The sequence below is a fragment of the Colius striatus genome, chromosome 2 (genome assembly GCF_028858725.1).
Source record: "Colius striatus isolate bColStr4 chromosome 2, bColStr4.1.hap1, whole genome shotgun sequence".
NCBI lineage: Eukaryota > Metazoa > Chordata > Aves > Coliiformes > Coliidae > Colius > Colius striatus.
In genome coordinates, this window is record NC_084760.1 from 115,873,437 (window position 1) to 115,945,525 (window position 72,089).

Below are 72,089 nucleotides of genomic sequence, written 5' to 3' on the forward strand. Positions count from 1 at the left end.
TACACAAAGCCCTATCAGAGCTGAGTCTCTCTAGTTTTAACACACAGAAGGTTACACTAATATTTTCTGGCAAACCACTCCAGTTTTGTCAGGCCCAAGTACAGCAGTTGACAACTCCCTAATCCAACAAACCATCATCTCTACTACCACAAAGAGAAAAACACCACCCAAACCAACCTGACAATGAAAAACACAAAAAAACCCCTTACCTCTTTGGATTTCCTTGCTGCAACTCTGAGCAATCTCCAAACCCTCCCCAGGTGACACTCTCTTGCCACCCAAGATAAAACCTTCAGGCAGCCCAGCCGCCCACCTGAGGCCACTTGAGTCTCCTGAGGAGGCTAATTGGGCAGCCTAGAGGCCATGCCCAGCTCCACCTCTCCTCAGCCTTGGCCAGCTGCTGGGTGATTTGGGAACCCCTGCTCCTCATCAGTGAGTGAGAGCAGACACTTGTGCAGCCTTGAAAGGTAACACCCCAAATTACCCATCGTTTCTGGAAACAAGGGGTGACCTGTTTAAGGATGCAGCCAGCTGTGCTGCCCCTTCCAGGCAGCATGGGGTCATGGGGCAGGGGGAACCCCAGGGCTCAGCCTCCAAAAACCTGACAAGAATCACTATGAAATCATCACAAATGACACTTGTGCTTTGGTTGGAGCTCAAGTTCCTTGTGTCATGGAAACATGAGCCCCTTTGAATCATAATTGGCTGTTTTAATCTTCTTGGGGCAGGGAACAAGAGTTATACAGAAAATGCAATCTACAAATGTCTGTATTTGCAAACAAATACATAAGTTACTGCACTAAATTAACTCAGCTAAGGAGATGGAAATTAGATCATTTAAAAGCAGAGTGCTCTCTCATATTGTTTCAGCAGAATCATCTTTTTTACATAGCCAGGCTTGGGGCTCATTTTGGGGGAAAACAAACACATCTTTTATGATTATGGCCATTCAAAGCTGTTCCTGGCACTCTAAATTGTCTAACATGAAGGATCAATGGTGTCCTCAGATGATAATTTAATTAAAAACTCCTCCTTTCTTCAAGTGGAGATCTGCAAAACCCCTCTGAACGCCTGATGGATGATTTGCCATTGCCTTGCCTGCTTTCCTTTTCATATATTTTTTCCCCAGAACTTTAATTGCTGCCATTTGAGGTTTATTGATTAACTGCTCTTTTTCTCAGGCATCTCTCTAGTCATCTCCAGCTATGTGGTCTATGCTGGTGTTTCAGAACTGGAATGGCTTTCCTTGTCCATTAATGGAAATGCAGAAAGCTTGATTACATGGGTGTTTGACTCTTGTGACTGGCCCCTGCATTGGCTTGAACTTGAAAGTGGTTCAGCAAGCAAATTCTTTTTCCTTAAGGAAAGTACACTAAAAGTACCAAAACAACCTTTTGATAGTCCAGTCACGTCAGACAGAAATTAGACCAATGAACTCTTCACAACACAGCAAACTCAGGAGTGCAAAGAAAAATCCCCCTCTGCCTTCCAGATCATGCAAAGGCAGGAAAGTTCCTGCCCCTCCTGCCTGCTGCTTTGCATTTCAGGTACATTTAAGAGTTCATATGTTTCATAACACATGGCCAAACATGCTATTACACAGAGAGCATCAACTGCAACAGGCATGAAGTTGCTCTTTGCTGCAGGTTTAAGATGATGCTTTAATTTTACTCTGAGGATTATGATCTCAGACAACAGTATTATGGGGAGGCAGCAAATGATCCTGTTTAGAGTGTGGTCTAAGTCTGGTGTACCTAAATATACAGATAGTGTGATTAAATAGCAAACCTACCCTGCATCACTAATTCCAGAGCAATTATTTTTAGAAGCTGATCATCAGTTAAGTGGGAGTTCATTATCAGAATTTGTCTAGAAATAGGTCCTAGTTAGTGAGCAGCTGCCTGTAAGACTTAAATAACAAAAATGATGAATTCTGTAGTAGAAACTTGTGAAATGATTTCCATTTTTGCCCAAGGATGCCTGTACCCCAACACTGACCTGCAGTCCAGGGGGGAAGCCAGCCCCACGCTCAGCTCTGCCCTGGCTCCACCACTGCAACCAGGTACCACCGTGCCATGGGAAGTCCCTCTCATCCACAGACTGCACGAGCATCCCACAGTCCTAAGAAAATTGGAGGCAAGAAGTCACAGCAGTCAGAGGGTGCAGCAGCTCTGCAGCCTGCACTCTGCAATGGGCCCAGCAATCAAGCAAATCTTTCCACAGTACAACCAGGCAGGCAGGCTACTTGCAAAGGCTACTGCTGGAAATGGAAAATCAAGCTTAGCAGGCAGCAGGGAGACATAGGAAAGGAATCACAGACATTTGATCCAGTTTGAAAAGACAGCTTGGATAGGCAGCTAATTGGGAGCCCAGGGAAACAACCTCTCTCGTGGAGAGAGGAGCCAGAGGTTTTCTGCATGAAGCAGATGTATGGTGCAGAACTGAGTATGGTGTTGATGGCAAAAGCATTTCATCACCAAATTATATATATATATATTTATAAATACAACAGACAAAAAGAACAGTAAAGCATGTGTCAAGCTTTCTGTGCCCCTTTATCACTTTTCTAGGGAAGGTTTTCATCCAGTAAGCAGGGAGAGGCAGCACAGGTGGGAATGCTTTCACTTAAATCAATGTCAGTAGGCCAAAGCAAATCCTTTTCTTATGTTTATTTCAACAAAAAACCCCAAATACTGAGATTTATTTAGTAAGAATGATGGTCAGGACCAAGTTTTTGTTTTCTACCCATGTGTCTTTTTTTTGGATACACATGAAAGCAATTCTTATAGTTCTGCATTTTGCAGAAGATTCATCGTTAATTTACCGAGGTGCCACTCGTGCTGTGCAGCGAGCAGCGGGCACTGCTCAGGCACGTGCTGGGAACCTCAGCAGCCTTTACCCTTGAGCTCTTCTTTGGATTGACATCAAAACAAGAGAAAAAAGATCATGAAAGGAATCGAGACTTTGAATCCACCTGAAGAGCTGGACCATCCACTCAATGTGAGTCACGCACAAGTTTAAGGACTGCAGGGTTAAGAGGGGAGAGATTCGACTTCTGTGATGATAAAGCACCTTATTTCAATAAAACATTTCCATTACACTTAAAATGATGGCCTGAACTCTACTCCTTTGAAGGCAATGGGGTTTTTACTTTTTCTCTCAGTCAGACTGAAGCTGGGCTGATGGTGAAATGGCTGGACAGTGTGCAGGTGTATTGTGGACATCCGTGCACCAACAGCAGAGAAGATAACATTCACTCCTGTGACTGCCATTAGGAACTGCAGGGGAACTTGAGCTGTTCCCACTAGCAGGGATGGGAAGGGGCTTATCCACATTATCTCCATGCACCTGAATTAGGGGCCAGATCCAAACACAAGAAGGATGACACAGAGTACTTGCACTGGAAAGCTGACTCTATTAGGCATCTATACTTGATCTATACATTTAGATGATGTGAAACCTTTCCCTGGTGTAACCCAGTCAAAGCAGGGGATGCATTTGACCATCTGACTAAGCAATCTGAAGGCATTTTCACTGCTCACAATGTAGTATGTGAAACCTTGACTCGTTTCACCAGTCTCATGTAAATAAAGCATCTGTGCAAAGGGAGAGCAGGCAGACTGCAGCCACTAGGTGGGACAACAGCTGCACCCAGCCTTTGGCCAGCATCCCTTACAAGAGATGGGTAAGGAAAGCACCATGCCCCGTTTTAAACCTGCCACAGCCTTGGTCAAGGAGCAGATTTAGGAGACTACAACATCTCTTTAAACATTCATAAATGTTCTCTGTAATTGCTCTGTTCCCATTCAATGTTTTTATAACTTGACTCTTGCATAGTTCCATAATTGAACTTGCCAATATTTGTGAGCACGCTGACAGAGTTGTTTGAGAGCTCTTTCACAAACTAATTCTGTGGTAAAGCAAATGGCAAGAACTCTTGAAATAAATAAACTTTCCTTAGAAGGCATCTGACCTGGAGATTTTTTTTTTGCTGTGTTTTATGGATAAGGAAAAAAGTGATAGTTCTGCTTTAATATTTACAACACATCTTTCATGCATCTTTAAAGGCATTGTTTATAAAAATTGCATTAACAGTTCTGTTTTGCTTCAGGCAGAGGAACCCTTACAGGACAGGCAGCTTGATTTGGATCTTAATGACGACAATGTTCCACCTCCGTTCTGTGAATTAATGCATCTGGGAGATCAGCTCCGGAGTAAAGATGTAAGAGCAGGAGCTTGGCCTTTGCCAAGCAGATGAATATTCCTCAGGAGAAAGCTCTTGCTTGAGGCTCAAAACAGCTCAGAAAGCTTCCCAGCAGAGCAGGAGGGAAATTGACCACTAATTAGGAACAAAGAGCTAAAATACTGCTTAATAATTAACACCATCACCACCCCACCCCCCAGCTTGTGTACCTCTATGCTTTTCCTCTTTCTGGTGTCTGGATATGGAGCTGTTGCATTTCCCTTATTTCTCTCTGCACAAGCACACCTCTTAAAGGGGATATGGATTTGGCTGTCCCAAATTCCCCTGCAGACCAAATGATTGATCACCATCACATCTAGTCTCTCCCAGGAGCCAACATGACACTGCAAACCTTGCTTCCATTGATAGATTTCCATAAAAAACCAATCCATGTGGGCAGGTAGTTTCCCAATATGGAAAGGCTTTACAGAGGCTTGCACGTGGCTGCCAGGTAACAGTGACTTCTGCAGGTTAACAATGAGTAAGTTGGATATATATGTATATAATATGTGTTTATATATACAAAGTGTTTTGAAAAAGGCAAAGATGTTTGTTTGGCAGGAGGAGGCTGAAAACACTTTCTACGTCAGTTAAGGATCAGGAGTCTTTAATCCTTAGGAAAATAGAAGACCAATAGTCAAGAATTCCAAGCAAATCCCAAACAAAAGGCAAAATACCAAGAGTAGCATGTTTCCTCCATCCAAAACCCTCTCCTGCAAAAGCAGTTTGAGGGTATAGGGTTGCTTAAGAAGTCAGACTGGTGTGAACAGATCACCCTCACAACTAAATTGAGGACAAAAAGTAATTTGGGGCCTCATAGCACTGATCCATCTTCCAATGAGAGCCTCACCTGCCTCTGAAACCATAGTAGGAAAGACTATGGAGCAACATGCACAGAGTATTCTGGATGGTCCAATTTGCCCTTCAATGTGCAGAAGAAAGAATTTGATTTTGTAGCATGTCCCAAAGGATTTAGAATTCCGAAGCTAAAGCAGAATTATTACTATGAATGAAGTGATAAAGAGATCCTACCTTGATCCTGGCTTGCCAATGTCCTAGCCAGAAAACAACCATATATTAACAATTTTCAGTCTAAACAGCCACAACAAGCAGAAGCATAATGTGAAGGAATCATGCTAAGCTTTCAGAAACTGCTACTGGCACTGGCTGCTGTCATTTCTCACTTTTAACAATTAGGCATTATAAGGGAGCTTGTATTTTGCAAAGTACCAACACTGTCTCTTACACTGACAAACCAGGCTCTGCTAAAAATAGCAACCAGCAAGGAAAAGAAATGAAACTATTTTCCTGTAGTGTATTTTTTACAAACAAGGCAGCACTGGAAACACACTCCATGTCACCCATTAAAAAGTCCTTAGTCCCCCACTGATGTGAGCTGGAAATCCACGCAGCCCCGTGTGCTGCCAGTCACCGCGAATGGGCTCCACGTCTCCAGACTCAGTGGACACGACTCAGCCTCTCTGTGCCTCCTCCCAGTCCCACCTCCTCAGCACCACTTCTGCTCCCCCTTCCATCGTGTGCCTCATTTCTTAAGAGAGCAGTTCAAGGTGTTCAGGATAAGAGCTCAGGATTTCTCCAGTTTTAGGAGATCAAAGTGGAAAGCGTGGCAGCAAGACCGTTTGACAGGCTGAGAAGTGACTTGTAGGTCTCACAGGAAATCAGCTTCTGACATGAGACCTCAGCCCCTGGGCTTTGTTTTGGCATCTATTATTCTTGCATGGGCACTGAAAGAGATGTCAGACACACAGCTAAAGGACAGAGGGGAGGCATGGGAACGAGAACCCTCTAGAATGACACCGTTTCATGCTGTTTCTTTAATTTTTTGTCTGGCAAGTGAAATATCTTTCACCAGAAGGTGGGAAAGGACTTGGAACAAAATCCATCTTGGCTGAGCAAACATTTGACAACGTTCTGTGGGAAACAACCATCTGTCTTGGGAGATATCAACTCCAGGAGATATTGATGGCACTAAAAATATCTGCCTTAGCCCACAGTCCCTGGGCATTCAGTTTTCAAGCGCGGAGAGCCTTAATTCTTCAGCAGTAAACCTTTTTATTACTATTTGGGGGGGGGTTGGAGTGTTTACTCACCAGGTGTGCAGTGAAAAGCTCCTGTTCCCTCAAGATGCAGCCATGCATATTTTGTCACCCGGGCTGAGTGGAAACTACAGAGGAGCTGTGGAAAGATAATTAATATGGATTAAATGGAAAAAGGGCTTTGTGCTCCGCTTCACAAGTACAGGCCGTACACAGAGATGGGTGTCTATCTCAGAAGAGCTTCCTGGAGGGGTTTGGCAGGCTGGTTTCTTCTGAGATACATGAGAAGAGGCAAAACAAAAAGTAATCTTTGAAAGAAACTTTAAAAACACGCCATGAATTCAAAACAGCTCTTCAGTCCTCCCTGACAAAGAGGCTAATGGATTTATTGAAACTGAAAAGCCACCCACAAGTCATTTAGAACATTTCACCTTCCATGTGTGGATTAAAGTCAAGATAATCCAGAGCCTTCCTAGGGAGGTGTGAAGACAGGGCAGCCTTAAATTCACCCATAGATGTTCTGCACAGAGGCTGGCAGATCATCCTTGTGATGTGCTGGTCCCCTGCTGTCCTGGCAGGTGCTTTTCCATGGGCCTGTGAAGTAAATAATGGTTATTTTTACCACATCTTGCTACCAGGATGTATTCCTCTTTGGAAAAGGCAGGTTCTTGGTCATCAGGAGTCCTCTGTGGGATACCAGAGGATTACAGGTGAAAGCCTTGACCTGTTGTCCCATACCTGCTCCAGTGTGTCTCGCTCTCTCCATCTGTGGCTGGAAACATCCACATCTTCTCACAAAGAGCTTCAGCTGCAAGAACAAGATACTCACTTGTACTAGAGGAACAATTAGCATTTTGCTCTTTTGAGCCCTATCCCATCATATCTCCACTTAATGGGACAGTCATTAGGATTGGGGTTGATTCCACATCTTCCTGTGGTTTTCCCCTTTTGGGGAGGTTTTCTAGATGTGTTAGAGAAGGGTTATGGCTGTTGGCCAGAAGAGCTGATAACAAGTGCCACACACTTGCTGAGAGGAAGAACAAGGAGTGCTTCCTGCTGACACCCCCTGCCACCAGCAACCATCCACCAGTGGACCCCAGAGCTTCTTGGTATGATGAGGGCTAATACAAGCTAGACTGGCATTCATACTTGATTAATAACAGTAATTAAACAAGTATCAATGCACGCTGAAAGCCTATGGCTGAGTCTTCCTCAACTGCTGAATCAGATGTTATTGAAGAGAGTAGGCAATAACATGTAAAAAAATCAGTGATGGAGAAAAGAGTTGCACTGACTATTTCATCTGGATATATTCAGGTGGAAAAGGACAAGGGAGTGTCCAGGCAGTGCAGTGTGCTCGACAGGACAGAGTCTGCAGAGAAAGAGAATTCCTGCTTCTGGAGTAACTGAAGAAGAAAATAAAAATGCTTTAGAAAACAGTAGCTCCACAGTTCAGGAATAGTAATGCCACATGGTAGCAGGGAGGAGAGTGAGTAGGGGTTTATTGGGCAGCTGGAGCAGACCAGAGTACTCTGGAGATATTGGCTCACAGCTAGGAAAGAAGTGAAAACACTTCAAAGAGGAGGGCAAGCAGGAGAAGGGATTTCTCCTTGCACAGCAGAGGAGGAGCTGAGACAGAAGCTGATAGGATGCACACTTCTTTAATGATTTTTCTTTGTCAAAGTTGGGTTTGTTTGCATGACAGCTCTGAAATAGGATGGAGTACAGAGAAGGGCAGTGCTGCATAATGCCAACGAGAAAAGGGAACTGTTCAGCTTTTTCATTTGAATGCATGGAAGTCTCTGTGAGGTCTGTGTGTGTGTGTGTCAGGGGAGGGGAGGGCAGGAATTTAAAGAAAAAATTATGCTGAAGTAAACAACGACTCTGGTGAGAGAACAGACTCAATCTGAAGGCTCATTAGCACTACTGAAATTATGAACTCTGCTAATAGTCCCAGGCTGCGTTTCTGGATGCTGAGTGGGGCATTGACTCAACAAATACATCAACAAGATAGAATTTAAGGCCAGAAAGCCCCCTGTTGCTCTTCAGAAATGTGCTGCTGTGGTCCCAGAGATCTGTCTGCAGGGATAGCATGGATGCTAGGGATGTGGTACGGACCTGCCTGTCCACAGGGAGTTCCCAAACCCCCCGAGGTGGGTGTCTGTGAGTGGTGGCATGCCAAACCACCCTGTAAAAGTCACTGCACACACCCTCCCTGCCTCCTCCATCCTACTCTTTTTCCCTGCCATCAGCACTTGTCTGCAAGGAAAGGGTTCAGCTCTGCAGCTTGGCATTGTGGGGACTGAGGAATGGAAAAGCCAAGAGATTCAGGCTCAGACAAACGTGTGGATGGGACAGGCACCCAAGAGTGAAGGGACTTGCAGGTTTGAAAGTGGGAGCAAAGAGCATGCACTTTGCTTCCTGCTTAGTGGTGACAAAAACCCCTCAATCTGTCACATACCACCAGGGATAGCTGCCACCTGCATTCTGGCTGCCTTCCTCCATGCTCCAATGAACTGGGAACACCTGTGTGCTAAGGAAACCTCTGAGGGTGACAAGCAGGAAGCAAACATGAGAGTCACCGGACTACTGATCAAGGCCAGAAGGTATTGGTGGCACCTTACCAATAGGTTGTCCTGACTTTGCATCATCTTTCCCAGATGCCCAAACCTAAGCAGGTTCCCTTTTAGAATCTGAGGGGGTATCATCACATCTCATGAAGCACAGGGTGGCCCAGAAACAAAGGAAACGAAAATCAGGCTGTTACAAATAATAACCAATGACTTCAGATCAAGCCCCCTGTCCCCAGACCTCCAAAGCCCAAATCCAGATGAAGCCAATTAATGTAAAGAACCACATATGGTCATTTATAATAAATGCTTTTCAGTTGTACTGTGCAAGCCAAAGCATTTCTGCCACATCATCAAATCCATTATATCTGTGCACTCTTGATTCAGTAACGATTTATTTATATACAGTTATGGTGCACCCTGAAACACAGAGCTTACTAATTAACTCATAGCCACCTGGAATGGTAATTAGCACAGCAAGATCTGGAGCAAATCCATAAGACTTATGAGATGTACATGCTTGAATCACTGAAAATAGTCAACCTCACTGGTTTTAACCCACGTAAGGGGAAAACATGCATGTCAAGTTGAGTGCCAAGAGTGTTAATGGCAGGTTTGAAAAATCAGGCCCTGGTTGTGCAGGGAGGTGTGGGCTTAAGGTCCTTGGCCTTCAAGTCTGCTCAGTGGCAGCATAAGAATGTGTCTTTCCATACTGTGTGAAAGAACTGGAACCAGAACAAGTGCTGGAAGTCTTGAATCCCACAGAAGTGTTGCTGCTCAGTGTTGTCCCTCAGATAAAGTTATCCTGGACTGGAGGTTTTGTGATGGAGAACTAGAGTTATGCATGGAATCATTGTTCAGGAACCAAAGCAAAGACAAGTTAAATTTGGGCAAACAACCTCCATGCTCTGTGTGAACGTGCAGGAGGGCAGGTAAATTGATACAAAGCCTTCTGATACTGGAGCTGCTGGGTTTGAGGCTCCTGGTATGTTCATACTCACCACCTTGCCTCTTTTGCCACTATGAAGATGAAGAATTACAACTGGGCACTGCTTGTGGAACTCCATGCTATGCATTTGCTGTCAATCAGTGAATGGAATCCCACTGGAAATGCAGAGGTGGGCTACAAAGGAAGAAATGTTTCCCCATCTGCATTTAAGCTCTTTTGTGCCTGCTAAAGGGCTTTGCCTAAAATCAATGACAACCTGCCTGCTCCCATGCCTAATTGTCATAAATGTGTGAAAACACAACCCAGCATAGTTGGTAATTATCCCTTCATTAAGCCAATGTGCTTATGATAGCATAATCATGATCACAAGCCACGTGATTCTCCTCTTACAATTTTCTGTTTACAAATGTCGTTTCTTTTTCTTCTAATAAGGGGTTTTAAACAAAACAAAACGAGACAAAACCCTACCTTTTGAAGCCTGAGCTTGTCCACACAGCCATCAGTGACAAAATATCCCCTGACCTGAAGAATCAGACTCTCAATTAGCAAAGAACAGCATAAATAACAGGGATGTGTAAAGGATGGAGAGGAATACACATGAAAAACACAAAGCTGGGTTTGAAAGAGAATTTGGTGCCCATCACAGGTCGATCAGAGTTTGCACATCTCTAGGGGCAATTTTGATTAGGATTCGTTAGCCAGCAATTTCCTTCCTTGTTGGCTTTTAACCATTTACTGTTTATACTATAGTCTAGGAAGCTCTACAGTAGATATTAAAGCACCTAGGAGAGGCAGCAGGAGTCACTCCAAGGGAGTGTAAAATCGCATTATTGTTTCAGTTGGAAAAGACCTTTAAGATCATCAAGTCCAACCATTAACCTCACCCTGCCAAACCCACCACTAAACCATGGCCCTCAGCACCTCAGCTACATGGCTTTTAAATATCTCCAGGGATGGTGACTCCACCAGCTCCCTGGGCAGCCTGTGCCAGTGTCTAACAATCCTCTTGGTGAAAAAGTTCTTCCTACTCTCCAGTCTAAACCTCCCCTGGCACAACTCAAGGCCATTTCTTCTTGTCCTGTCACTCATTACTGGGGAGAAGAGACCGAGTCCCTCCTCACTACAACTTAATTTCAGGCAGTTGTAGAGTGATCATCCCTCTTCTCAGCCTCCTCTTCTCCAGGCTAAATAATCCCAGCTCCCTCAGCTTCTCACAGCACTTGTTCTCTAGACCCTTCATCAGAACTGAACATAGCACTAGTGTCTTTGCAGAACTGATCAGAAAATACTACTCTGAACTCAAAACTACTCACTAGAATAAGTGAGAACTGGCAGCTGTGTCTGAGACTTTGAGAAAGACAAAAGACACTTGTAATTTGTGTTCAACTTATTGAGTAAGGCAGCAGTGGATTTAGGAATAAGCCCAGATTAATTTGTTCATTATGCTGCTTTACAGGACAGCAATGCCAGTGTCTGACTGCCACTTAAAGGACTCAGCTGTGACTTGTGTATAAGATAGCAAAGATGTCTTGTGCAGGTGGAGATGAGAGCAGCCATGTGCCCATTTGCCAGTGGCTGGAGGACTGGCCACCTCTCATGCAGAGCAAAGATGAAGAGCTACAGTGGTTTAACACTGACTTTATTAAAGCTCCTCACTCCTCTGGCAAATTGACTTTCAAGACAATTAAACTATTTGTGCCTCCATCCAGTCTGTTCAGTGCTCTTAAATTCCAACACAAAATGAGTCTCATTTGAAACAGCAGCACTGGTAATAGTGCAGCTCCTTGTAATGAGATCCTCTCCTCTCATTTGATGAGTTAACAGAGAGCAGTCACCATAGTTAGCAATGCAGATAAAGCCTAACTGCTAACATCTGAGCTAGCAGAAAGGGGCTTGCACATCAGAGTCGAAGTTTCAAGCTCCTTCAAAAGTTAAGTCAACTCCTCCCTGCACAAGGGCCAGTCATCCCAAAAAGTGGCACATCTGCCACCTCTCAGCCAGAAAAATTTCCCTCTACAAACACAAACCTCTGCAAGTTAAAGTGAATCCAAGGCCTAAGCTAGCACACAGCAGTTTCTAGAAGTAACCCTTCCACTCATCCTCTGCTCTAGCAAGGGGCATGCTGCTTTGTTCTGAGGGGCACTCCCTTGCTTGTGGCTGAGCTCCAGTGAGCTGCAACTTCACTTGCTGCACTCTAGGAATGAGCACACCACAGCCACTCTTGGCTTTCAGCAAAGTTCAGCTCTGCTTCCCTTCCACAAAAAAAATACAGTCTTGCTAGGATCAGCAATTCCTCCAGATTAGTCTGAGAAAGCTAAACAACAGCCTCACACACATCTAAGGACCTCTGCAAACAGTCCTGTAGGCCACTCCAAGTGCCATGTGTGTTTCTTCCATCTTGCCTTTTCTCACTGAAATTCAGAAGGATGCCTCTTTCTTAGGCAAATCAAACCAATCTCATTCAGAGAGACCTGATGAAAACTTGGCATGCCACTGCACATGCATTTTCCCTAGGGGGGAGGATGCAAAAGCAAACAAAACATGGCAGATGTTAGTTGTGGTGTTTCATGTGCTCTGGAAGGTGCTCAGATGCTATAGCAATGAGAGCTCAGAAGTCTATAGTGCAGAAGCCAAACACTTCAAGTTGAGCTTTTCATGTTGCTGTGTTTTGAAATACTTCAAGATGATGTAGCACAGAAATAATTTAGGCAAGAATAGATTTTTCTAAGTGAGACAGAATGATAAAACATTACACCTTGTGATACACAGCTGAAGTGACACTAGCTGAAAAGGCAGTAGCTCATCTGAAACACTGAGTTTGACTCCTTTGATTTTTCCATCAAAATGCAGAGAAGGTAAAGAACATTACAGCAGATTTCTTCAGATTGAAAGGCAGGCTGTCCTGCATAGACACAGCTTTGGAAATGATGAGTTATTGTCACCTTTTCTGATAATTTTGAATTAACTAAGTAGCTGCCTGAGCTTGTTTGGAAACTGCAGTGACAGACATTGTTAAACTCTTAGGTGTGCTAAAAAATATTGTAAGTGAATGAGAAGGAAACAGAAACACCAGCTCCCAGTCTGTGCATGTGGCACTGTAACATCACTTGACTTCAAGATGTTGGAGTTTGTTTACAGGGATTTGACACTGTCTATTTGACTAAGCAGTAACTCTTTCTGTAACACACAGAAAGAAGTAATCAAAACACCCAAATTGTCTTGCTTGTGAGCTTCAAAGCAGCACAAGGCTTGAGCAATTTAACACCTTTTTTATTCTGAAATGAACTGCTTACCCATTGATACATCTTCTGTTCAACCAGGATCATCCTGTCACTATTGTTCAGAGCTGTAGTGAATTTCTCTCTGTGCAGTAAAAGGGAAAAAATTACACATATAATATTTCATGGCCTCTGCTTAAGGCTTCAGAGCTGCCTTGTGGTCTCTGTAGAAGGGCTCATTAAAAATGCATTCTGCTAGTGAGACAGCTATAGCCTGCCTGCACAGAAACGGTTTGCAAAGGTGTGGGGCAGTGAAATGAGAGAAAAATTCTCTCCTAGGGAAAGCACTGACAGAGACTGCTGCTACTTCTTGACTCACAGCTTTGATTCAAGCACAATGTCACAACCAATGTACATCTGCCTGCTCTTCCCAGCCAGGGCTGTTACACCCCCAGGGAGAGAACCGGTGGCCTAAGAGGAGGCAGCAGCTTCCTGGTGCCTCCCATGCAGTGCCCTGACAGCAAATAAACACTCCAGCAGCCTCCCTGGCAAATGTGGAGCCAAATCTAACCTCTGATGGGAAGGAATATCCTGAACCTGTCCTAGGGACAGCGGGTGACATGACTGGAGTGGGTGTCCCCAGGGCTTGCTGAAAGCGTTCCTGCCCTAAGTCCAACCTTCTGTGGACTATTGACGTGAGCTGTGGGAAAACATTCCCTGAGGAGAAAGCCCACATCAGTCTGAAATCCTGCTCCTGTGGTAGCAACATACCCCACATCAAAGTGCAATTGCAGAATGGATACAATTCAGTGACACCAGCTGCTGCTGTTTCAAAAAACCCAACACAAAAAAGACAACAAAACCTACAACATAATGAAACGAGTTACCAAAGCCCAGAATGTTATTCAGACACAATAAGATTTGAAAAAATTGCTCACTATGCATCTTCTTTCAGTGAAGTTTTTGAATGCTTCAGCTTTTCTCTGGAAGCAGGGATGCAAGAAAACTTCTCCTTCTTCCTTTCTTTCACGCAAGTGTGAGGCTTCTCTCCAAGTCCTACACTGCATAAGACTTTCTTTGAAATCAGCAAGCAGATTTGCAGTAGCAATCAGGTTCCTTCTTCATGTTGAATTTAGGATTACAGGGGCCCAGGTAAAATATTTCATTAAGAAAACATGAAATAAGCAGTCAAAATTAGCATGTAAAGTGGAAGCTGTACTTTTCCACGGGAGAATATTAATTGTAGAGAAAAGAAACAGAAGAAGTACACTTAATAAAACAGTTGTTCTTTTTAACAAATGACATTAGTAAAACAAGAAGCATTTTGAAAAAATCTTCACCAAATATACCTGACAAATCATCCAAGCCTTCCTTCTTTCCTTGTCTTCTTTTTTTCCTCTTATCTCCTTTTCTTCTTCTGTTCTTCAGTTGGCACACACGTGAGGGTATTCGTGTTGTTTCTTTCAGTGTACTTCAGGTAGCCTGGCAGCAGGTGTACTGCAAATCAAATAAAGATCCAGGCAGGTAACATGAGGGGCTAAAAGCAAGTTATCACAAATTAAGGGAGAAGTGGGAGAGAAGCTGGAGTCAGAGCTGGTGCCTGGGGGCAGCTCTGCAGGTGCAGGATGAGGGCTTTGCTGGTCCCCTACCTTCTATAAGGTCAGGTTCATCACCTCTTTCATCAAGAGCAGCTCTGTCCATCCATCCTGTCACCCATCCAGAACCTTCATGTCCAGCCTGGCTGCTAAAAATGCAATAATAAGGGTTAGAAGCAGCAAAGCATAATGTGAGCAGTGTAATAGTGCAGAGGAAGGGGCTGTGGGAAGCGTGCCCTGCCTGCAATCCTTGCTCTGGGAAGAAAATGACAGGTCCTTAATGGGGAAAGAAAGTCACCTTTTGCAGGAAACAGCAGCACATATAACTGTGCTAATTCAGTGGGAACAGCTCATTAATGTGGGAGATGTTAAAACAAGCATTTTTATATCTGTCCTCTCCTTTTAACACCAAATAAAAGTTCTAAGAATACACAAGGACAGGTATGCCTGCAGGCAAGTGGAACTACACACATCAGCTTCACAGCCTGCAATGCCCAAACGTGGCCAACAGCCTGAGCAGCTCAGTGGGCTGGACAGGATGAACACATCAGGAGCAAAACACTGCAAAAAGGCTCTTTGCTTTTTCTCCTTTTCCCCCCTTCCTGTCCATGCTGCCTTCCTGAGTACTGGGAGAAGGGAAACAAGTTAAAGAGACTGCATTGTACCAAGTGTCATGGCATCGTTAACTTTCACATGCGCTGGCAGATAATTTAGATGAAGACACACAGGCACAAGGACACACAGAAGTGTTATCAGGGATGACTCCAAGGATGACAGGTTGTTACCACAATTTCCTAAGAGGCTGCAGCTGTGAACTCCCTTTTTCTTTTATTTTTCACCCTCCCACTCAGCAACCTTCAGAAACTGGAGTTTAAGTCTCTTTTAAGTCAATGTGCGACAAAGGCACCAAATGAAAGCCTCAAGAGAGACATATTGGCTTTAGCTATTTGATCCAGCTTTTTACATTGCTATTCTATGCCCAATTCTGAGAAAAAGAAATCCCTTTATCCTCTGATTCCCCACCTAATCAAAACTAGGCTATTTTAGCCAAAGAGCCAGGGCACGTTGCTTAACGCCTGCATTGATTTCAGTCCCGGGAGAGTCAGATCTGAAAGATTTTCCTTGAAGGACTAGTCAGAAAGGAGAGTAATTTCTGCTGCTGCTGCTGCTGTTACAAAGATCTGCCTTTGCCACAAAATATTGCTCTCCCCACCAAGAAAACAAACAGTGCAGCAGTGTGAGGAGGGCCCATGGGAGTGCAGGCAATGATGGGTGCAGGCAGCAGTCCCACTGTGCCCTCAGCAGTGGCACTTCACCTTCTGGCAGCTCCAGCTGAGTTTTCACTGGAGGTGTGTGTTTTGCCTGCATGGAGAAAGCATCAGGGGATGATGGCTGTGGTACAGCCTCCAGGTTGCTGCAGGAGCAGGGAAAGGTGGCTTTTGTCTGCTATGGAATACAGCAGCTCATATGCAAGCATGAGGCACCTTCAAACCCCCTCCCCAGCTGAAGCAGGACCTTGTCTACTTTAGCAGCAGCTACAGCCAGCCCTGCAAGGCCAGAGGACCCTGACCTCAGCCCTAACCCAGCCTGCCCTCATGGATGGAGATGTTGGGCAGTGAACAAGCAGAGTTTTCAACAGCTCACACAGCAAATCTTTAAAGGTTTCAGGGTTCTACCACCTCCACAGGGTAGACAGTGCCAAAAATGGGGAGAAGCAGAGGGAGGGTTATCAAAATAGCATTAAAGATCAAATGTCTTGAGGAAAACAGGCTTTACAAAACTCCAGCACAATCCAACACCTACTTAGTATCTCATTTTTCCTGGAGATTTGCAGCAGCAGCACAGAAGTTTTGGGATCTGTCACTTCTTACAATTTCCCTTTAAAATCCAACCTATGAGACAGACAGGAAAGACTTTGCATCTCTTCTAGGGATCACCATTACACAGGGAAAATACTTGTTAAATCAATGGATAAAATCCAAAGCTACTACAACTTGGTTTTCTTTTGTAAGTGTCAACTCCAGACCAGAAGATCACAGCTGGGGAAGCTGATTTTGGAATATAAATGGAAAGTCTTTTCTGTAGACATCCTACCAGTAATAAGCTGTTGAGAACACAATCCCTTCAGCTCCCCACATTGTGCAGATGAAGCCCAGCTGTTATTACACAGTTGGCTCCCCAGCAGCAGCAAGGAGAAAAAGGGGATTTCAGAATAGTTTCAACTACAAGATGAAGCTGTTCAATTCAGTCAGAAATTGACTTGGAGGATTCACTGTGCAAATGAAACACTGTCCCTGGGTTTTGTTTCTTTGCTTTCTAATGCCTTTTTTATTTGCTTTTAACATTTCCTCACATGCTGCTCTGTCCTGTCCTATTCTAAAAGAAAAACACATGCCCAGCACAAACTCTAAAACTATTCTTAACCTCATTTCTCCAATCTCAAGTAGTCCTAACATCAAATATAGCTGGACCTACTCTGCCAGCACAGGTCAGGCTAAAGCTAACAAACACTTGTAAGTGCAAGCCCTAACCCAGACCATTGGTCTCCATGAATTCCAGATTAAGGTCAGGCTGATACCTTATCCTGAGCCCTGCCTGGACTCTTACAAGGCTCCCAATTCCTGTGAAATGAAATGTATCGCTGCCAATCCCCAACACAAAGAAGGCTCTCCACTAAGCAGGGCTTACCTGCTTCTACTTTCCCCTCAATCTCCACTTAAATCTTACTCTGATCTTGGTTAACTGCAATGTGCTCCCACTGGCACGCTGACTCCTTCTGAACCCTGCCTCGTGCCAACTTATCTTTATGTGCTGACAACAAATGAAGCACAAGGAGCAGATTTTGTATTTCCTCTTTTGCAGCAGAGCATCCCAGAAGACCTTGCACAAGGTCTGTGGCCCATGCTGCCCATTGCATTGCCATCCCCTGTGGCTGTTACTCATGCAGGCAGGCAGGCAGATCCTGAGGTTTTCTCTAAACTGAGATGCAAAGATGAATTTACTGCTTCAAGAAACACAACTGGTGGTACAGAAAGCCACTGACTACTGGATTATGATTTGCTTTGGAGCTTTGCTGGACAATCCTGCCATGAAGGCATTGATATTTAGCCCCTTCTCTTTAATTGTTTTAGATTAATTTGCTTGGTTGATTGGGCTTTTTTCTAATTTGTTTATTAAAAGGTCATATGGTCCTGTCTCTTATTTTCTCATCTAAAAGCTTACTTGAAAGAATCATCTTCCCTCTGCCCTTAATTAACCCTAAAGGAATGGCAAAACTCTGATAATATTATGAAAAACTTTGTCCAGTGGAAACATTGACAATTGGTCGAGTTTTAAGCCAAATGCATCAGGCCTGTTTCGACAGTCATTTTCCCAAGTTGGGTTTGCTTCCAATTTCAGAGGTTATTGGTATTTCTTGATTCAAAGCTCTGAGCACTATGGTAGTAGTTACAAAACCCAAGAGCTTTTGGATCTGCCCCAAATACCATTGCAAAGCCATGTACACAGCTGCTAACCTGCCCCAGGTGCTGCAGCTGCATACAGGCTAGGAACAGCTCAAAAGCTTGTCAGGAAAATAGATAAAGCACGTTAAGGGGTACTTGCATAAATGATGAGGAAACCTGATTTGATCTCAAAGGGAGTATGATCAGACCTGAGAATGGCTGTGTGAAGTGGTGCATGATTTCCTGCTTTCCTGCATCACCTCCATTTCTGGAACAGCCCTCCTCCCTTTATCATTTACAAGCTGGCTATTAAACTTGAGAGCTGGAAAACTATTGAATGCTCTCCACTTCCCTCACTGAAATGACACAAAAACAGCAGAGCTGCCCACTGCTGAAGCCTGCAGTGACTCCAGCCAGATGTATCAGACATCTGCAAGAGGAAGAGGATTTACTCAGAGTGAGTAAATCACTCCAGCACATTGTCCAACAGTCAGGCTAACTCTGAGCCAGGACAATGCATTTGGGATCTGCCAGTGAAGGCAGAGGTTGCTCTCAGCCCATTCCTGAGCATCCACACATCAGGAAGCAGCAACCTATTGTAACTTTTGCAACAGCGGCAACATTTCTGTGAAAGACAAAAAGGTCAGCCAAAAGATGAAGGATTCCTTGACTTCCTCCAAACACACTCAGCTTGATGAGGAAACTAAGTCACTGGTTGCAAATTCTGCAGACAGCCCAGGCAAGCATCCAGCAGCCTTTTGGTCTGGATCACCACAATCCCAGAGAGGCTTTCCTTAAGGGAGACACGGATCCACTCTCACCTTTGGTTGTTTCTGGCACTGCTAACAATGTCTTTGTCAAACACTAGGCTAAAAATATCCTTCAATACCTGCACCTGTATTCCTTTCCTTCTCAAAGGGATTTTAGGCTTTTTTTTCTTTTAAGTACATGCATAGACAAAAGAAAGCAAAAAACAACAGGGAAAACAAAAGCATTACTGAATATGGTTACAAAGGAACGCTAGTTAACGAGCTCACAGCATACCTTATTTTCTCTGGTTGGCATCTTATTAGCATGTCAGATGTTTTTTGTGCTAAAACCCCCCAAAATTTCCAAAGCTCATGTTATGCACACCTGCTGGAAGCTGCTTTGTACCCAAGAAGCAGTGTCACTGCTGGGGCTGCCACAGCAAGCAAGTTTTTCTGTTGGTCAGGAAAAGAAAGTGCTGCATCAATAGCAAGCAGTTGCTCAGAGAAGTAACAACACTGGAGCAAGATCAAACCCTGAGGTAGCTTCACCTACTGTAATGCAGCCAAATTCCCTTTCCACCATCAGTGGAGATCTGTGACTGCAGCATATTCAAATACTTGGTTATTGGTTTTGTTCCAGGAGCTACCCCTCTAAGACAAAATGCAAACTGTGCTTTCACTCACATTGGTGTAAATGCAAACTAATTTGGGTGACTTCAGTGATATTATCCTGACTGCCCTAATCTGGACTGCAGTCATGCCCTTCACTGCATGCCACCCCACCACAGCTGCATGCTTGCACAACTTTCCTGGAGGTTACCAGACCAAAACACGTCTTACATTCCCTCAAAGGTGTTTGGCCAAACAACCTTTTTATCCCACTGCAATGCAGCCACTGCAGAGCTTTTGACAAACCACTTAGATGATCCTCCTGAAAACTTGATTTAAATACATGGCTCACAGCAGCATGGCAGAATCAGTTTTCTGGTCTCTATTTGGAAGGGTTTTCTTTCATCACATCTTACCTGAACTGAGTAACTTTATGTCATGCATTGTAAAATTAAGAGGATAGTAAATAACAACAAAGCCCAGTCAAGTAAATCCAGTGAAAGGCAGCTGCTTGTAGCAGAGACGTATTTTAAGTGGACATCTGGAATTCACAGTTAAAGAAAGTTACTCTGGATTCCCTGTTTCTCCCGTCTGCTGGTTCTTCTCAAGCAGGGGCTGCTGAAAAGGTCAAGAGACTCATGTCTGCAGTGCTGGTGCTGTGCTTACCTTCTGACTCATGGCACCAAAACTAAGTGCAAACTGAAGAACTTCCTGCTGGGAGAAGGGATCAAGTGAGGAGACTGGTGGGTGGTAGATAAAAGAGAAGGAAAGTCTGAAGAAAGAAGAGAGACCTTTAGCTCTAGGTGGAACTCAGGGGAGTGTCTAAAGGCACTAAAGCAAATGGTGTTATCAGATTAGTGGCTTCTTGATTAGTATTCATCAACTAAATAAAGTGTGGTTTTGCCCATTGTGCTTTCAATTTACAACTTTTTCTACTGTTGGGGAAAATAGGTGCAATTCATTTTGTTAGCCCATTCCTGGCTGTCAGAAGTTCTTCCTGATTGACACGACTGCTTAAAGGCTGCATCCCACCAGATAGCACACAGCTTATTCCATGAAACTTCCAGACAAATCTGACATGCAAAGCCAAAGCCTCCCTGCCTTCATGAGCTGACAGGCACATGAAAAGTTAATTTTTGTCCTCCTACTGGCTGTTGTTTCTCAGTGTAGAATAAATGATGCCTCAGCTTCCTAAAAAAACAGATGTATTTCTGATAAATTGTAATGATTAAAACAGGAAAGAATTCAATAAAGCAGAGCTTCCCAGTCTTCTTACCTTGTTACAGTTGTGCCTGGGCACCATACAGGCACTGAAGTATTTATCATCACTATATAATTTTCAGGCTACTTCTGATTTCATCAATGACCCCAGAGGCTGTGCTGCCATTCAGAGGGATCTCGACCGGCCTGAGAGTTGGGCAGAGAGGAGCCTCACGAGGTTCAACAAGGACAAGTGCAGAGTCCTGCATCTGGGAAGGAACAACCCCATGCACCAGGACAGGCTGGGGGTCGAACTGCTGGAGAGCAGCTCTGCAGAGAGACCTGGGAGTCCTGATTGATAATAAACTAATCATGACCCAGCAATGTGCCCTTACAGTGTGGCTTACAGAGATGCCCTTGTGTGGCACAAGAGGGCTGAGCCTCTACTCCCAAGCTGGCCTTAGGTTCTCCTACTCATCCAGAGTATTTAAGATAGCACCATGCTCTTGATCCCTCTGCACTGCACAGCACGAGACCCCTTTTGGGCTTACCAAATGCCAGAATCAACAAAATGTAGCCTGGCCAAATCAAGATTTCTTGTTTTTTGTCTTTGATTTAGTTTTCTCATCCTCCAGGAACAGTTGGAGCTTTCCATCCCATTTTCCAGGTATGTTCCTCTCCACTTCTTTGATCTTTGCAGCTACAAGAACAAAACCTCCAAGACTGTTCCCTGTCTGCCTTTCCACTGGTCTTAAATGCTAATGTATTAGATAACCCCACCGTGTGCTGAGGAAGCCTTTGCATTATTTAAAGGCTGTCAGTCAGGTGTGAACCTTTCCATTGATTTACCATTCACTTCTCATCCTCTCCTGGATGCATTAGGTGGCTGCAACCCAGGACTGTTATGGAAGAATAACAATTCCATTTGTTTGAATCCGACTTAGCAGTGTTCACTTTTGCAGCCCATATAATTCTCCTTACTGTGGTTTGTGTGACATTAATGACAAAATAAATAATTCAGTATGGGTTTCACCCAAATGTAGCCCTGTCAGGGACTAATATACAATCTTTGCTAGCTTATTTAACGAAACCAGCCACTGAATTGGACTTTTAAAGGCTGAAACTCTCATTTTAATGGAATTTGGTGGCAAAACTCTCCTGAGATCCCACAGTAACTAACAGTAACAGTCTCCCACTCCTGTGCCTGCCACTCTGCCTTCTCACTTAGCCCCCTGAGCAAGTCTGTGCCTTCTTACTCTGCACATCTTACAAAACAAGCTGGCTTTTTATGAAGCTGCACCTAGCTTGAAGGGACCACGAACTGAAGATGAACAGCACTGGGGATGTCTGCAAAGGGTAATTAGGAGAAAAGAGAACACTTTACTAATGACACCTGGCAGCAAGACTGTGGTGAATGAAACCACTCTTGTTCCAGCTCTCAGGGCAGTGGGTTCAGTGATGAGTCCAAGCATTTGAGGAAGGCTGCTTGGCTACAGAACCACTTTAATGAGATCACTGTTAAACAAGAGAGTTTAAGGAAAACCCCCACACACTCATTTTTTGGACATTCATGACAAAATTTTTAGTAACTTGACTGAGACCAGGATATGCCTCTTTCTACCCACTCCCTCAGTCCCTGTACTGGGTAGGTTTTCTTCATTTCTCATACACTCATTCCTGCTTGCCCTGTGTTTATTGATGCTGTCCCTGAGCTGCTGTGCTAACACTGGTGTCAATAGCTGTATAACTTCTGCATAAAGGAACACTCCTACTAAGAAAAACCTTGCAGTTTTCCCTTAGAAATTAGCTTCAAAGTGATCTCAGGGTTGCATTTGGATAAAGACCTTTATTTTCTCGTGACTTTATGTTCACCTCCTGTTCTTTTGGTTTTTTTCCTCAGGCACAGCACTTAATTTGTCCATAAGCAACACATTTGGAGATGGCAAATACATCATGCCAAATTATTCTCCCCTGGAGCAGGGTCAATTTGATATTCAGATTGGCTTTTCATTTATCCTGGGTCTGCAAAGTGGTTTTTCCTTTCTTTCAGCTTCAATTTACCTGAACTATTGGTATCCAATTTTTGATTTTTGCAGAATTGAACTGTCTAGACTGTTATCCAGGGTGTTTTTCCTCATGTCTATGGAGTCTGTTTTGCTTGTCGTGCAATTGCTGATGGAAAGATCGTAGTGTGCATTAGGTAGCCGATGAAATAAAGCCTAATGGATTCTCATGGAGAGAGAAATCATTACAGCTTGTGATTTCAAAATCATGAATGGCCCATTTCCTTCAAAATAAGAGAATAATGAAGAGATGACATATTTCTAAGCAAAGTTGCTAATGGGTTTCCTAGAGCTGGAAATTGTGTGCCAGGAAAGGGTTGCATTGGTCCCCAAAAGCAACTGTGATTAAGGAGGAGTCAGAGACATGTAAGGTATCCATTTGGGTTTTTCTTCCCCAACTTTGGCCAAGCAACTGTAACACACCAACTGCAAAGTCTGTCACAGCCCAGGTCCATTTACAGCCCATGCTTCCTTGGGCAACTCCTTCCCAGCCCCACTCCAACCATGACTTAGCCTCTCTGTTTTTCTCCCAGCCTGATTCTAGCCCTAAAAAGCACCCTAACTCAGTCATACTCCTGTATTACCTTCCAAAGTGACATGTCCAGAAAACACTGTCTCCTTTACAGCCTTGTTTAAAGTCCTGATTGGCTAAACATTGGGGTTAGTTGAGAGGCTATTGATTTATTAAGCCAAAACCTAGAGTTTAACATGAAAAGTCTTACTTTTAAATGACATTAAGGCTACTTGCTAGAGACTTTAGCCATAAGAGTGATGCCAGCACAATTGGGAACTAGCAGACAGAGGGTCCCAGAAAATGTTCCTTAAATCACTCAGCCTTGTTGGCTGAAGTCACCTTGTTAGCTGAAGTCCAACAGCATTAATAGTACAAAATGTAAACATAAAATGGAAGACAACTTATAAAATGAGATGCAGATCAGGTAGCACCCGTCCATTCCTTCAGCAAGTTCATTTACTAAAGCTAAAAAGCCCAATGCTTAAGGTACACACAGTTCATTCATTCAAACCTTCCTCCTTGCAAACAAGCTCACACAATTTTAGAGTTTAAAAATCATTTTCCTTTATATTGCTCTAAAACAACCAAACTCACAGATAGTACAAATACATATAGGTGAAGGTGCCATCAGGCAGATGACAGTGACACAGCAATACTCACAACCTAAGTCTGCAAAATGTGCCTCTTTCAGAGAAGTCTGGTACCTGAGAAATAGCAGGCTTGGCTGGCCAGCCATGCTCCATCTCTGGTAACCATTACCCTACACATTTAAGTTCAGAGTAAGTGCCCTTAAATTTCAGGGCTCAAGTCTGCACTGCTTGTCCTAGCTCCATGTATTCTTTCTATAGGGCAAATATGAGCCAGAGAAAGAGGCAAAACTTAAATCGACACGACGGGGAGATCAGCACTGGTCTAATAACATGTCATGTATGGAAACAAACAAACAACAACAACAATCACACAGGCCTCTGTATAAATGATCCAAGAAAAACATTGCAGCCAGGCAGAGAACAACTGATGGCACAGGGGAGCTCTTGCAAAGGGCTATACTCCTGCATAGTGACTTTTGCAGCCTGATTTGCTCAGTATCATCTTTGGTTTAACTGTCCATTTAGTTTGAATGGTATACAATACTTAGGAAAGTATTCATGAGACTGGCACAAATGCAAATGAGTTACCTAGGTCTGGTGTTATGACAATAACACCAGGAAATTAATTCCCAGGGGCTTTAAAAGTGTGTGTGGGGGGAATCACTGTTGCCTTTTCCTTGCAGCTTCTACAAGCATTACTTTAGTTAACTTCCTGCACTAAACTCTTTTGTGATAGGAATAAAGTCCTTCTCATTACAAATAAAATAGCAGCACAGCAGCCCTGCTATCTTATTTAATGCATCTCCCAGGGTAGAGCTATTCCAGATTGGAAAGACTTTTCACTTGAACCAGTGGCTAGACTGCACTTTTCATTTCTGTGCACCACAGCAGCCAGGAGCAGCCAGCTGGGATCCTTTAGAAGCAATGCTGTGCCATGAAGTGGATTGACTGCATTCAACAATGCAGCAATTCCCAGTGATCCCATAAATTTCAGCCTAGGAAACACTGACCAGTGCCTGGTCTCGTTTATCATCAACTACAGAGCTGGTGACTTTGTCTTACACCTCGATCCTCCTGAGGAAAGGCTCCTGACAAAGAGGGAGGGAAAGGTGAAGCTCACTGCAGGTGCCAACTCCTTGGAGCAATGACTGCCTTGCTCCTGTAAAGCAATTGCTGTGGGATTTTGAAGGCTGAAATCTGCTACGTTTTAAGCCTGACAATGAGAAGCCTTTTGTTGCCTTGCTCCCAGCTCTTCACTCAGCTGGGGCCTCAGCACCCCACCTTTTCCTCCTCGTGCCTCTCTTTCCCTTGCCTGTCAGCTTTGAGGCTGGGCAAGAGTAGTGATGGCTTTTCAAGCCTTTGTGCCAGCTTGATCACAAAGGTCAAGCCAAGACAGTGAGCCTGTGTAAAGATTTGAGATCCTTTGAGAAGATGCTCTTTAAAACCAGCATAACCCTGGCACCAGCTAAACAAGTAATCCTTCAACCCAACCCACTGCTCCTGTCCTGCAGCACTGCAGGCTGCAGCCTCCTCGCTCACCAGCATATTTAGCAGTCCTGCCTCCTCCCACACCTCTGGGATGCTCCCAGAGGTTTTGTCAGCAAAGCAGAATCCTAGCATGAATAACACACTGATATCATCAAGGACACTGAAGAACAACCAGCACAGCCAGCCCTGCTCTACCAGAATATTTATAACCTCAGTGTTGTGCCCAGGGAGCTGCAGCCTAATTTAGGCACCTGTTTCCTGCTTACTTCCCTCTCAGCAAACACATGATAGTTTTCTATCATTAATCTCCAGAGTGTCATACTTCCAGCATGCTGAATTTGTATTTCTCTTTCCCATTGACAGAACCTCTCCTCCTACTGCAGTGAGTAGCTGACCCAGTCACCCTTGCTGGCAACAGTCACAGATTCACAGGATCGTGCCCATTACAGGGAATAAATCACTGCTGCCTCTGCACACACTTGACCAATGTTAGTACAAGTGCTTTCACACAATAGGCTACCCAGCCCCAGGTGAATCCTTCTATCTTGGTTTAAGAGTGGCTCCTTTAAGATTTAGTCCTATTCCTTCACAGACATTTTTGCTCAACCAAAAGCCAGTCCTGCTCAGCACAAGCAGTTATGCTGCTCTTTTTATCCTCCCCAAGTCAATCAGTGCAGCTCTGTGTCCTGGCACAGATACCAAATGCAAAGGGATATTAGGAATTTAACTGGCAGCAGTGAGGCTATGGGCAAGGATTTTCAGCAGAATCACACCCAGATTTGAAGCAACATGATAGTCCCAGCATGGACAGGCACAGGCATGCAAAAATTGCACAGCTTCTACCACACATTTAACTGGATGGAGCCTTTGCCCCAGCTGCCACAAGGTGAGGGAGAGAAGGAGTGCAGAGCACAGCCTGACCATCCACTCCTGCCTATGGCACCTCACTCAATCTATGTGAAACATGCTACCAAAATGGCTCACAGCTCTCTGACCCCACGGCCTCTGCCTTTTGAGACTCATGTCTCCTTGGAAGGGTCTTTTCATGTCCTGTCTTTGCTACAGCCTCAAGAAACATCTTGTCTGCCTGACTCTAAAAGATGAGATTGCTAGGCTTCTCTCACCTTGCACTTTGAGAGGAGCACAACTCATTTCCCATGCACAAACATCTTCCTTGCTCTCAACTAGCACATCACACTATGCACATCACACAGAGAAACAGTGGATTAAGGACTTCACCAGTACAAGCATGTAATTGCTATTAGTGCTAATGGAAAAGGTATTTGTTTCAAAGATGCATTTTTAGAGAGATTTGGTTCATTAAATAGAGTTGAGTGAAATGTTGCAGAACAGCACTTTATTCATGAACAAACGCAGAGCTGACTGACTGCAACCACTGACCATCAGTGGCATTGGAATGGGGAAAGTGATCAAAATCTTCTCAATTTGTATTTCAATTTCTAACTCAACACTACCACTAAAAAGCAAACCTAAAAGGAAAGGGTTTTTACTTGTGATAGCTGGTAAAGAATTCATTACTCACCTGGCACAGAGTGAGAGCAGAGGGCTGGAGCATTCCCTGCTATCAGTGCAGGGGAGACTTAGGTGGATAATTCTATTAGCACTGTGGATGTCCCCTCACACCAATCTTTGTGGCATTAACGAGGAAATGAGGCATCAATAATACAAGAAGTTTGGGAATGTTTCCTTGGCTCCACCTCTGGATCTCAAGTAAGGACATCTCAGGTTTCCCACCTCTGCTACACGTACACATAGGCTCAGGCCATGGGCTCCACTGTAGCATTTAAGAGGTCCCACAGCAGCCCTGGAAGCAGGGCAATGTAAACCACTGCAACTAACAAGAAACATAAGTGCTGTTTCCTTAGCATTCACAATTTTGGATGCCCTTAAAAATCTGTGTATTAAATTACATGGTAAAGGAAGAGAAAGAGTTAACCGCTCAGGAGGGAGCAGATCTGCTCCATGCAGCAAAGGCTCAAAGCACTTGCCTCTAACATCCTCACCAAGTAACTGTGCAGAGGCTCTCGGTGTGGCAGCTATTGTTTCATCTCCTTATCGGCGCTGCACACTGCCGTGGGCTCCCTGAGAGGGTTCCCCCCGGGATGTTCGTGCACCGAAGAGCCCCATTAGGATCAAAGAGCTCCCAGCCTCTGCCCATCTTCCTGCACACCGTCTCTGCTGACTTGCATGATGTAGAGCAAAAGAATAGGGGTTGCTTTTAAGTTGGAAAACTGGCCAAGGCTGCTGGGAGTGGGGGAGGAAGGAAAATAGGAAAGAAAGAAAGAAAAAACCTGGCTGCTATTGCAGTGGTGGTTCTTCCCAGGAAAGCTCAGTCTCCAGGCCTGCCACACCTACAGATAGGACTCATTGGGTAAATGTCCTTGTTTTCCAGCAGCCAAGCTTGTTTGCATATGAAATAACATTAGTCTTGCTTAAAAAAATCAATCCCTCTGTCCAGTACCTAAAAGGGGAAATAGCAATTACCTGAAGGGCAGACGTGCACCTTTCTGAAGGTTGTGTGTGGCAAGGCTGCAGGGGCCACAGCCTGAGGGAGGGTGAGAGCTCAGCACACTGCTGGAGAAATGGGCCCTGAACGCTGCCTTCTCAGCCAGGGCTTATGACAGAGGTCATAAGCCCTGCACAGCTTTCTCTTGATCAAAACCTGGAGGGATTTTGGGTTTTCCCTGCACAGCTTTCTCTTGATCAAAACCTGGAGGGATTTTGGGTTTTCTTTTATTTCTGAAGGGAAACAATTTCTTTGGAATGTCGTGGTTGACATACGAGCTTTTGGTTCTACAATGTGCTTTCTCTTTTAAGGTGTGAAGAAGATGACAGCCCTAAAATCACAAAAACTGCTTGTCTATTTTGTAATTAATGTCAGCTCTTGATGGCTCTTCCTTCTGGCTTACTAAGGCTTACACTAAGCATCCTCACTTCTGACTGTCACAATGTCAAATGAGCTTCTGACTCTTCTTGAACCCTTCAGTAGGCACAAGGGAAATGCATCTGGTCACCCGGGTCACAGATCCATGTTTCTACATTATCACCATCTCAACACTTTTTTGCTAGGCTGCTCTTTTTAAACTTTGATGTCCTCCTCCTCAGTGTGAGATGTAAGAGCATTCAACAAAGGAAAACCTCTGTCCCATCTAAATCCTGAGCTCTTTCTGGCTGGTCAGGGATCTGTCTATAGCCCAACCTGGCTGGCATAACTTCTTCTGTGTTGCACTAAGATCACTGAACTATACCTAGTAATTGGGAGAAAAGTTGATATGATTCACTACTTTTCTACTCAGCTGAGTTTGGAGAGTAGACACACAGCATGTATGATTATTTCTGCCTTCTCAATGCTATTACTTCTTGTAAAGAAAAGCTTTGCAGTAGGCATAACCTCTGCAAGAGTCCCAGAAGACGCAACCGAAGCTTTTGTGGTCTGTTCTTCCAGCTCCCAGCCAGGCCCTCACACAGAGAGACCAACAAAACTCCTCATGCAGCAATTACACAGCCTTTCCTTCACACAGGCAGCATGCAAATACACAGTGTGGCTGCATCAGTCCTGGCCTTGGCTTGGCTAAAGACTCGGTTAGCTGGGGTTTGAGTAGTGCTGTGTATTGCAGTAAACATCCAGAGCTCAGCTAAAGCAGCAGCAGCAGTTGCAGCAGCTTACGCTGCTCTCCCCAAGTCCCTAGTCCATCCTGGCTTTACAAACCATTTTGCAACTGTGTTGGCAGGTCAGGAATTTAATTGCAAGTCTCATGATATTGGATGGTGGCTTTAATGAAAACTCCAGCTCCTGAGGAACGCAGGAATCTCAGCTTTTGTTTAAAACCAATTAAGACTTGTAATTGCAGCAGCAACCTGAGAACACCCAGCAAGAAAGTCCTAAAGGATGGAAATCTGAAGGTAAATAAAAAGATCCTCTTCCTTCCCTGTGCCATTTTTATTTAGAGAAAATGCTCTCAGGATTTTCAAACAAATGACATGGGAGGCCTGGCTTGTATGTACAAAGCTCCATTTCTGAAACATCAATGTTAACATAGCAGAACAGGCTGGCAGGGAGAGAAGACAACAATGGCTTTAAGCATTAGTAACGACTTACTTTTACACTAATAATAAGATTAAAGTATTTTCACTGTAGCATGGAAGAGGTAAAACACATACATTGACAGCAACCATTAGAAATATGGTGACACAAGGCAGTATAACAGCCAGGCAGAATTATTAGTTGCATTCCTTTAACATTTATATATCACAAGGGTGTGAATTCAGCAGGGTTCAGGGATTACAGAACAGCTCTGGAGGAAATGGAATAGAAGAAAAACACAGTTGAAGTTTAAAAGTTTAGCTCTGCAAATCACTATCAAACCCTTTCCTAAATCTTGGAGCCTGGGAGCTGGTAAGGAACAAAGCCTCCAGTATTTATGATTTAATGGGAAAGGCTACGTCTGTTTGCACAAATCCAGCTGGCTTGCAGAGGAAGGGAATAGGGATGGCCAGAGTCTCATATTCTAACTGTAAATGATGATTCTTCCTTCCAACTATTTTCTGCTTATTAAATCCAAGTTGAAAAAGCAGTTTTCCTTATGTTTACACACCCACATAGCTATCTGGAAGTAAAAGTGTGTCTGTTTATGGCCAACAGTGCTACCTCTGTTTGGGAGAAACAGGTTATTGTGCAAAATTCATGTAATTGGTTTCCATAGCCCAAAGCAAATCAGGAATAATTTCTTATAGCAGAGGAGCAGATTTATACTGAAGTGTCCCTTGAAATTTCTCATTCAGAAGCTGATGGCTTTAATGACTGCCTTCAAATTGCTATCACTAAAAGTCTACGCAAAAATGAAATTCAGTGTGCAATTTGGCAAACAGCTGTACATTCACAGCCTTCAGCAGCTAATCTAATCTGGGCTCTAATTTCTCTTTGTGTAGATTTGTAACGTATACAGGCTTGAGCTTAATAAGGCCATTAGCACAAGTAGATTTACTCAGGCCCCTAAGTGCTTGCAGAATGAGATCCTGCTTATAGTCAGCTGGCAGTGGGCCAGCCCCAACCCTAAACAGTGTCGTAGAGGCAAAAAGGCTACTTGCATGTCATTTTCCCCCTTCTCAGCAGAGGTTTCTTAGTAATCCCCATGAAAAAGGCACCCCCAGTAGCATGAAACCAAACTACCCCAGAGCAGCCCCATGCAGAGACACCAAACCTCAGCGCCTGGGTCATGCCTGGACAGCTGCACCAAACCAAAATGGGGACTCACTTCCAAAGCCTGGGAGCATCTCCTTTTCCCAGAGCAACCAGCACTTGGACTGATGCTTTTCCCACCCATCCAGAGCCAACAGGACAGCAGGGCAGGAGTTAAGTGAATTACCTGCTATTTCCTCCTTCACTTTTGGATGAGCCTTCTGAATTCAGAGGGACTGCCTCTGATTAAATTGGATCAATTGTACACGTTTACAAGTCATTTTGACCAACAAATCATTTTTTTTCTGTCAGATCAAAACAGGACAATGATCACAACTCAAATTTTTGCAGTCAAATGGCTTTGGGAAGCTTTCCTGCCATTACACTTAGTGACTGCCACGGGCTCTCACAGAGCTGCAGAGATGGCAGCACTTTTCTGCATCTCCTGTTCCCACCAGAGAGCTCTACATCTGACAGGTCTGCTCCAAAAAAAAGGAGATGAAATTTATCTTTGCTTTTTCCATTTAAAAAATACTGCTTTAAGTACTGAATTAGTTTCCTTTTGAAATAAAGTATCTCCCTAAAATAGAGAGGTGTCTAAACAGCTAAAATATCTCTCCAGGGTAAGCAATAACACTCCTGTTAAAAGGAAATTCAGAACATCTAAAAAAACCCACCCAAAGCTGTTTCAGAATGACAACTCATTGAAGTAAATGAGTGAATACAAATCTTGACTTTGAGTCTGTTACTCAACCTGTTATTTCTGGGACAAGAGCCCCAATATTCTTCTGTTACCTTTGTGGGAAAGTCCAGCAGCTTGCCACTGCTATCTCATTTCACTGGCACTATCCAGAGAGGTCTGTGCAGCTTTGATTTGCATTTAGAAGCCTGGCTTTGAAAACATAAAAGCTAGAACTGGCTGGTTTTGCTGTGTGAACCCCTTCTTCCATCTTCAAAATTGAAGTAGTGAGGCAGTTATGCATAGCAAAAAGCAATAACATAAGTAAAGAGAGCTCAGATACTGTACATCAAGCTACCATCCATCACTCAGTACCTCTGCTTTCCTCTTTGTGGAAGTGTGGCTGTACTGTCTCCTTCCCTGGCTTTCCCTCTGTTCATGTTTTCCTTTCCAGGGGTATATCAGGAGGAAATGATGAAGAAAGCAGAAAGGGAGAAGGAGCAAAGGCACAGCACAGATCACACCTGTGCTTTGGGCCCCTGTGCTGTTGTGCACAGAGGAAGGAGGAAGGGGAAGAAAACCCAAATAACTGACGGGGAAAAAAAAATAGTAGCTGGATTTACTGGGTGAGAAAGGAATAAGAGAACAGATAGAAAACCAGCCCCAGAAGAGTAGGTTCTGGAGGAATTTACTGGAAATGTGAATGAACTAGATAAGAAAACAGCGTAAGCAAAGCAACAGGGTAAACAGGCAATGCTACAGTGATTAAAACCAGGTGATTGCCCATATTAAACAATGACAGATTTTCTGAAGGAAAGTAGCAAAAACTATTGAGAAAAGCAATTTCAGTTGAGAGCAACGCACACTGAAAACCCTGGAAGCTTTTGTGTTGTCTTAAATAGACACTACACCAGCTCCTCAGCCCTTGAGCAAGTAATTGTGGGATGAATCAGGCGTGCAAACAGCCACAGGATGCTCTTATGCTGTCTTTACTAATGCAAAAATAATCCATCAAGTGAAGTTTCAGATGCATCATTCTTTCTTAGTACTCACCACATTTATTCACAGGCAGAAAACTGGCCCAAACCTACTTTGTAGTCAGGAAATAAAGAGTTAGAATCAACACCTATACACAAACAAAAAGACTTGCTATAGGTATGGAAAAACCTCAGAGAAATCCAGGTATTGGGATCTCTCCAGCATTTTGGTGCTGTGGGGGTGCATTTTGCTTCTGTTGTATCTCTACTAAACATCTGTACAAAAGCAGCATCTGATAGATGAGCTACTTGGCAGCTGCTGACAGGAGGGACAGGAATAGCTGACAACATTTACAAAGTTTGAGCAATGAAGGACCAGTACAGTGGTGAAGGCTGGAAACACGCAGCAAGCACTGTTCCTCTTCCACAGCCATCAGTTAACAAAACATCCCTGCTTTGGTCTCATTGTTTACAAGCAATAAAATCTCTCAGATGAGTAACCTTCCTCAGGTACCTTCTACCTAAGGTGACCAGGAGTATATTTTCTCACCCCATCATAGCATCTACCCTTACCTGCAGCAAGAAAGGCTGCAAAACAAAGGGACTTGCTAGTCAGAAAGTCTGTGTGAAGGGAGAAATCAGATCATTCCTTTTGCAGCTAAAGAGGATGAAAGGATTTTCTATGTTTGCCTTTGGGGAATTCACCGTTATACCCTGGCATCCATTTTGCCACCTTAAACTGGGTTTGTCAGTGAAGAGATGGGCTCAAAGGAACCAGAATAACTAGTCACTTATGGTCCTGGACACAACCTCAAGCAGCTGAGAGGAACCCATCCAGTAACACTACGGAGTCATCCTGCACTCATCCCCTCAGTGCCATACACTTCACTGCCTGCTCTTGAGAAAGCTTTAGGGACATGATATCGTCCCAGTACAAACCACAGAAACCAGATCCTAGGCTGAATGTTTACCATCATTGCTGTTATAGTATTAGTTATTAAAATGAGTTTTTAGGAATCTTCTCTTACCTTGAACAAATACATTTGCAGTGGCATAGTAAGAGAAACCCCCAAGTGCTTCCAGAGCCAAAGAGACTGATAGATTTTTCCATGGTCTGTAGGACCTTAGCCTTCATTAAGATCAAGCCAAATTACCTTACAAATAATTTAGCTACAACCCACAGCTCCTTGATTCTGAACTGATGGATTACATAGCCATTAATCAGCTCCAGGTTTGGCCTTTGCTTTTGACGTTCAGAAGGTAAACTGACTCCTCTTATGATGCTCTTATTGAGTTTCTCAGATACATTTTAGACTAAAACAAAATAAATCTCATTCCCTACTAAGCACTAATGATTCTTCATGTTTATGAGTCATGAAAAATTGAATGCACCTTTTAATAAATTTGTTTGGAATGCACCAATTTCATTTTGCTTACTCCAATAGGAAGCAGATTTCTATTTGATGGCCTAGAAGACATGAGAGATTATTTATCACTGTATGCCTGGCTCTGTAGTTAGTTGCAGAGCCATAAATTTGCAAGACAGCACGGTAACTGATTTTCTATTAATTTCCTGGAAAGTCTGAAAACTTTGTTCTGGGAGATCACTGACAAAGATACAATAACAATAAAATAACCCAAGATGGCCAAACCCAATTTAATAGTTTCCATAAAGACCATTTTATCAGAGCTCTGCAGGGCTTCATTCACTGATACAATACCACTCCCTCCAGATAACTGTGATGGTGAAAATCCTCTTTTATACTCTGATCACATTTTTTTTGGCCAGGACTCCTATAGCTATGTTTAGCTTTCAGACACATGTCTTTAATAAGAGCTACCTGTATATCCAAGGGCTGGTTTTCGCCCAGTGAGGATGTTCAGTGAGGTTTAATTTTGACAGATGATCAAAGGCCATGCCCTTATCACCCCGTGCCTGCTTCAGCTCTGAACGGATGGTGGCTGTTCTCTTGAAATAAAGCTCTGACTTTCCATTACTGTCATGAAGCAAGCTGTAGCACCACCCTTTCTTCATTTGTCTCAGTTAGAAATACATCTTCTAACTCATGAAAAAAAGAAAACTCCTTTCCATAAGTGATTAATGAACCTCAGATTCTCCTGGAGATACAGTAAACAGCCTGCAAGGGGCCTTTCTGCCAGAAGCCCTGCTCCAAGTCCTGCTTATTTACATAATACCTACATTAGTTGGCAATTAGGTACAGCTTTGGTTGTTTTGATGACTTTCCCATCTAAACAACACCAAAACCTTGGATTAGCCTGCAGCCTTACAGCACTGGTCTGTAGGAGCATGATTTTGAGGCAGCTATTGAGAAAGCCTTTGCTGTAAAAGTCCAAAATGCACGAGTATCATGGATCAGTCAATGGCCCAGGTCCATTGTGCTGCTGCTCCCCGACAACCTCATCCAGAGAAGGAAAAGGGCACACTAAAGGATGAAGTTTGCACATAATTCTCTTCCTATGAAACATCAATACAGGAAATAAGAATTAATTACAGCTTTCCCTTTTTTTTCTCCCCAAAAAGCTCTATTAAGCATCTGCCTCTCGTTAAATTAAATTACATTAAATAGTAATAGTTTGCACAAATACATTGAGCTATCAGGTGAGTCAAACTCCCTATCCTGGCTTGGCACATTTGACTCTATTCTTCAAACAGGAAAACACTACAAAAAGCACTTACTTGTAACCTTGGGTTAGTGCATATAGTGAACTCAACACTGTCTCATTACAAAACACCAGCCACAGTGCTGTCCTGTGTACTTGTGCATGAGCAACCACAAACTAGGCAGCCTATGGCAGGGCATCCTTCACTGCCAGCTGGTCAGTGAGAGCCTTTGGTTTCATTTGCTGCCCCTTGTATTGCCAAATTTTGTGATTTTTGCATTTAACTTGAAGTATCTGACAGAAAGAAAGAGGGTTTTGTTGTGTTCTAACAGACCCATTTTCTGCAGGGCATAAAGAACATTATTTTATAGCTATTTGATGTAACAGATTAAAGGGTTTGATGTGAAAAACTCACAAATAGTATTTCAATTTTTCATTTCTTGACACACATTTTGTCTTCTGACTTCAAGACATCAACCTGCAAGTGAGTTCTTGACATTAATCCCAGCTGTTTCCTCTTCCTCTTCAAGGGGAATTTTCATAATAATAAGTGAAACTTTGTTATTTGGTTCTTGCCCCACCCCAATTAGTCTTTTCCTTATTAGATCCAGCTCTAGCCTCATGAGACCATTATTGTCTTCTAAAAATACATCTCACCCAACTCATTGCAGGGAAAGCTTCAAGCTTTGAAAACTAAAACCAGAAGACAAAGAACAACAATAAACACAGGAGTGAGAAGAGAAAGAAGTTTCCTATTCTGACTTTTTCATCTGTTTGGCTGTGGTTTGTTGGTTTTCACCCCCAGCAACTAAACCCTTGCCATTCCTGGGGAGTACCAGAGGATGCAATGCGATAGTCACCTTTCCTTGGTTTATGGCTGGGAACTGGTGTATGGCATTGACTGCTTGCATTCAATCTTGCATCACATGTGTGCTTAGCAGCTCAAATAGCCACAGCACTAGTAGCCACTGAGCTGAGGAGTTCTACAGCTGTGTGTATATATTATATATGCAGACACATATAGATAGACATGAATATGCCTCCAAGTTTGCACTACCTGTGTGTGAGGCAGAAGTAGATTTAAAGGCTTTGGCAGGCAGTAAGGAACATGTTTCCAGAGGAGGTTCAGGCTTGTTGGAGAAACTCCATAAACGAGAGACTTTCTTTTTCAGCACTCAGCAATGCTTTCTGAGACATTTATGGCCAGATTGACAGACTGTCAAAGCTATTTAGCACCCAAAACAGTCACTTTGCCTGGAAGCCCCACTGCTAATTTTAGTGGCTAAATGAGAGCTGACCTCCACTGTGAGGCTTGGTTTTTTGGAAAAGTCTGGCCACAAAGCTTTCATCTAAACTGACTGCTCCCCAGGCAAGTGGTAAATGTCTTCTGACATTGTCCTCCTACTTTTGTGCCCTAACATATGTAGCCTGCTTATTTATAGAATGTGTGAGGTTCATGTACACGGGGCTACATCCCTCAGGACAAAGTGTCACTTGGTTTTGCACTGTGTGGCCAATCACTTCTCCCAGCCTCTAGGAGCAAAGGTTTGCTCTCCTCACCTGCCACACAGCAGAAGGTAACAGGACTCAGCTAAACCCAAATGCAAGAATATTTCTGGGAACACTAACAAGGATAGGAGTAGGAGGAAAGAAGCTGATTAGCAGAGTTTGAGCTCCCAGCCCACTACCCAGGAAGGAGAGCAGAGGGAACATCCCAATGCATCAGCAGCAGGAGCCATCCTTCAGCCATCTACAAGGACTGCATCATTTGGAAAGATGTGCAATGCTTTCCTGCCTTGCTCAAGGGCAGGAAGATGCCAGGGCTGAACAGCACAGCCTATATCTAAAATACAGGATATTTCATGTTGGAAACACAGCCCTTAAGTCCTACTCTTCACAAGCAAAGTTCTGCCAGTGCTCCAGTAGTAAAAAGCCAACCACTACCAAATGGTCCCACCACAAATCAGTCTTGCCCAGTTTGGTTTACTGGAACTAACAAAGAAATCAGCAGAAGCCCAAGTTAATGCTATTACATTTGGATATTAGTAAGACAGAGTAACATTTCTTCTTTTGGAGATATTTGCATTTTCTTCTTGTATTCTATGTACAATAACATGAATGAGTATAGACAAAGCCAGGATAAAAATGCATCAGCCTTCATATAAGGAGAGACACACAACTTTTTGCAGGTGCAAAAAACTGAGCTGAGGTGTTTAACTAGAGAGAACAGTACTCATCATCACACATGCCTCTCTCCTCATCAGATGCAGGCAGAGAAGGAAATCCCTTTCTTCTAAGGCCACGGTGCATTCTCATGGGCACTGAGCTCTCAGGGCAGCTCAATCATCACATAAAAAAGCCTTAATTGGCATTCCCAAATGCTTTGAAATGGTATTGCCTGCTGCTGGCACTCCAAAAGGTGTGCCTCTGGAGATATAAAAAGAAGAAAGATCATTTGCAGTTAGATGCAACAAAAGCATACCTAACTCGTATGTGCTAGGAGTAAAAATAGCATCAGCCAAAATGGCAAATGCCTTTTGGTTCGTCAGGAATCGAACATGTAGCACCAAGTAGTGATTATTACAGACTCTGATCAGCAAAGCAGACAATTATTTCCCTTGTTATCTTGCTGCCTGCCCATCAAACAACTATTAAAAGGCACCCCACTACCCTGAAGGGAACACCGGTGGCGAGTGTCTGAAAACCTCTTCATTAACAAGCTCATTTTTGGGGCTGGTGAGAAGACAAGGAAGCATTTACCAGCCATCCTATCAATAATTATGGGAAAGAAAATTGTAGCTCATTGTGTCTCCCAGCACAAGGAGAAATGAACAACGCAGGCACAGTTCACACACCGTGCCCGTGGCGAGCAGCCCTTGCATGGCATCTCAGCCATGGGCAACAGCTGCCAAAAAGGCAATTATCCATGGAGCTGCTCCCCTGGAGCTGTTCAATACAGGAGTGACATGTATTTGGAAATTGCCCCAAAGCCCTTCTGCTGGTAATAGGAGGCTTGAGGGACACCAAACACCATGGTGGAAGCAGCCTGAAAGGCCCCACGCATGGATGGGCAGCAGTAGCGTCCGTCAGGGCTGAAGCACTCCAACACAATGATTTTTGTTCCCGGGAGCTGTGAGGTTTCCCCAAGGTCCTTCAAACACATAGGGATGGGGACCTGGTTTTAAGCAGAGTAACTGATAGGAATTCAGTTCCCTGTTCCTTACATTTCTCCCTCTTCTGTCACCCAGGAGACCTTAAACACCTAATTATGCTTCAGCATATAGCCACCCAACCTTGTTATGGGTATGAATGTTGCTCCCATTTGTACCCTAACTCTATTTTATCTCCAGTCTCATTGCAGGGAAGGAGGAAGGGTACACCTGAACCTGCACAAGGCTCCCCAGGGGTTGCTATGCTACTCAGGCACAGCCTTTGCATCAAACTACCAGTTATCTTTCCAATTAATTGTAGGTATCATAGTGGTTGACAGGACAGCCTTACTACCAAGGGGTAATTTAATATGACTAAACCAAAATCAAAGCATTAATAGCCTCAGAATTTAATCTGTGCAGAAGAAGCAAGATTTATAAGAGGGAAAGGATGACCACGGCAAAGATGAATAATGTTAGTTGTAATATTACAGCTAGTTGTAATAGTATAATTAGTTGTGATATCCAGAAATAAAAATTACACTGCTTTGAGTTCCAGGACGTGTGCCAAAAAGAAGCTGTTAGTCACAGAGATGAGGAACAGTTTCACAGTCCATTATCTCATAAACCACAAGGCCCAGAAATGAATCCTACGTGTCACAGGAAAATCAAGACTCTGTATTTTACAGTAATACAGAGCTCTTAATTTTAGCCCTTAAACCAGATCCTTTCCAATTATCACTGTGCTGTGCTTTTCCACTTCCACCCTGAACTGAGTTTGGAGATGATTATCCTCAGATACCCTCCTGGATGCTAACAGCTCCCCAGCTGAGCTGCACTTTTCCTTCAGGCGTGGTCCCAAGCTGTCCCTCCTGACCAGGCTGTGGCAGAGCAAGCCTGGCCCTGGCATCCCAACCTGCTCCCTTCCTCCACTCAAGAGTTTTATGGAGAAAAAAAACCTCAACCCATTCAACCAAAAATGCATCAGAACACAGCTGCTTTTCCTCTGTTCTCATCCTTGCAGGGCAAGGAGGCTGGGTAGTGTGTCTGGCTTGTCTCCATCAACGGGCGCTGCTTCCTCATGGGCTTAGGCAGCCCCTGTTGCTCCCTGGCTCCATGCCCAAGGCCAAACAGTTAAATCTAGTAACTAAACCCAAAGTGCAGAAGGCATTGATAAAGCTATTCAGCATCAGAGAGTATAATCAAGAAGCTATGCAAAGGCAAAAAGTGGTGTGACTGAGAAGCACTTTCTGTTTTCTGTTGTAAATGATGAGTGCAGCCCATTGTTCCCATCTCCCTGTTACTCACTTTTATGACAGACACAGAAGCAATTGCTTGAGCTGGTAGGCAGTTTTTGAAATATTACTTTGAATGACCTCTATATTAGAAAAGTTATTTTAAAACCATTTCCTGCTTTTGGGTAGCAATAAAGACAGTTAATGCTTTTTTCAGGCTGTGCTTATCCTTTATTTCCTCCTACGTACCTTCTTTTCTTCCTCTCCTCTCCATGTCAAAGAGGAAAACAAAAGTGTGCTTATAAAGGAGGAAAACTGGGCAAGAAAAGATAACTCTCTCTAGAGAAAACAGGCAGGAAGAGCAGAAGAGAAGTAAAGTTGTGATTATTATTAGTTTTTAAAAAGGGAAATCACCTGGGATTGAGAGAACTGAAATTGTTGTTCTCTTCTCACACACACATCCACCTCAGCCCCCGTTTCTTCCTGGTCCTGGCTGACTTGCACATTCTGGCAGGCACGTAGGTGCTTGTTTTGCTGCTGAGGGTTGTTGCTCCACAGGATGGAGCCACCAGAAACGCTGCTCCCAGGGGATGTCTGGTGTAGGGACACAATGAGCACCAAGTGGGGCTCTTCTGGCCCTTCCCCTTGCACACACAATCATTTTGCTGCAGCAGTGCTTCCTAACGTCCTATTCGCGGTGGTTTGTATATTGGGAAAGACACTACTAAATCCATCTGGGGAAGTACTTCCCCATACATGCACAGGAGCCCGGGCACAGAGGCAATTAAACACTCCAGGCTGCACATGCTCACACAACCACCTTTTGTGACTGTCACTAAATAAATGCTGCACTGAGCCAATAAATCTTACAATGGCCTCATTTTTCTAGCGATGACGCCTCAGGCGAGGCCTGCGTGGCCCAGAAAGGAAAAAGGTGAACTTTTGCTGAAATTCCCTAATCCTGTTTATCTTCTTCTTCTCCCTGAACATCTGGCAGCTCCAGACACCTGTTATAAATATCAGTTTGTCTTGTGCCGGTTCCTGGAGTCTATCAGCAAACTGAGCAATTAGTATTGTCGGTGCATCATTCATTAAGTGAACTATTCAGTTTCAGCTAACTTGAGACTAATTGTGTATTTAATTCCTATCTAGCAAGATCAAATCAATCAAAAAAAAAGAGAAAAAGATACCATGGATAGATACCAAAGATCAATAGGTAATAAATTAAAAGCTTAATTAAAATCTTATCTGAATGCTAACAAACCTGATGAATTAAAGCAGAGGAGATGATTTCACATCACATCATTCTGATTGTCACTGTGCTTTCTCCCCAGTATAACCCTGGAGAGAACAATCCTGTCCCTCCCCACCTGGCAGAGACCCTGAGCAGGCAGTTCAATGCCACTTGGAGGGTGAAGAGTGACCACACAGAAGTGGCATTTTCCTGCTTGTTCTCCCCCATGAATTTGGAGCTGCAGCTACTGACCTTACCAGGAAAGAGGCAATTTTACTGCTGGCTGCTCTTGTAATCTGTGCATCTCAGCTATTAAAGGGGAAGCAGGATCTAGTTTCCTCTTGTGTGTCATCAGCAGAGGTAAATAACATCTATGCATCTCTGCCGTGCAAAGCAGAAAGTAATTAGAGGGAACTGCTCAGGCTGTTAAATTGACAAGCTGATATCTGTGCCTGCCTTCAGAGGTTCAGGCCCTATGTTGTACTCCATTCCTATTATGGCTTTTAACACTGTTTATTAGGCCAAAAAGAACGTGAGACTGAGAAAGCAAAAGCACTATGGCTACTTTTAAGCTGTGTGTAGATGCACCACTTTGAACAAAATCAAGGCCAAGAATTAAACAGAGAAAGAAAACAGATCAGTCTTATCAAGTTGATAGCTCTAGTCTTGATGTGACCCTTTAGGTGGGTTTCATTGTCAGGCAAGCTCACAAGGCTCAGTCTGCAGGAGGTCTGCAAACACCACAAACTTTGGATCCTGACAAGAAACCTTAGGCAGCAAAACTACCTCCCCAAGACATGCCACCCTGGCACTGCTGTCCTGCTCTTGAGTACCAAGCTATCATATCTGCAACAAAAAGGAGACCTGGATAGGTCTCTGAACCAAGGAGGATGCATTGAGGGGTAAGTCAGACTCGGACTGTTGGACTGCAGGTTTGTCTCCAAGCAGCCTGTTTCTCAATGTCTCTGCTGCATTTACAATGATAACTGTTATACAATTCTCTTTTAAACTGAGCTATGCTCCTGGAGGAACTGTAGATTGCCACATCCTCTAGTTGGGAAACTGCATATTGGTTACCTGATGGGCTGTCTTTCCCCTAACTCCATCTTTTGCTTTTGAGGCTAATGGTAAGACAAGCACCTTGATTTTTCCCCATGAATGTGCACGAGGTATCCCATGTCTGTGAGTGTTCCCTACTTTTCCCCTCCCTAGATCCCCGATCTGATGTTTCTCACTGTGTCAGCCTGCAGCCAGATGGGAGCCAGCCCTATATTCAGGTCTCCCTCTTTCATACTGACTCCCATTGCACTGCCAGCAAAGCAAAGGAAGGAGGGCAGAGGCACTAGCATCCTCTATTCATCTGTCCCACTGCCCAGCTCTCAGTTGCAGGTGAGGCTGAAGCCAAAAGATCTAATGAAGCAGAGAAGAACAGCTACACTCCTGACATAAAAGGCACAGCAAGCTTTCATCTTCTGAGAGGTTAAAAATAAACAGTTTAGCTTTCAGCAAAGTGCTCTGATTAGAGGCAAAGCAAACTACACTGATTTCCATGGAAATGGAATATTTTGTTGCTGCTACTTGATCTTGTTGAAATGTATAAAGAATACAAAAGAGTGCAATTTCGGTATCTGGAGAGTGCTACTATGTTTTAAAATTGTAAATTAAATGGATTTCTTTTAAAATAAAGCTGTCTGATTTTAGTTTCTTAATTAGTTCATTACCACTGGAAATGGAGCTTGCTCTGGTAAGGTTATAGCAAGATATTACAGAAATGCAGAAACAGCTGCAACCCACAAGAGAAGAGACACAGACACGGGCAATATCCGTACAGGGATTTATGATCATCTATGGCTTCTATTTTGTGTCTCAAAACATCAAAGAACTGTCCTTTAAATAATAAATCTTGCTAAATTTAAACCCACTACAAAGCAGATACTAGTTTCTATGGAAGAAGGATCAATCCCTAAATTTTGTTGACTTCTTTTAATGTGCAGGAATACTTTGTAAGAGTAAGGACAGCCTACACATGCTCTGGAAGCAAAATAACTCAATTAGTTTGAGTTCTCATCTCATTATTATGGTACATATCTCCATAGGGAGGCTTCTTTCAAATGTGTAGTGTCCTATTTCAGTTTAACCCAGATAGGAACAAAATAATCACTCAAAATGGGGCACCCTTGTCATGACCTTCAGTGTGATAAATACTAAATACAGGTGTGAACAAAATGCTGCTTTGCTGGCACCATTATCATAGAATGGTGGGGGTTGGAAGGGACCTTTAGAGATCATCCAGTCCAACCCCCCTGCAGAAGCAGGTTCACCTAGATCAGGTCACATAGGAACATGTCCAGGTGGGTCTTGAAGCCCTCCAAGGAAGGAGCCTCCACAACCCCTCTGGGCAGCCTGTGCCAGGGCTCCCTCACCTCAACAGGGAAATAGTTTTTTCTTCTATTTAAATTGAACTTTTTGTGTTCCAGCTTCATCCCATCACCCCTTGTACTGTTGCTGGCTACTACAGAAAAGAGGGATGTCCCAACCTCCTGACACCCACCCTTTAGATATTTATAAATGTTAATAAGATCCTCCCTCAGTCTCCTCTTCTCCAGACTAAACAGCCCCAGTTCCCACAGTATCTTTATAGCCATGCCTCAGGGGAGGGTTGTCTCCAACTTTTCAACACACACCAATCAGAAGTTGCCACAGTGAGGCCCAACTGAAAGAAATTTTTGAACCAAAAACTCCACAAATCTCTGTTGTGAATTGAAAACCACACTGTGACTGAGAGTGAGACGAAAAGAAATTCCTTTTCCTCCCATTTCTTCAAAGGGAAACTTCAACAGAAACAACAAACTCTTCAGGTTTGCATTTTGACAGTGTGACCTTTGTTGTTTGCAGAAGTTTTATCTTACTGTCATTTTAAGCGACAGAGCAGCTTGGGCTTCTAACCAAAAAGCTGCTGGACTTTTTATCTGTACGTTATCTTTTCCTACACGCTTGCAACTGGCATGTGCTCTGGCTCCAGCAGCGATGACCCAGGAAAGAAACTAGAGCCAGGACTGTGTGCCCACAAACCAGCCGACCTCAGCCTGATTTAGGATGGCTTTCCATTTCAGACTAGTCACATTAAACATTGATCAGCACAAATACCCATCGACACTGTGGCTCAAAGGGCCATTTCTTTTCCCTTTTAATATAATGGCCTCATGAAACCAATCCTATTGTTTTCTTTGCATTCCACTGAGGACTCTGTTTAGCTAAGGTTTACTACACATTTAATAAGAAAGATTGGCCATGGAGTGGATCCACAAAGAGAGGCAGACACTGAAATACAGAATTTCTGGCGCCTGCTGATTTTTGTAGCCTGGATGCAGGTGTGGGAGCCCTTCACTGAATGTACAGAGAAAACCACAAAAGACAGCAGCTATTGCAGCCATTCAGTAAGTGTTTCTTAGGAAGGAGGAGAGTGGGACGTAAGTCCCATTCCTGGATGTAATTAGGTGGCTATGGCTAATTAGAAGTCAGAAAGAGCCTATTAACTGAGGATCCTGGTGAGTACAGCAGTCACCAAGGAGACTGAGGAATTGTTTGCAAACATTGACCTGGGTAAGGGTACAAGTACTCTATTATGGTCATTACAAAATCCTTCCTTTTTGCCACTTCTGCTTACAGACACTTGTTGCTATTTTCTGATGGTTCTCTCTTCTCTAATAGGCTAATACTACACTTTCAAGAGTTGTGTCAGTTGAAAGTTCCTCAGAGCTGGGTACTCACAGGCACATGCAAGCCTAATATCATTAAGGACTGGATTTAAGAGCAGTAGATCAATGCTCAGGAGAGTAGTTAGGGTGAAATATGGAGACCTCACCCACAGATGAAAGGAAGAATGCGGTGTACTAATGACAGAAAAGGAAGTCATCAGCTACATTTTCATTCATTGTGCTGCACCTGGCCAAAAAAACCAGACTGCTGTGTTCAATTCACCACTTCAGTAATGTTGCTGTTAACAGTACCTGAATTTGTATTCAACCAACAGACCCTATTAAGCAAAGTATTTTTTGGACACCCGGTGGTTTTGACTGCATATGTATCCTTCTGTTCCTGGCCAAATACATTTCTGCTTCACTGCTTGCAGGAAGATCACCTGAGGAGAGCAGAGCAGAGCCTGCCAGCTCCACACTTTCCCCAAACAAAGCAGTAGGCATGCATCAGTAAGTTTTAGGTACAATTCTTCTTTGTGTATTCTTTTCCCCTTTGAATCACCTGTACAGAGCATGCTCCATTTTACCTAACTAGTTTGGGCTTCACCATCCCTTGTGCAACCCACTTCGTGCAGGTTTATGGGGTGTGTTGATTGTTCTTGTGCCTTTTTTAATGGTGCAGTTGGACATCTTCATTTCACTGTTGCAATCAAGCTGAAACGCTTTGGCATTTGGAGGGTGCTAAAAAGGAGTCTCCTCACAACTTTAAACAGATAGGCGGGAAAATTGTCAGGAGGCACTTGTGCATAACCTCCAGCACATAAGGGCAGATTGACCAGCAACCACTTCTTTGTTATATCAGGCTAAAACCCTTTTGAAATAAGCCCCTGCTTATTTCTTCCAAAGTAATGCTAATTGATTCAGATCATCCTGAAATGAATTCAAGCTCAATAAGGGTCACAGGCTGATGAAGAGGTGCACCTTTACTGTGCAGAGGAATCCAGCTTGCTTAGGAGCTGTGAAAGCTGCAGATCTGCAGGTGGGAGGTTTCTTTCCAACAGCCTGATTCAGCAATAAAGCAATAACTACAAAATCCTCCTCAGACGTTCCACACACAAGCGCTTCACAGGCACTGAGAACAGATTAGCTCCCTTCATTATTATTTCACAGACAGCTCAGATGCCACAATTTTGCCTGCATTTGGCTACAGTTGTGCATAGCACAGAGCTATGTACATATTTAGTTAGTATAGCTGGGGCACAAGCAAGTGAAGGTTTTAGGGGTGCTCCAATGTTGCAGCACTGGCTGGGTCCCATGGGGGGCAGTTTGCACCTCTCCTGCTCCCTCCTTCTTACACCTGCTACAGGAAGGGGCTGAGCAATGGATGTGCCCCCCGGGACAGTGGGCAAGACTGGCTTCCCCTGCCTTTTCTTCAGCATTAAGGGGGAAGGAGGAAAAGGGCTTCTCTTAGCTAGCAAACGATATCAGTCCCTGCCACCATCATTGCTTTTAGCCCACTTTCTCAGAAGCAGGAGTCAATTTGGCTTTCTATTTCTTACCATTCTCATATGAAGGAAAGCTACAAATAAGTAGTATTTAGGTCAGCAGGATCACATTTATAAGCCATAAATCAAATCCAACAGACCTTGAACACTTATTTGTAGCTTACAGACCACAACTTGAAATGTCCTGTGAATCCTGATGCTGAACTGCTGGATTTGGTTTCCTCAGCGTGCAGAAGGCTAATCAGCAAACTCCCCTGGCCCCGGAGGGCACTGTCATCTGCCACAGTGACGTGCAGTGTGCTGACACACATTCAACAGCAAACAGCACGTGCAGCATTTTGTTCACAATATCCCAGCTTCTGTTACATACAACTCTATTAAGTAAATGATAGCACAGAGTTGGTGCTGTATTCCCTGTGTGCAGGAGTTGTGGTCTTCTGCACGTTAAGACTGGCTTTGTGACTTACACATCCATGTTTTGTGCTCGTTACACATGGGCATTTGACTTCACTGGCTGTATTACCCTTCCTCCCTTTGAATCTCTCTGTTCTTTTAAGTCATGCTTTGTGCCATTCACACCATTCTTGGTGATTATCTTTTCGGTTAGGGCAAGGACTTTCCCTTCCTGTACATAATCAGAGTTTCAAAGCAGAAATAAAATGAGCTTCTGCATGAGAGACAAAACAGTCTCCACATGTGGGAAAGTCTTATGAAGAAATAGAATGAGAAACGGGACACGCTCCCTTAAAAGGTGGTCAAACGTTTGTTCTTTGGTTAACAGAGGAGGGGGGTGGTTTTGAAACCCATTACTGGCAAATCTAAACCAAACTTTCCAAAGTTTACAAATGCTTACATTCAGGAGTAAATATTACTCGCCAACTGCAATGTGCTAACACTTGTAATATTTTTGCACAGTCAACATGTCCTAGAGTTGCTCCCATTTTAAGTAAGAAAACTATAACCTATAGATCTTTCCTTTTCACCTTCTGCACATACCATTTATGCCCAGGCTCTTCTCAGTGCAGACTGCTTGGCAGTTTGAAGAGAACAGTAATTGCTACTGAAACAGAAAAAGAGGGGGAAGGCACCCTGCCTCTTGTTTGCACAATTCTCTCCCTTTAAATGAAGTAGAATGAGGGAAGTGGATTAATTTCTCCCTTCAAAGGCGAGGTGCTGTGGGTCTCAGCTGATGCAGCTCCTCTGACGCAGTAAAGCTGTGCTGACGTGCCTGTGTGAGCCACCTCCAGCTCCCCACTGCTGCTGTTAAAAAGATTCTGTCAGTGATGGCTGCGCCTTGAGGGAAAGCAACACCGCACCGGGTGCAGGCAGGTAAGGCTGCAATTCCCTCTGTCACTGCAGCAACAGCCCCTTGTTTTTCCAGCTGTTCCTTTACTGTTACAGAGGGACAGGGCTGGCTCTCAGAGCACCCCACAGGAGAGCTTTCCTGTGTCTGCCTGACCATCAAAAGAGGGATTTGTAGCTGCCTGGAGTTGGTTAGGATGCTGCGCTGCAGTGACAAGCAGCCTGGCCAAGCTACAGGTAGGAGAAATGTATTTATTTAGCCATCCACATCTTGAAAGTGTTCAGCCTGTTCACAAAGGGCAAGCGCACATTTAGTATTTGCTCCAGGCAGGAGCAAGACCCACTTGAGAAGCACACAGGAAAGAAGATGATCATGTTCTTGGGAGATACTTGGAAATTTTACAAAGCCTCCCTGCCCTACATTGCCTAAAGTATCAATGAGATGCATGGAGACGTAAGTAACAGAGATATCGTGTGACAGAGAGACACAGGAGGGACAGACGATACCCTGCTGCCTGACAGGGCAGGCAGATGAAAAACTACTGAAAACCCAACACTCTGTCCAAATGAACATGTGTGGAAAATGAGCCGTTCAGTCCCTGCAGCCCTTCCCATGCTGAAACACAGCAATGGGATCAGAAATTACAAGCCTGTCCAGGGACTCTACTCCTCACACTCGTCTCACCAGCATCTTTTAAATAATGGAGAAACAACTCTCCTCCCTGACTAAGCTGAGAGGTAACATACAGGAAAAGAGCAAATATTGGCCCAACTGCAGATGGCAAGAACAATGAAGGGCAATATCCCCTGTCTTTCCTGTAAGCCTGCTTGCAGCTCAGCAGCTGGGAAGCTACAGAGGTTTGTGAGGGCAGAAAGTGGATCCCCACTGCACCTGACTTCTTGGAAGAGAAGAATACATTTTTATCACATAGAGATACAGGTGATTTTCTTTTCCTTTCTTTTGGAATCAGATAATTTAGGCCCTTGCCTTAATACCTTATTGTCCTTCCTGATAATAAACCTGACAGCAGTTACACTGGATTTTTCACTGACGGTATCAGGTCAAAGTTGGCCCACTGTGCCTCTGCTCTGAAAAAAACTTCTGTTAACAGCAAAGAAGTAAAAACCAACCTCTCAAAGGAAGCTTCCAGGGATCCTCCATCCCTCAAAGGATAGCTTGAAAATAGGGCTTGGAAAAGCTACATTTCTCAGGCATTGCAGATAACGTAGCTGAGCTACGGTTGATGCTGCAATGAAGGGGGACTGGTGGTATGTGAGAGGCAGGTTATGAAGCACATGTGATGGCAGAAACACACTGAAATACCAACTCTGCTGTCTTGTAATTGCATAAGCGGCTTCTCAAAAGGATGGGGAGAAATATCCCAGGAAATTGGCTGTCTGAGGTTATGAAGATAATAAGTATTTTCAGAAATCAGCACCACTGCCAGCAAATAAAGTGGAAAACCTCCCCCATGGAAACTAGAGAAGGCAGAGTCAGGAATGCTGGAGTAGGGAGGAAATACAGAGTGATGAGAAAACCAGAGAAATGCTAGGGGAAGACTCCTTTTGTAAAACAATCTGCTCTGGGGAACGTGAAAATGAAGTTGGCTCGTGGAAGAGAGGAATTCCACCCAAAGCTGCTTTTCCGAGGCAGGGGATTACCTTGGCTTGGTTCCCTACCACATTTAAACACACATGGGAATTTAATTAAGCATTGCTACTTTCCTAATTGTTGAGGCTATTCTCAGAGGCTCCCAAGACTTTCCAGGCTCCATGGTGTTGGTCTGGAAACGGGATTTCTCCACAGTAAGATACAGTGAGGTCCGGGCCTCAGTGTCCTGGTCAAACAGTAGCTCCATCAGTTGATGAAACATTGATGTAATTCTGCTGAGATGGAGCCAGTGAAGGGATTTATTTTGCCTGTTCTGTTACTGCAAATTCACATGGCATTTTCCACAGGGAATGAGCACAGTCTTTGCTTGTGGTGCCGTCGTGGTCCCTCCAGAGCAGAGCACACATTTCATGCATCCCTGGTATCTCAGCCTAGCAGTGGGAAGGTACACTCAGCCAGCTCATCCTTTCAGACCCTTCAGATTCTTTGATGGAAAAAAACACTGTAATATTGATTAAAACAGGTTTGGCCCTGAATGTAGGTTTTGCAATCTGTTCAGAATGCAAAAGAAGTAGATGTTTTGGGCACCACTGGTCTGTTCCTGGGACCTGCAAGTGTACATCTCAATACATAAAAGGCATCTGATTTTTCGTAGGTGTGACTTGAAATTTAAGAAAGCTGACAAAGTTCTCAGAGCTTCCAGGGCCTGTTAAAACAGCCCAGCCTTGAAATTACATAAAGGTGGTGAAATGAAAAACAATTAACCCCCTATTAGCCTCACTGCATGCTTTTGCTTTTTTCTACTCAGAAGTTTAGCCAAGCGAGCCACACAACGTGGGCACAGACCTGAAATCAGCAAAATAAACCACTCCTATGGCAAGCTGTAAGCCTTACCCTCCTTCCTCTGCCTCCCCAGCTTTCACTGTCCTGACTCTCAGAGATTTCATTTGTCAATATAATCCTCAACTTCTGGGCTCCAGATAGGAAACAAAATACTCATGTCAGGGATTTCATCACATCTGATGCCTTCTGCCATAGCAATAACTCTGCTGGTGGGATGATGTGGGGCACGTCACACCCTGTACCACTGATATTGCTTAGCCCAAGGCAGAAAAGCTGATGCTACCCAACAGGATGCTGCAGCATCCCTGGCTCACAAGTGGGTATCTGAGAATAATCTGCCTCCTTCCTCATCCAAAATGACCCAACAAGCTGAAGCAAACATTTGGAACTGAAATTTCTGCTTGAACACTGGATTTATTACCAGATGAATAATAAGGGATGGAGAGTATTAGACAGCTACAGGTATCACTACAAGCCCTTCTGACAACAACAACAGATTCAGATCACAGTATCACATCTTACAAGTGTATTTTTATTAATAGCTTGGATCTCTTCTGGGATTTGGCAGGAGAGCCAAAGTTGTATTAATGTCTTTTCTCTCCCCTCATCAATAAAAACCCAACAACCGTTAAGCACGGTCCTAAGCTGTCAGGAGTTGTTACTACACACGCTGTAACTGCTATTCCAACAGCAGCAAAGTTGCAATATTACAACTGTAGAAAAGTAAAAGAGAAACTGTTATGGAGATTTACAGCAAGCAATACCTGTGTTATGTCCTCTCCCCTCCAGATGGCTCATGCTGAACAGCACCCTGCTATTGCTTTTTCTGTTTCCATTTGATCTGAGTAGCTTATCGATTCCTCTGTGGCATGACGTGATGAAATCTGAACTGACGTTACATTTCACTAACGTAAAGCTCCCTTGAGCCAACATCAATTTTGTCTACAATGGCTTTGCAAGGGCAGAGGTCAGCTGGGGGATGTTTCCCTTAGCTCTGCCACGACCTCTTGAATTTTCAGTTATAAATAACTTTCTGTATTTATAACTTTCACTAATAACTAACTCAGACATTCACATTTCAAGCAATGAGACAGATTCTGAAGGGTTTCTATTCTCCTATAGAAAGCAATTTTTACTTGACTGAAATTTCAATCAAAACTGATCAAGGATAACCTGACCCAGTCCTTGAATCCGAGTAGATATAAAATCTGTTGAGTGTGGCTGTTTTTCTGTTTGGAAACATGTTACAGTCTATACATGTGCAACTCATACCCCACGACTACACTCATTCAGCCATTGTCCCTACCTTCAGCTTTGGGACCAAGTGACCCCCATGAACCCTGCCTACCTAAAGGCCAGGGGGTAACCTCTTTCAGCACACTAACCTCCAATATAGACACTGATTAGGGGAAAGTTCACATCACAGTTGGTACATCTCAGCTGGCTGACCTTCCATGCTAACCCTATCTCTCTTTCTGGGGTAATATGCAGAATTAGGGTCACAGTTTTTCTTCTCTCCTGGACTCCTCCATTTTGGGGCAAGAAAGGATTACAACTTGGGACTTCCTGGGAGAGAGTTTGCTGCTGTGACAAACCTGTGACAAACCTCCACACAGGAGGATGACCAACCCCACAGGGGCATTTTTGGCACTTCAGTGTCACTGCAGGACTGGGCTACACTGTCAGCTCATTGGCATCTGCAAGCAACTTCCCTGGAAGGATGTCACCCCAGGACCAGAAATCACATACACATTTTCATATGATGTCAGGATTAATTTCATTTATCATTGTCTGCAGCAATGTGAATTTGAACTTGCTTGTCTGATGGGCTGAGTAGAAAAAGCTGTTATTCTACAAATACAAGACAGACTAGTCAGTGAAAATCTCTAATTACTATTATTATTGTTTTACTGAGTGCATTTGGGCTCCTACACTTCCCTGTAGTCTCAGCTGAGCCCACCCAAATTCTGTAATCTGAAGTGGTTTTCCCACGTAGCATCTGCCAGATCATCCCTAATAATGCACAAAGGTATCACCCTGAATCATCTTTTCTTTTTAATCTGTTTTTCTTTTGGCTGAAGCCTCCCTTGCTTCTGCCTCTGAACACGCAGAAATCATCCTAAGCAGGGCTTAGAAATGGTATTAAATCAGGGCAGGGGGGAAATGCAGATGAGCTCCTTAGTTAGGCTGTCAACAGTGCCACCAATCCCCACTAAATCTTCTCCCTTTCTTTGCAAATGGCAGCTCCTTCCCACATTTCTCTATATTTATATGAGGCTAAATGAGTACATACGTGAAACATCTGGCACAGAGCCAGATCAGATCCCTGGACTTTCATGCAGGTATAGATGCAAAACACTGTATTCCTCATGCAGCAGACTTGGCCTTGGGTTACATTTGCACAGGGGCAGGCTAGGGACTCATCACATCATGCTTTCTGCCCCAAAACCATGAAGCTGAAACCTCCAGCTAATCACCATAACATTCTCCACCAAAACTAGAAGAGGCTGTTGGTCCAGGAAGATACCACAGGACAATGTAAGGGTACGTCAGTTCCAGCAGTCATCCTTTACTTGGCCAATACTCTTAGTCCCCTTGCATCACTCACCCCCAAGTAAGTCTAATAAGATGAATCCAGCACACACCTCTTGCGATCCCCACGGCTCTCCGGGAAAGGATGCTCAGAAATACTCCTATGAGGACATCTGGGGTGAAAACACTCATCCTTCCTTCCATTTCCAAGTTTGAGAAATTCAATATATCAATATTAAATCCTCAAGAGTAGGGAGAAAAATCCACACAACACAGTCTGAGTTTCCCTGGGTTTTTTCCTCTCTTCCTCTCTAATTACTCGGCTCTAAAATGTCATGCAAAGTATTTTTTTTCCACAGCCTTATTACTAGGTAAGACATTTGAAGCTGAAATATTACCTTAAAACCAAGAAAGAAGCACTAGGATTGACCTTGATCCTAGGCTTAAACTACCCTGAATTTAAACATCAGTTCTCAAAGAGACCTAAAACGCACTGCTTGGGCTCTGGGAAGTTAAAAGGGGAAAAAAAAGTAACTTTCTACTTCTCTCACAAGCTGAGAAGATTAAGACACTAGGGATTATGCATTTTGCAGTTCTTCAGTAATGCCTTTCTTCATCAGCAAGATCTGGCAAGATTAGGTGACTAATTTACTTGCTGATGTGAGAAATGTTCAAGTTCAGAAGATTCTTCTTGTCCTTACCCAAACTCTCACTGAAGAGGATTTTTTCTAACTGAGTAATAATTGATTCAAAACCAAGTTAAAGGACTCAAGGGAAAGATATTTAGTGTTTTAATTCTCGATAGTCATGTCTGATTCCTCAGTGAAAGATGCCATGACACTAAAAGAAAGAGATTGGTTACCTTGAAAACAAGCAGAAAATTTGTTGCAAAGAAGTTTGCAAAGGTTGGTAAAAAATCCAACATGTTTTAAGCCAGAAACAAAACCAGCAGCTGAGAAAAGGGAAGAAAAAAAAATCAAGTCACAGATCTGTGGGATTCATTTATCTGATAGATTTTCTGCTTCCATCCACTGCAATTAATTTTGGATAGATGGCTTGCATCAGGCTTATTTCTCTTGATTCCCAAGAGTCTTAAAGCTGTAAGGCTGAGTAATGATCTTCAGCCCTCGAGAGGCTCTAACACAGTTATGAGAGCCCTCTTTGGGAAAGCAGCGTGGTTTTCATCACTAGCTTGACTGGTTCGAATCTGCAGAGATTACTTAAAATCAGAGACCTGAACCTCTCAGGGGTTTCTTGACAGCTTCTTCCAAACTCCAGCATTGTTCAGCTTGAGAAAGCTTGTTTTATGAGATTTCCCATGGAAAGTCTAGCTGCAGGTAACATCTTGAATGCCATGGAGGATGTCTGAGACCAAGAAATAGGCCTTTCTCCCACGTCATGTTCAAGCATCTACACTGAGCAGGAAACTAATGACCCTTCTTGAATAATAGCTTCTCTAGAGGGAAAGTAATTAGTCATACTCTCTAATATTGCAAATGTAATAACTTTGATAAGAAATTGAATATAGAAATATTGCTCCAAAGCATTTCCTCATAATATCCCAAGGTACTGAATTGGCTTCTACCCTGTGCATAATGGAGGAACCACCCACAGCTGCCACCAAGCAAGCAACAGCTACTTTCTCCTATGACTGACAGCACTCCATGGGACTCAAAAGGACACAGTAGAAGTTCCCACTCCCTGTGTGCACCCACACCAGTGCTCCTGTTCTGCTTCTCAGCACTGGGCACTGAATGTTTTTCAAACATCTTCCTGAAAAGCAGCTTCAATTTAATTTTACGCAGTAGGTAAAACTTTTGTAAGTACTGTAGTGATGTCGGGAGGCCAGCCCTCATTTTCAAAACACATTTGGGCCAGCGTCCAAGGGGATATTTAGGTGCCAAACACCCATTTGGTGGAAGCTGTAGGCAAGAATTTTGGTGCCTGAGGCTGTGAGTGAAGCGATAGCCGCGAGTGCTCACGAGGCTCTCAAAGGACCACAGCCACGGGCTAACTCTGTTCTCAGCAAGCACAGGATGGCAGCGTGGTGGCTGAACTGCTCTCATACAAAACCCAGGGCCAGTTTGCATTATTCCTCTCCAAACAAGACTTTCATCCAACCTCAAATGCTCACTCTGCTAAGATGAATCACACTCCCATTCCTTCTCTGTTGTTGCCAGAACTCATTTCCCCTATTGTTCTTCTGAAAATTAGGGTAATTCATTCAGAAACTCAGTCCTATACAAAGGCCTTGGCAAACTGAAATGCTGTTGAAGAGAGCCTGGAGGATGCCAGCTCTCCTATAAAGGGGGAATTTCACTGTAACTTCTTTTGGCCAAGTTTCATAATTAATCTTGGAACAAGCTCCTTAGAAACACAGTCTCCGTGCTTCAGTCCACCTTAATTATAAAACACCCCATAAAACTTATCATGGATTTCCTCTTTTTCCCCTTGCTTATTTTTCTCTAATTGTTAATAATTTTAATTAACACCAGAATTTCACAACAGCATGTTATCTCCTTCTTTTTCATTACAGGTGTTAATTGCAGACTCAAAAAGTGAAGAAGACATGGAGGTAAACATCAAAAGCAGCACAACGCTCTTGGATGTGCAGAAGAACAATTACTTGCACGGTTGTCTTATTAGGCTTTGGTTGCTTTAGAAAAAAGCTTTAAAACTACTTTTTTATACTTTCCTAGCTCTAGGCACTTTTTATACAATATAGACATTTCATGTTATTTGATTTTTTCCCAAAGAAGTCTATTTTACTTGGATGTATCATGTTCAGAACAGCTCTCGGTCAGACCTGAAGCACACTCAGAATATAGAACCTATTCTACATTTTTCCTTTCAATACTGGTTTTGGAAGGTTTTATCAGTAAATGGCACAACTCTTACCAAATATTGAGAGCTTCTAAAATCTTGAGCTAATGAGTGTCAGTTATGTCTATGCACATCCACACATACAGATATATATATCTATATTTTATATGTACATATAGGCACAGCAATGCTTTCCATTGATGTTATCCCAGAACCGAGATACTTTATATAAACATACAAGAGAAGAGAAGAGAATGACAGAACTTTATCTCACAAAGTAAAATCTTTAGGAAGTTTGGGAACAACTATGACATTCAGCTGGGGAAACCTCAGAAATACAAGACACCTTGAATAAGAACAGGAGGCAAGTGGCATCTCCTAAGGCCAGCTGCAGCATCCAATCCTATTTTCCTACAGGAACAATTTTATATCACTTAGAGGTTGAAAGAAGCCAACAAACAACTCAGTGAAACAAAAATCCCCAAGGCTTTCTGGGACACAGAGACATTGGTAGGTAAGGGCTTACCAACAGAAAACAGACATTCCAGCACTTGGTGCAGGGACAAGATGGTATGGTACCCAGGGCTGCTTGAAAGCATCCAGAGAAAGGGCAAGGGCAGTGCTAGTGATCTCCAATATTTTCTCTTCTGATCAGGGATTAAACCCAGTTGCAGTCCCTGAAAACTTAACTGTCAAGGATGAGGAGGTTGCCAGTCTATGGCAGTAGGAGTTACAACCTCTTGAGTTGCTGAAGCTAAATCCTCAGGTGGGTTTAGTAGCATTCAACCCTCACCACTCACAGTCCTGCATATGGACATGGAAGAAATCAAGGAGACAGAAAAGTAAAGCTGACAGCTCAAGGTGGGAATGTCTTTCTGGCAGACAAAGCTGCGAAAGTGAGCTTGCAAGTCAAAGCACCCCATTCTTATTCTCAGTCTTGCCAAAACCAGGAGCACAGCATCATCTGGCCACTGGTATGATCTACTTTCAAGTTGCACTGTCCTTGCTGTCATCCTTCCCTGATTTCTCCAAAAGCTCAAGAGCAATGGGAGCCACTTGTTGGCCTGGCCAAGCACCTCCCTACCCGACTGCTGCTTCTCAAGATGCTTCTAACATGTCCCCCCAAAGCCCAGTGTACCCTGTAGGGTCCAGGTGGGATCTGTCCAGCCATGGGCATGCAGAAGGGCACTTTCCTCTCCTGGCTGCCAGAGACCATGGGAACAACGGCCAGGGGCTGAGAACACTCACCCACATTGACAATTGTTGTTAATACAGAAGCATAAAGCCAGTGGCAGGTAAAGATATATCTTTAAATAAAGATAATAAACAGAGAGCTGGTAGATTGTAACATGTCCCTTTTCAGCCCAGCACTGACCCACAAAGCACATGAACATTTACAAGAGCTTTGTCCATACTAATTCTGAATGGTATGGTCACCTCCATTTAACAGCTTCCATATGTGCTCCTAATGCCTACGTCACACTGCCCTTAATAGTTACAATACTTAAAAGAATTGAGACCTTTATTCTTACCTGTAGGTTAAATGTCCTCTCGTTAATGTCTTGATACATCCTGTCTATAGCCTCAATCCTTTTTATGCCTCTTTGAGATCCTTCCAGTTTTCACTCTCCACCAGTTTTCCTCTGTGTCCTGCTGCAAAACAAACATGGGTAAGTCCCAGCCTGAGAAATAGGAGATGCTTCCAGGCAGCACTGTGTGATTTCCCTTTAGTATCCAACATTTTCCCTTGTTTTAGAGAAAGATTCCTGCACTGTAAATTCAGACAGGCTACAGGGAAATGAAGTGTCTCTCTAGGGCCCTCTTTACCACTGAATTTCCCCTAAAAAATTCATCACTTCCCATTTTCCAGGTTAAGTTTCTTAGTACGTATTCTCTCTTCTTTCGGGGTTTTTTTATACATTCTGGTTTGTGTTATTCAACACCAGTTTATTACCATATTGCATTTTTGGCCTCATTAATGAAGGGTTTTTATAAACATAAAAAAAAAAAGGGCAGGCTAAATGCTACTTCCCTCCTGCCTCCACCTCCCAAACAAACCAGCACAACTCTCCATCCCAAAGCAAAACAATGCAGTAATTTGCTGGGCAATCCCTTGGCAAAAGTTCACTTGATTTAACTACAACATTTCACAAGCCTTTCTAATTTAAGCCCTCTAAAAGAGTCCCAGGAGGAACACTGTTGCATGCAACCACAATGCTTCAGTTTTCCAAAGAAGTCCTAGTCCCCCCATTAGATGCTCACTTCATATTGCTTCTGTCCCTGATTGTCCCAGTACCCTCTCCTTTCCCTCCACATATGTAAACCTCAGCCCTTGGCCGTCTCCTTCAACTAGGAAAGAGCTATGACAAAGTAAGATTTTTGGAGGCAGCTGGAGTGGGCACAGAGGGTCTGTATGAGTTGGGGTGTTTGAGGCCCAGCCTGGCAGCTCAGGTGGCCACTCAAAGCATGACAATGAAATTCCCTGTCTTGCCTGCCCCCGTCTCTCTCCCTGCTTTTTGACCACTCAAAACTTCTATTTCATCGCTTTCCCTGTTTCCTTGGCAGCTTTCCTCAATGATCAGCACTGGCTTTCTCTTTCAACTAATGCATACTCCCCTGTGAAATGTCACTTTTCTCTCCCTGGATTTCTTCTTCCTCAGGGTTTATTTTCTCTTCCCCTTCCCCTCCCAACCCAAATTTCCATTCTTCCAAAAGGAACTAAGACCTGTTCTGCTTTAATTACTGTTCCAGTTAGCATCCTCCAGCCTCCTTCCAACCCTTTTCACTCTCACAGCTTCCTCCCAGTGGACCTGGCCCACTCTATTTTGTAATTCCCTAAAATTTACTTTCTTAAATGTAGTGCTATGTGCATAATTCACCCAGAAATTGAATTTGTTTCCTACTGGGATAATCATTCAATCTCCATAGCCTTTTTTTCCCCCCTCACATCTGTTGTTATTCTTTCCTTCCTGGTAACTGTATACAGAAAGATACAGATTTGGGGCAGGAAAGTTGAAGACAGCAGATTGTGCTTCACACTCACATTTCCCTCTTCTCAACAGAGACTTCCACCTCTTCCCAGAACCAAATACTGTTCACCTAATTTAACAGGGCTGACTGTGGGAACTGGGGCTGTTTAGTCTGGAGAAGAGGAGACCGAGGGAGGATCTTATTCACATTTACAAATATCTAAAGGGTGGTTGTCAGGAGGTTGGGACATCTCTTTTTTCTATTGTAGCCAGCAACAGGACAAGGGGTGATGGGATGAAGCTGGAACACAAAAAGTTCCACTTAAGAAAAAACTATTTCACTGTTCAGGTGAGGGAGCCCTGGCACAGGCTGCCCAGAGGGGTTGTGGAGGCTCCTTCCTTGGAGGGCTTCAAGACCCGTCTGGACATGTTCCTATGTGACCTGATCTAGGTGAACCTGCTTCTGCAGGGGAGTTGGACTAGATAATCTCTAAAGGTCCCTTCCAAGCCCTACCATTCTATGATTCTAAGCCAAATAAAGAAGATATTGCTCTCTGGCAAAACAGAAGTTATCCAGAGCTGATGTAAATCAGAATAGACCTATTGTCTTCAGAGAAAACGCATCACTTTTAAAAACATCACTGCAGTTGTGGAGCCATAGCACAGCTCAGGACCAGGATTACCTTGAAATCTGTGGGAGGGGTTTTTAGTTTGTTTTTATCTTAAAATTATGAACTAACTTACCACATTATATTTTTTTTGAGCCATTAATAGTGTGGAGTCTAATTTAAAAGCAAAGCTAAAGCACAGGAAAGCCGAGTGGCACAGATGACAAAATTATCACACCTTCCCTGATACTGGCAAGCAGAATGAGGGCTGAATACTTGCACATGTGGCTTACTTGCATTAGTGTGAAAACCAGCGCTTTGGGGAAAAAATACCACACTTTATTATTCAAATTGCACTCCTTTTTTCATGTCAATTCATGACATGACATCCATTTTGGTGAGTCCTTCCTGTCAGGAGTGAAACGTGCTCACACGTAGCTTTGATATACTCTTATTTTTCAAATTATGACAGAACAAACAGCCATGAATAACATCCATATCAATGTGTTGCCTTTATATGTGCTTACTTTACAGTAAGCAAAAAGAGAGAGAAAACCAACCCAAACAGAAAATCCACAGAGCATGACTATTTGTAACATATATACAAAGCGTTTCATATAGCAGAGACATATCCCCGAGCTACTTGCTGCTCCTATAATACAAATAAGAAATATATAAAGTACCTCATAAACCAGCTTGTTGGATTTTACAGCAAGAAATCCATCAGCCATCATATTACCATGCAAATCCTCTTATTGCATTGTCTGACAACAGCATTTCGAATCAGAAGAGCAAAAAAAAAAACCCTAACAACCTGGAAATAAATTCTTTCTTTCATATGTGTCACCAGCTCCCATCAACAGGAGCAGGAGTTTCTCTGCAGGGGCCTGTCAAGGTGAGAATGGACTACCCACCCATCTCTGCTGTTCAGCAGACTGAGCTGTGAATTGCTGCATATATACTCTTTTTTTTTCCTCCTCAGAGATCAAAGCAGGGAAATAGGAATTAAAAGATATTTTAAAACTCTCATCTACTCAAGAATCAGGACAGTTCCATAAAATCAAGGTGCAGAGTTATCCATCTGCTTGCTCTCTGACAGCCTCCTGAATTAGCGAGACACAAACTCCACTTTTCTGTGCCCTGCAGCTCTCTGAAGGTGTGTTGTCAGCCCACAGCTGGGCAGCAGGACAGAGCTGCAGCTTCTGAGTAGAATATGCTGGGAAATAGTAGAAAACGGTACTCGTAGTTTTTCAGAGGAAATGCAATTTCCCCAAAAATGCAATGTCCTGCTGACAAAATTCAAACCCTTTTCTCAGTACAAACTTTCATAAAATGGATCTTTTCTGAATTCTGTATTTAAACCAGAACCAGTTGGCTTCAGACAGCTTCAGATATAAAGGCTATTTGTGGTCTTTTCTCCAGAAGTTTTTAGAGCTTCTTTCCTTTTCAGGAGCAAAGCGACGAATTAAATCCCATCACATAAATATTACATAAAACAGCAACTCTGGAGGTCCTCTGCCTTTTTGTTTAAAAAAATATACTATTACATTTTCATGGTTTAGAGTTTTCCTGTCCTCTGCCACTACTCAAGAGACTCAAAAGAACAGGGACAAATTTCAGTCTAAAGAAAGAAGCTTTTAATTTCACTTCATTTCGTTGTTCAAGATAATGGAAAGGGTCAATCCTATACTACTTTCTCTTTTCCATATCAAAGCAGCAATTCTTCTGCTTCTCAAAACTCTGGCCTATCCTATCAGAACAGAAATTGCAGTTTGGAGACCGAGGGGCTCTTGAGGTGGTCACAAAATGACTCCTATCACTCCCATCCTCCTCCTGCAACCAGCTCTGGCCACAGATGTGTGGCATCCTCCTTGGGCCTCAGCCAGCAGCATCAGTCTTCCTATACAGACCATCTCTTCCTCAGCAAGGCTAGGAGAAGAACTGGCATTTGCCAAAGTTTATGACCTTCCTCTGATTTCAGCCCCCTGAACGCTCATCCTGAACAAGTCTGCCATCAGACAAGCAGTGGTTTGGTTGCCACTTCCACCAGACACTACCTTGGCAGCTTCCCTTCCTTCTGATGACCAAAAATGGCAGCATCCTCCCCTCCTGCCCAATCCCGTTTGATATGCTGTATGTAGAGGCTTCCTTAATATCTTTTATTTGCCAGTTCCTGCAGATCTATAAAACAGGAAACAGCCTTTTAAGCAGCAGTGCTGAATAAACAGAAGCAAGAGAGGTTAAAATGGCTCCCTGCTTCCCTCGAGTGCCTGTGGAGCTCAAAACCGTGCAGGGATGCGTGGCTGTCAAGTGCATCGCAGGGTCAAGCTGCATTTTGCATTTATCCCTTCAACAGTGGCAGAAAGATAAAAGACAAAAGTTATAATGTCATATAAGAGATAAGAAAGTTAAATGGTGCATAAACAAATCTGATGCCGTGTTTGACCTGTGGGGGAAGGGAAGAGCTGGATATACTGTGTGCTGTACATCTTGTAGGAGACAAATGAATTGGTGATTGGAAACTTATTCACATACTTCATAAGCGTCTGCCATTCACTAAATGGTAGGTAATAAACCTTATTGGATTTTATATTTTGTGGGAAATGACTCTTTCATAGCTTTGTCCCTTTAATGGGTACTCATTTAGAAAAGTACTATATAGGTTTTATTGCATCAAAAGGAATAAAAGATTTGAAATGAATCTTATGTGCTCTCTCAAAGCGGTAGAGTCAGGGACTTCCAGCTAATTCACGGCTAGAACCAGAGTCTTTCACAAGCTTTTTAATGTACAGAAGAAAAACTTTGAGGATGAAGTATTTCATCAGGCCTCAACTCTCCCTTCTTCTTTGACTTACATAGGCGGCCTCTTTCACCTCTCCTCAGTTTTCCTTGTCTTCAACTTTCTCCTAAACCTCCTGACACTCCCCCTCCTTTAGCCCCCCTTGTCTCCCTTCCAGCCAACGTACCGGTTCCCATAATGGATATAGAGTTTTCTTTCCCTCCCATTTCAGAGTTGTCTCTCTGGAGCTTACCGTTTATATATTTTTATGTGTTGTTTTCCCCTACAGGCCTTTTATTGACACATCTGGGAATCATAAAATAACATGGTCTCATTTTCTGGCATTATTATTCCTGAACAGTGGAAATGCCATAAAGCAAGAAAAACCTTCTTGCCTCCCTGCTTGCTGATGCTCACAACTAACTTCCCAGAAGCAAGTTAAACTGACAATCTCAGAATGATTTCCTACAGATCTAAAGGCACAATCTGCTCTACTACTGCTGACTACAAAGAGACTCCTAGCACCCAGGATTTATTTGTGTGTCTGTTACATATATTTTACATAGGCTACTTTCTGGACATCCATCCCCACCATTCCTGGCATTGTGGGAAAGATCAAGTATTCAACATGGATGCATCTTCTCTGGATAGTGTCTACTCCTCTTAGGCTATCTTGTTTTTCTCTTTCTAACCTGACACCATTTGCAATGCATTCCCTATTGCTTATGCACATTTTCCTGCAGACAATTCAGTCACTTGTGGTGACAACAATTTCCAGCTTCCTCACATGCATACCTCTAACCTCTGGGAGCAGATCATAGAAGATGAATCAGCCAATACTTTCACACAACCTAGGATTATGCATAGCTGAAGAAAGTAAAGTCTTTCCATTAATTTCAATTTCTCTGCAATGTAATCTTAACATATGCCAAGTACCTATGACATGAGTTAAGCAGAGGTGAGCATGTCCAGCTTCTTGTCTGAGACTAGCTGTAGAAAAATCTCACCCATGCACAGTCTCCCTGGGATTAAATCTGACAATATGGGTTTTTTCTGTTTCAAGACACAGGTATCCAATCAAGAGCAATTTAGTTAGTAAGGTGTAGCAAGTTACCATCTGTTAGATGAGCCATATCTGCCAACGAAGCTGTTCTTTGTGTTTGCTCCAGCTGCAGAATAAATCCTTTTTGCTTAAATCGCTGTAAAATGCACCGAGTTCACAGCATGTACCTCTGCCTGTCCATCCCAGCTCCACAGCTGAGTGCTTTTAACTGGCTCACACAGGCAGGCACCAGGCAGCCTTCAACTACATGAGGAAACTCCCAATTTCTGTTCTTATTCAAATCTTTTAATTCCAATTCGGTAACAAACTTCCCTTTCAACGACTCAAGGAATGACTTGCTTTGTGTCACATATCTTAGCATCTAAAGAAGCTTTGACAAGGAGCATACCTAGAGTTTCTGATAGAAATATATAATAAATCCAATGTTGTCAAGCACGGTGGCATTTATATTTTATTTTCAAAGAGAATTTAATCTAACTTCCCAGGGGATTCTTCTCTTGTGTCATAACAAAGTCTGGCTTGTAATGGATTTCCCATTTTTCTCTCTCTCTTGAATAATGACAAAATTGCTGCACGGAGAAGTAGCGTTCTAGAATATGTCACAAAACCCAAGTGGGAAGTGACAGTTGTCTTTGAAAGGCTGGGCTCAGCCCAAGCCCCTGTTTCAAGAATCACAGCCACTAAATTAACATCTCCTTACAATCAGTCTCCAGCTGGACCTAGAGCACATAGAAAGTCCACATGTAATATGAAAGAAAAGGGACAATGAGGGGAAAAGAATAAAAAAATCAGTTCTTCCATAAGTAGTACTTGAGGGCCAAACTTTCAACTGATGTAATGTTGATAGAAACCAAACAAGGATGTGGTTCATAAATATTCATCTCTACAAGTCATTCTAAATAAAGACTTTTTATACTAAATTTATGGCAAGTAATAGGATGTAATGAAATTCATCAGTCCTTTGGGGAAAAAGGCCTCAGTTATATTGCATTATAAACCCTGATGTATGAAAGGACTAAAAGCCACTTCTCTCTTCTGTGCTATAACTTTCTTCTACAACTTTTTGAATCCTTTCATTGCTACTGAGCAACCTCATAAAAGACTAATAGTTTCTACAATACTTTGGTTGACTGCATCTATTTTGCTAGGTCACAAATCACACTGGACCTTTCTGGCAGAAAGAAGAGCTGGTGCTCAGTGTACACAGTTGTATTTGTCACTTAAAAAAAACCCCTAAAGATATCTTTTCCAGTATGTTTTGCATTGCAGACCTCGAGCAAGATATTCAGAGCATGGTAATTATTGAGTGAGCAACCTTGCACCTACAGTACCTCGTGTTCTGTAACATTTATTGTAGTGAAAAGCCATCCTGGGAAGCTGGAGGTAATACTGCTGCTCATGTCCTGATTGTATTTTACTATGCAATTAGGTAAATGTTCATTTCCTGTGTTGGCCATGTCCTTCAACAGCACAGATCTTTTATTTACAAGAGGTCATTCCCTACCAAGCCTCATCAAGACCTGAGGTTCCTTGTACATCATTCTCAAAGGCTGCTGTCTTTTCTCCCTGCCTAATGATGAAACCTGCTGGTCTTCTCTGTAGCTGGTCTCAAAGCTCTCTGCAAGGAGGTTGAAGTCTTTATTTCCTTCTGACACACAAAGGGGCTGAGCCACAAACAGAGGACTTGCCCATGCTCTGCCACATGCTGATGACCAAGGGAGATGCAGAACCCAAGTCCACTGAAGACTTAAACATCTACCTCAAAGCCCCTAGGCAGGGACTTTCTCCAATGGCTTCAGTGAGCAAGCCTTTAATTAAACATCTTGCTTTAAAAATTCCTAGCCCATGCACCTCATGAGTCAGATCTTATTTCTTCCCTAACTTGACTGGGGCTTGCGTTGCACAGATCCCCTGCCTTCTCTCACCTCCACACTGTTTAGCCCCCCCAAGCTGGGGCATAAGCTGAGGACAATCACTACAGGGTGCCCCTGCTTTGCACACAGGCAGGACAGAGCCTCTCAGCAGACCTCTGCCGTGAGGCGGATGGTGCCGAGGCGCATCGGCTTCACAGCTGAGCTGCTCTGACTCTATCGCCGAGAGCAGGAGAGGGAGTTGTGTAATTGTTCTGAAAGTCTGCCAAGCAGCTCATTAACAGAATTAAACAGTCTGTAGTATTATTATCACAGGGAAAACTGTATGGCCTTTTGTTACCCACCACACAAGGTAGCTCATTTCCTCATCCTAACATGACAGGACCAGGCCAAGGGGGCAATCGCTGAATGTGCCTGGACCTCTACCCTGCCTCACTTCTCTTGTTATTCAGAAGCATTTGCATTGCTTGCATAGATGCACAAAGTCTGGGTAGATAACTCATGGGGCTCTGAGATGAAAAGAAGGAAATGGGATTGCAAAATTAATCCCTGCAAGGCCCAGCTTCAAAATATCTCAGTGCAACAGTCCCATTTTAAGAGCCCAACCTTCCCTCTGCTGCACCTTTCACCGTCCTCCCCCTTCAAGCAACATTAAGCCATCGATAATTACCACCCTGGACCTGATTCAGATACTCTCACTTTCCAGTATCAGCTTCTGCAATATCTGTGTCACAGTTTTTTCTGTATCTGAGTCCTTTTGAAAATCCAGCCATCAAACTGGTTTCTCTTTCCCAGCTGCTACAAGATCTGGTATAAAAGGTAAGAGAGAACTTTCCACAGCCCTTGGCAAGCACGGGGGCACTCTCTGAGCTCATCCACAGCCATCACTTGACTGCAGAGAAGGGCTGTCAGGAGGAGGAGCTGGGGATTGAAAGGGCATCCTGCCAACGTGTTTGTGGTCCACAGCAGTGCTCTGAACAGAACAATTTCTCTTCACATAACCTCACCTTTGCCATGCGACAACAGGTTCTTTCCTTTTTCCTGCTCCTAATTTTGTACCCCCCTGTTAGTTGCTCATGTCCCTTTTCTACCCTTTTGCTGGGAAGCCAGTCCCAGCCACAGCACCGTGCTGGGCCGGCTCAGCACCAGAGAAGGAGCTCCTCTTGCCAGGAGCTGCTGGAAGACACTGTAGTGAGTAGTTTCAAGCCCCCTCCTCCCATCCCCACTCTCTACTTTCTCTTTTTATTTTTGAGAGGCTGGAATATCACAGGATAAAGAGACTGCAGCTGTGTTGGGGAAAAGAAACCAGTCACGCCTCAGCAATTTATGGACAATTTCCCATTAATAAGAGATAATGGAGTGCCTTCAATGGATTTGCAATTGTACACATGCTCTTTGAGAATATGGAGGGGAATCTGACAGCAGTTTGTTCCTCTCAGAAACAGCATTACCATGATTTTGTATATTCCATTGTACACAGGGAGATTTGAACAGTTTGAAATTATTTAAAAACCTATTAAGGAAAGCACAGGTGTATCAAGCTATTGAAACGACCTCAAATACTGCTATTGTGCAGTAAACATCTCATACAAACTACCCAAGGGCTCACACCTCCCACCTGCATGCCCTCTATGGGCCAGCCCACTCTTCAGGAGCAAAGGTTTTGTAAATATGGGAGCCAATTCAGTTCTCCATGCACAAGAGACTGGAGAAAAACCATGAGAGGTGATGTTCAAGGGGATGTTTTAAGCTGCAGAGTGTATATCTGCATGCAATGCTTCCTGGCAGGTCGGCTTGCCTGACTTCTGTACATCCCACACAAGCCCAGTCACAGGCTCTTGCTGCTCCATCATCATGACAGTCTGAAGTTACCCTGCCACTTTACACTGCCAATCAACATGAGAACAACAAGACTTAATTACTGCTGGGAGGTGGAGTTCTCAGGAGTGAGAAACATTTTACGCAGAGTCTCAAAAATAATCAGTTTACAGGAGTTTTCTCCTGTAGCTTGTTACTGAGTGCTTGATTCACCATACCCTTTCCTAAAGAACCGGGGACTGACCCTGCCAGATAAATCTGCTCACATATGTATAAGGTTATTCCTCTTCAGAGTTTCTCTAGACTTGCACACACAGCCCTGGAGAGTCACACTGGTTAATGGAGCAGATAGTTCCTCTCAATTTCAATTTATTGTCCTCCAGTATAATTGACTCCCTCCTAATACCTTCTGAGCAAGGGCAGGCAGAAGTGCACCTTCTCTGTCACTCATACTTCTACACACACCCTCTAATACATCTCCTGCTTAAAATCTATTTTTCCATCACTAAGGCTAAAGACAAGCAGAAAATTCCCATTTAAAATTCACATCTCCAGATCCTCTATCATCCTGTAGACCTGTACTATTTTGGAGATAATATACTTCGTGTTCCCAACAAAGATGTATCATCAGTTATTTTACAAGGCTGTGATTATACCTTATGTTTTATTCTAGTCTCTCACTGCACTAACATTTTGTTTGCTGCAACTACAAGACTGCCAAAGTATTTCAAGCATCACTCCAAAGTGACAGCACTGAAGTGCAAGACCCTTTTTTCCTACATCCTGATAAAGCACTTGCTTCAGAAGGTAAGAGTCCACCACAGAGGACATTACTACCCTAAAGAAGTGTTTCCCCCGGCTCTAGACTAATTGCATTGACAGATACCAGCTCACCCATTACATTTTTAATGAACTGTAAGAAATGAGTTTCAAGTCACAGACTTCTATAGTGAATATCAATTTTGTCAAAGTCTGCAGGCCAAAGTTTTTGCTGAACTCTTCAATTACTATTTTCTAGCTTAGAATATTAAAAAACAAGAAGAAAAACCCCAAAACATGGATACAGCAGTACTGAGGAATTGCACCAGCTTCCTAAAGCATTTCCTTGAGAAATAAACCAAAGCAGCACCTTTTGTGTCTGTATAAGTGGTGTAAGTGGATATGCATTAATTCAGTACACGTTCATGCAAACCTTTAACTTGAAATCTCTCTCAAAGCTCAGGACAGACTCTCTTCACAACTTCCCAACATGATCTAAGCTCACAGCACAGCCTGAAATTAGTCACATTTGACGTGAGTTCCAGTTTTAGTGTAGGTCTCTCGCAGTTACAGGCTTTTCCAAAGGACACAGATTATGGGCTACACCATGAACACCCACGTGCATCTCCTGTGACATCTTCTCCTTAAAAATTAAACCACAGTACTTTCCTAGACACAAACATTACTTTCCACTGGGAAAGTTAATCACAGAACCACAGAATCTTAAGGGTTGAAGGGACCTCGAAAGATCATCCAGTGCAACCCCCCTGCCAGAGCAGGACTTCCTGGAGTAGGTCACACAGGAACTCATCCAAGTGTGGTTTGAATGTCTACAGAAAGGAATATAAATTAATGAATTTATTATTCATTATTGAACATTGAAATTACTGAACACAAGTATGTCTATTTCCCCCACGTGGCAAGCTCTCCTCCTTCTTACTCCTACCTCCTGAGACCAAGGCAGATGCTGTCATAATGGGAGCCAGATCAAGCCTTCCTAAGTCTGCATTTTCAAAGAAAATAAAGGCCAAAGTATGATCTTTCATGGGTTATATGGAGAAGTTTAATGATCTACCCCAGGGCTCCTCTGTCACTTTGGAGAGCTGACTCCTGTACCTGCCTCTCTCTCAGTCAGCCAGCCGACAGCCAGCTCAGTCTCTCCCCAAGCAGAAGCAGCTTTCAAGAGTAGACCAAGACACCTGGGCTTCCAGGTAATTTAGCTACAATGCTTCTGCTTCTTTCAGATCTAACAATGCCTACCATGTGCCAAAACATAAAATTAAGCATGGACAGGTTGAAGTTCACTGTGGAAAAAGATGTGGTTTGCATTCCATAACATACCTAAGAACATCTCGCTTACTATAAAAATAGTCAGAATTTCAGAAGGTGTCTCTTTTGGATATTTAAAGAGCTGAGCTGAAACCAACTCTCTTAACAAATGCAATGGTAAATTACTTACTTAGTATTAATCTCATGCACAGAGGCAATTATTTCCCAACTGAGACTTTTATTTAAAAAAATAATCATATAGATTATTTTGGAAAGATGACAAGTCTTCCCAGCCTCACTTTTTTCTTGCTGTGTTTTAATTTGCATAAACGTGACATTAAAAATGGAAAGAATTGCTTTAAAAAACAATTCCTCCATCAGCAAAACCTGACAGTGCAGAATTCAATGGCACCACAGAGATTACACTGGTAAGAAAAGAAAAGGTAATTTTTCCCCTTTACTGACATTAAAACACCTCTTGCTTGAACAGGACTGCAGTATGGATTTGTGTTTTAGAACCCTTTAATAATTGAACATGTGTAAATATCATTATTTTTAGATGCACTGCGGCAGATAGAGAAGGAATAAAAATCCCACACTGAGCACCTTGATGGGGCTGTTCAACCTAATGGGGGAAGGGAGGAGGGGTTAGACAAGATCCTACCACACTGAGGGGAAAAAAAGTAGACACTTTCCTATTATCATGCTGTGCTTGTCTCTTGGAGCTTTTGTTCCATTAAAAACTTGTTAATTGCTGCCTAGTAACAAAGGAACAACATGCTGTGGTGGGACTATTAGGAATCTACATGGCTTGTTCACCCTCAGAAAGGCAGAGGGGTTTAATTGGTTATGTATTCTTAGAAGATGCAATAAAGCCTGATAATCAATTGGTGACAACATCTAATAATGGAGGTTCTTTACAAAATACAAGAGAAAACCCAAACCCTAGTTAACCAAAAGCTACAGCATCCAGGGCTGCAAAAAATGAACTGGATGTGGACACTGTGAGGAAGCTGTGCAGAGCCAAGAATTTTAAAAGGCCATCATCGCTTCATCTATCTGATGAGGCTGTGACTTCAGCTCACCAGAAAAGTCTGCAGACTCACATGCAAAACAGCAAAGTATGTCAGTTTACTCTGAACACCCACTGCTCTATTATATCATTTGCTAATAAATAATTCCTTTACTACAGCAATGCAAGTACTGAAATACTTTTTCAGTCCTCCCTGGCAAAACAAAGTTTCCTGTAGATCTCTTTTACATAATGCAATATATTCATGCTCATTCTCCAGAACTGCTACTTGTTTTTCCCTTTGATTTCCTAAAGTGACAGCATACAACATACAAAGCTTCAGACTAGAACTACGGCATGGTTTTGGGAAAGGAAATCAAATAGGTACCTGCTACAGCCACCGTGCATGAGGTCTGAAGTTTCAAGAGCTTTCCCTATAAACGTTCAATTCAGATACCCATTATCAGCTCCAAATATCAAGCCTGGTTTCCTGGAGCTGAATTTCAGCAGAGATCTGTTTCCAAATGGGCAAACAAGTTTTTTAGGTACCTATGTTTTCTGGGAAGCTGCCAGTCTGTTGGTGGCACTGCCAGGCTAGGAGAATTTAGCCCTTATTTGACTGCCTATATTGGAGTAGAAAGCTTTGGGGAAAATAGTACCACAATGAAAACTAAAACCTATGTTGTACATAATTCTCTTCAATCCACCAAGCCAGCATTGCAACACAACTGAACTCAAAAAATGAAATTACAAACCAATTCAACCACTGCATTTGCTGCATGAGGTTGTGGCCCACAGTTCTGCTTGTCTGCCTCTGAGTTACATTTTGGTACTCAGAGTTGGATGGACAACACTGGTTTTGCCTTGCAAACAGCAGTTAGTCACCTTCTATTATGTCATCTCACAATATTTGCAAAGCATGAGAGTCCTCAGAATTAGAGTGAGATAATCAGAGTAATTTGTTTCGCTGTTATTTAAACAGTATTTTGGGTTTATATTTTAAAAGTCACCAACAATCTTCTCAACAAGAGGCAGCAGACAACAGGTCTCATGGCCTTTTCCCTGCCCACAACACAAGCATCCTCACCCAGAGAACTGTCAGACAGACTCAAAGTTAATCCTCAACTTAAACAAACACGCCTTGGTTATGGACAAATGGACTCTTTTCTTGTTTGTGTATACTTACCAGTGTTTGGCAAGAGGCAGAGCAGTAGAAAGGGGATAAAGATGACCATAAGGAACATTCTTCTCTTTTTTAATAACACAGACCCTTTGTGCAAAGTAAATTCCAACTGAAACAACAGTTGTGACTGCAGCTTGCTTGCAAACTCCCTTCTTCCCTCCCAGGCCCCCTGGGGTTCAAAGGCAAGCTGCAATACAGGTAGCTTTAGCTGTGTTTATCTGAAGAGGCTCCAGCAGGACTAAAGGGACTTTCCTATTAAAAGGAGTCCAGCTCTTGGTTGGAAGAAAAGGGCAGTTTGGCAGGCTACAGATTTACTCTGTGGGCCTCGGGCCTGGCCCCTCCCATGCATTACTAAATGGAAGGAACATTTTCAGTTTGTATCCTCATATTAATTCAAATCAGTAATGAAGTTGGGAGCATCACAAGGTTTTAGCAGTATACGGGATTAGACCAGGCTTAGATAACTGAATAAATGAACTGACTTAATTAGCTCTCCTGAAACAAATTATTATACAGCGCTCATTTCCAACTCTCATATGAACCCCAAAGAGTTCTAGAAATGCATTAATTCCTTGAATAATAAATCTTGTATTTTTGCATACCTACTGCAATTATGATGGATAATGAGATTTTAATTCATCAGACCCAGATTTTTTAAATCCTGTTGAAGAATGTAGATCCATTAGGGACCTATTTATTCTGTAAATCTCAAGAGGAAAAAAAAAAGCAGAAAGCAACAAGAGTAACAACAACAAACTTCTATTTTAACTAACCCTGTATCTAACACACTTCTTAACAACATCTATCCTGTAAACATCCTTATCTTGAATATGAACTCTGTAAACTGTCAAATCCTGGTCAAAGTATTAACTTCAGTCCCTCTCCAAAGGCAAAATACAGTTATTAAATACTATGCCACCTGGAATATGCTCTTGCTTTTCTGCAAATAAGACCTTTTCCCCTGTAATTTGAATGCTCTATGTACAAACATTATTTTCTTGCTCATATATTCTATACTTCCAGGTACTTAGGAGTGAGAGTCACTTGTTATTAACATGGCAAAGCAGCCATTAAGCCTTTCTCTCGTGTTTTTCTTTTTTTTCTCCCCAACCCTTCTGAGGAGACAGCTAAAGATCTCTCACGCAAAGGTAGTGGTATTGCAGTTGTCATTAATTATAAATCAGCTTCTAATATGATTGAGAGCACAAAGATTGTAGGGGGTCTCGTTAACACGACATTAAAATTTCCTTGAAATGTAATTATTTTGCAAGAGAGTCTTGGGCTGGATTTGTGACAACTTATTGCATCTCTGCACTCAACTACATTGACAAAAGAGATTTTTGTTCATCACAGGGAGAGTGTCAATGCACACCACTTCCCTTGGAGAAACTCTAACACTTGGAAGGTGAAACTTGAAGGGGAGACTTTAAAATCTAATTCTACCTTTCTAACAGGTTCCCTTTCCTCTTAGCTCCTTTTTGATAAAAGAGAAGTTGTCGCGGGAGATGGCTGTGAAAGTCCAGAGAACAACACTCTAGCAGTGCAAGGTCAACCCTGGCAAGTGCAATGTGAAAAAAGGCAGTGCTGCCAGTTTAAACACAATTTAATTTTGTCTTAATGTGAAACTTGGACAAAGTTTTTTTCTCCTCTTCAGTGAGCCTCGCTGGATCTGACACGGTAAATAGTCTGGGTTTCCCCTCTACCTTAAAAGAACTCTGAATCATTTCCTTTGAAAAGCCACTTTCCTGGGAAATATAAGGTCAAAAGGATTTTTTTTATTAAATCCAGCAACTGGCAGTAGTATATTCAGGCTTCTCTTCCCTCTGTTTGAGTTGTTTCACTAAAAACCAGAATCCTTACTGAGCCACAAAGAAGGGAAGGGGTAGCAGATCCATCCACAGCTACGGCACCGCTACAGGAGTCTGATCTTAAAGCCTGAGTTTACAGAAGTAATTAGGTGCAGAAGACTCTCTGGCTTGAGTCATTAGGAAACTGGGTATTTTCAGCCTAGAGGAGATTTTCCAATCTGTACCTTTGGGCTCCTGTATAACTTCACAAA

The 72,089-nt window shown here is 43.2% G+C and overlaps 1 long non-coding RNA gene across 1 annotated transcript; it reads right to left on the reverse strand.

The window, feature by feature from the left end:
* Window positions 1–14,478: 14,478 nt before the first annotated feature.
* On the reverse strand, window positions 14,479–56,320 carry LOC133624805 (uncharacterized). The gene is made up of 3 exons (XR_009818141.1): window positions 56,232–56,320; window positions 14,687–14,781; window positions 14,479–14,534 (listed from the first exon to the last, which is right to left on the reverse strand). It is a non-coding gene; the product is annotated as an uncharacterized LOC133624805 (long non-coding RNA).
* Between the last annotated feature and the right edge of the window lie 15,769 nt (window positions 56,321–72,089).